At 40.6% G+C, this 72,089-nt stretch overlaps 1 protein-coding gene across 1 annotated transcript; it reads right to left on the bottom strand.

The window, feature by feature from the left end:
- Nucleotides 1–38,889: 38,889 nt before the first annotated feature.
- Nucleotides 38,890–57,535, bottom strand: lipg (lipase, endothelial). Its single transcript, XM_039750389.1, has 10 exons — nt 57,283–57,535; nt 52,032–52,225; nt 51,605–51,784; nt 50,036–50,147; nt 48,263–48,487; nt 46,070–46,309; nt 44,586–44,706; nt 44,116–44,334; nt 42,192–42,296; nt 38,890–40,204 (listed from the first exon to the last, which is right to left on the bottom strand). Exons 1-10 carry the CDS (start codon nt 57,374–57,376, stop codon nt 40,192–40,194), a joined length of 1,503 nt encoding a protein of 500 aa, XP_039606323.1. The 5' UTR covers nt 57,377–57,535; the 3' UTR covers nt 38,890–40,191.
- Between the last annotated feature and the right edge of the window lie 14,554 nt (nt 57,536–72,089).

The raw sequence follows: 72,089 nt of genomic DNA, 5'->3' as shown, positions 1-72,089 counted from the left end.
TCATATGTAAATATGCTTTATAAAGTGGCTCAGGTTGTGCGATATTATAACTATAGTGCAAGTTTACAGTGGGGTGATTGTACTTATAAGTACAAACAGTTCTACAAGGAGCAATTGATTGAGTGCATTTAAAGTTCTTGGGATTAAACTGTTTCTGAACCGCGAGGTCCGTACAGGAAAGGCTTTAAACTTTTGCAGTGGCTGAGACAGCGTGTCCTTAAAGCTGTATACCGATAATTCTCTTTCCGATCAGCTGCTGCTGTGATTCACACTCAGATACAGTGATATAAATACTCCGAGTGGTGCAGTGAGAGAAATATGGAAAAAGATGATCCGCTGTGGCAACTCCTAACAGGAGGAGCTGAAAGAAGAAGAAGAAGAAGGAGAAGTGAGAGTAACAACGCTAAAGCAGTTATGGCATTTGGAATACTATGGCTGTTCCCTGGACCATTATATTGTTACGAGTTAATTACAATCAGATGCATTACACTAATAAACAATATGCGGTTAGTTTCTGTGTATTTATAAAGCCGTCATGAAAATAATGAGTAATCACACAAGAACAGTAGCACTGCTTTGACGCTGGGTGCCGCCAGTTTGCAAAACCGAGCGGAGAACTTGTGTACGACAAGGCATGAGGTACCGTGGAAAAGTGCGTGGCTTTACGCCAAGTGTAGGTTTTATACATCGCGATTTGAACGTGGAAAAGTTCTTACGCAACATTTCTGTGTGTACGCACCGTTTATACATGAGGCCCCTGGAGACCTCAGCCATCAAGCTGCCACCCCCACTTGGCCATTCCACAGCTGAGACAGCCAATCTGACAAAACAACCCCTTTACCTGATGATTTCTGTGATCCTCCATCAGGGGTGCCTTTACCTTAGGCAGGCAAAACAACTTGGCAGGTGGGCCGTGGCACCAAGTGCCGCATTTGATTACCGAGAAGAGAAACAGAATAGGTGAGGCTTAGTAACAAATTATAACGATTATGTTACTTATGTTTTAGTGCTAATGACTAACAACAGAGATGCAGTCTGTACAGTTAATCCGCAGCTCTAGTCAGGATATGCTAAACTGAAGTAGTGAGTCCTCAGCCGGGATTTAAAAGCTGAGACCGAAGGGGCCCTGTAACTAAAAGCTCGACCTCCCACTGTCATTTTATTAATTCTTGGAATCATAAGCAGATTCTTCAGATCTTATTGTGCGCTCTGGCTTTTAAGTCATGATAAGTTCAGACAAGTAAGCCGGACCTTGGCCATTTTAAGGCTTTATATGTTAAAAGGAGGATTTTGAAATCTGCACTAAACTTAACCGGGAAACCAGTGTAAGGATTTAAGAGCTGGAGTTATGTGTTCGTATTTTCTTGTTCTTGTAATAATTCTTGCAGCAGCATTTTGGATTAACTGGAAGCTTTATAAAGAACAGTTTGAACATCCAGTGAACACCGCACTGCAGCAGTCAATCCTACTAGAAATAAATGCATGAATTAATTTCTCTGAATCCTGTTTATTTTGAAAGTGCCTTAGAAATGAAAACAGGTATATAACCAAAATCCTGCACATTGCATATATATTTTACTGTCTGTGTGCAAACTTGGTAATGGCATACTGTAACAGGTATTTGTACTTTTGAATTACTGGATTCATGTTTGTGTCATTTCAGGATTGTACCACTTCCCTATTATGGTGGCCGAGGCCTATTTACAACAGAACAATAGATAGCACCTGTTGACATGGTGAGGACCAACAACGTAATTAGATTTTGTGACATCCAGAGCATCATTCTACAAAATGACACCACCAGAACATCCCCTTTGTCAGTCTCTCTACCATAGATGGGGTGCTGAAGAGACATGCTGTAACAATGAAACTGCTCTACAGTGTTGCTTTTTCCAGTAATAATGAGATAGTGAAGGAGCAAAGGTTGCTGTATTTGCAGGTATAGTAATGTTTTTCCCTTCAGTATGTCAATGTAATTTGAGGCCTTACTTTAAACATACAGTGGTGTGTTACACAATTGGATGTTCATTTGCAATTTGATCTGATATGCTGAGTTTTGTAGAGAGTGATGGAGCTGGAAGTGAGTGACTCTGTATACATATTTGTGTTGTGGTGCCAGGTCATCATGGTGGTAGCATAGAACCACATGTGCTGCAATATCAGAGGATGGTGTAATCCACCATGTTCCCACCATCAGACTCTATAACACAGCTCGTCTCTGTCATTTCTTAGGAGGGCTTTACAATGCTGTCATTCCTGAGAATGAGAGGAGAGTGGTAAGACCTGATATGCCACAATATATAGTTATTTGGGACAATGACAGCTTTCACCATTCCAATCTTATCAGGGAATGGCTTACTGACCATGAAAGCATGTCAGTGGAGTTCTTAACAGCCTGTTCACCCTTCCTCAACTCAGTAGAGGAATTCTTCACAGTGTGGAGGAGGCATACATATGACCATAGGCCCAATGGCTAGATGTCTCTACAGGGGGCAATGGAAGCTGCTTGTGAAGACATCACCATGGAAACATGCTGATGGTGGATGTGGCACATTCAAGAAAGTTCTTCCCCCTCTGTCTTGGAAGACAAGACATCAGATGTGAAGTGGATGAAGTGTTGTGGCTTGTGATAGACAGCCGGCTGTTCAATCCGGCCAAGACATCCCAGAACAAGAAGAATGGAGGAAGGTAGCCTTTTTTGCATACTGCCTCCCCCGGGACGCTAGGTGGCAGCTTCCCTGGACGGCAACAGTTCCCTAGATTTCCTCAGGGCATCCTGGGACATGGAGTTTGTTTTCTCAGCCCTGTTGGGTGCCATGGGTGCCACCAGGGGGAGCTTACAAAGAATCTGGGGACTCTTACTGTTACTACAACCCGGAAGTACTTAGGAGTCACGAGGATGGAAGCCCGCAGTACTTCTGGGATATTTGAGAACTGAGGATGTGGCATTGACTTGGAAGAAGAGAAGGAGTACTTCCGGGTCATGGACTATTTTAAAGGACTAGTCAAGACCCAGCAGAAAGAGCCAGAGTTGGGAGGTTGGATGACTAAGCTGCTGGGAGTGGAGGATTGATTTATTGTATTGATTATTGTTGTGAATATTATTAGTATTGGAGAATTGTGGAGTGCTTTGTGCATTTTATTTGAAGAAAATAATTAAAGAATTCTTCTTGGTGCTTTTAAACATGTGTCCTGGACGTCTGTCTGGCGGGTTCAACGGGGCAACAGCGCCTCTAGCGTCCACAGGCCAAACAGGGAAGACAAGCTGGACGCTGAGATGGCTTGAAATTATAGTTGCATTGTATTTACATTAACGGACATCACGGTATATTTACTAATGTTTATTTTTTACTTTGTAGAAAATCAGATTTTGTTCCATGTCATCATTTGAAAGTTATATTTGAATGCATACTGGATTTTTGTTGTGCATATATATATATATATATATATATATATATATATATATATATATATATATATATATATATATATATATATATATATATATATATATATATATATATATATATATATATATATATATATGTATATGTGTATATATGTATATGTGTATATTTTACAACAAAATAAATGGTGTGCCTGGTTTTGGTTCAAGTACTTAGCATTTTTGGGAGGTTTACCTATACATTGGTCAAGTGTGCTTTCTTTATGGGGACGATATTTAACTGATGACTTATTTTGTGTGTTTTGTCACATGTTGTCAATGTTTTGGGCATTGTTTGGGCACTTATGCGCTGGTGATTCAGTGTTTTGATAAGTGCCTTTAAAAACAAGGGAAATGCACTTAGAGTTTTGTGACAGACATTAACATTTTGGAAAATGCATCTTAGCAATTGAGAAAAACTATAATCACTAAATCGTGAGTTAGTGAGAGAGAAGGTGAGGGAGTGACAGTGAGGGAGTGAGTAAACGAACAAGTGAATGAGAAACGTAGTGAGCCCATTCACAGACTGAACTTCTATTCAGTGTTGATCCCAGCCTTAAGTCCATTGTTGGTGACACAAGCTCTGTGTTTACCTCCAGCAACAAGTTAATTTAAATAATGGATGAATAAAAAACTCATTCCTGTATTATTTTCTTAGTTGCACTCTGTCAATATATCTTGATTTTTGACTAACTACACATGAATCAAAATTATCTTGTAAGGACCACACTGGACTACAGTATATCCACTTGATTATCTACAGCTTATATATAATGGTAAATAAAATATGTTATTGTTAATCATAAAAAAAAAAATAATGAAATAAAATAAAAATAATTGTGAAATATATTACTTGGTTATATAGAAGAATGACCATAGGAAATAACAACAAAAAAAACTATTAAACTCTTCTTTAAAAAATTCCACAGTTACAAAATTTCCTGCCATTACAAAGCTCCTACTTGAATAAACAAGTCTTTAATATTCACCATTACACATTCTGAAACAATGTGTGATTAAGTGGCTATGTAAACAACAGGAGCAGATCTCACTTCTGAATAAGGCAGAGAAAAAGTGAATGTTGTCACTGATATTGTAGGAATGAGACTGGATCTACAGGTCCTTCTCAAAAAATTAGCATATTGTGATAAAGTTCAATATTTTCTGTAATGTACTGATAAACATTAGACTTTCATATATTTTAGATTCATTACACACAACTGAAGTAGTTCAAGCCTTTTATTGTTTTAATATTGATGATTTTGGCATACAGCCCATTAAAACCCAAAATTCCTATCTCAAAAAATTAGCATATCATGAAAAGGTTCTCTAAACGAGCTATTAACCTAATCATCTGAATCAACTAATTAACTCTAAACACCTGCAAAAGATTCCTGAGGCTTTTAAAAACTCCCAGCCTGGTTCATTACTCAAAACCCCAATCATGGGTAAGACTGCCGACCTGACTGCTGTCCAGAAGGCCATCATTGACACCCTCAAGCAAGAGGGTAAGACACACAAAGAAATTTCTGAACGAATAGGCTGTTCCCAGAGTGTTGTATCAAGGCACCTCAGTGGGAAGTCTGTGAGAAGAAAAAAGTGTGGCAGAAAACGCTGCACAACGAGAAGAGGTGACCGGACCCTGAGGAAGATTGTGGAGAAGGACCGATTCCAGACCTTGGGGGACCTGCGGAAGCAGTGGACTGAGTCTGGAGTAGAAACATCCAGAGCCACCGTGTACAGGCGTGTGCAGGAAATGGGCTACAGGTGCCGCATTCCCCAGGTCAAGCCACTTTTGAACCAGAAACAGCGGCAGAAGCGCCTGACCTGGGCTACAGAGAAGCAGCACTGGACTGTTGCTCAGTGGTCCAAAGTACTTTTTTCGAATGAAAGCACATTTTGCATGTCATTCGGAAATCAAGGTGCCAGAGTCTGGAGGAAGACTGGGGAGAGGGAAATGCCAAAATGCCTGAAGTCCAGTGTCAAGTACCCACAGTCAGTGATGGTCTGGGGTGCCATGTCAGCTGCTGGTGTTGGTCCACTGTGTTTTGTCAAGGGCAGGGTCAATGCAGCTAGCTATCAGGAGATTTTGGAGCACTTCATGCTTCCATCTGCTGAAAAGCTTTATGGAGATGAAGATTTCATTTTTCAGCACGACCTGGCACCTGCTCACAGTGCCAAAACCACTGGTAAATGGTTTACTGGTATTACTGTGCTCAATTGGCCTGCCAACTGCCTAAAACAAACGGCGCTTTATTGCCAAAATGATAAGGTAGCTGCGGTGGGTTGGCACCCTGCCCAGGATTGGTTCCTGCCTTGTGCCCTGTGTTGGCTGGGATTGGCTCCAGCAGACCCCTGTGACCATGTGTTCGGAGTCAGAGGGTTGGAAAATGGATGGATGAATGATAAGGTAGTGCTGGATTACTGTCAAATATTCTGCTCGCTGCTAAAGACAAAACTAGGCAGGGCATTAAACAAAAAAGGAGATGAGTAGAGATGAGCACAGTTTCTTAAATAGGATGATAAGATGAATAAAGGTCAATAAAATGTAAGGCTATAGATGATGCATAAAGTTAACTGAGTGAAAAAATATAATAAAGCATTGCAGTAGTTGTTTTTAGTCTCGTTTTGACTGCAGGCAACGGAGGTGCCATTTGTCATACATTTCCTCAGCATTTCCTACACATTATTAAATGTCATGACGTTTAATTATATGGAAGTCCCCTTTCCTTTTAGCACAGTGTCAACAGAGTCCTCACCCCCCAGAGCAGTGACACTGCAGCATGACTTTTAATTTCCTTAATTTAATTTGCTAAAACTACTGAGCACATCATAACTGCTATAGAAAAGATTATTTAACTGGAGAAACTGTTCTTTCGACATTACCCTTAAGAAGAGAATTTTTTTACATTCAATATTGAAATATAAGTAAGAAGGTGAGGAGAAAAACAGGATCTTCAAAATGTTCAAAGTTCTGTTAGTCATTTTTAAGAGCATAGGAAAATTTGAGAATGACAGTTTGCAGTGCACTTTATCTGGCTAACAATTGTTGTTATTCACTTCATTCATTTTTTAAAAGATGGTTCAGTTTGGTGTCCACTGCAGTGGCTCCTACTACACTAAATACTGTGATACTCAGTAAATCCTCTTCTCCTTTGTTTATTTCAAAGTCAACAAGTGCAGGTGTAAAACACAAATTCTTTCAGTTACTATTAATGGTAAATTTTCCTTAGTTTTCTTAGGTTTGAACTTGAATATGCTGCATCACTGTCTGGTATGGCAACTGCTACATATCTGTCCGCAAGCGCTGCATACGATAGTAAAGACAGCAGAGATCATTGTTGGGGTGCCTCTCCCTTCAATACAAGACATATTTTACAAACGCAGTGTCCGCAAGGCCTGCAGCATTTAGCACGACCCCTTACACCCCTCACATGGACTTTTCACATTTCTGCCATCCAAGAGAAGATACTGCAGCATCAGAGCCAGACTGGCTGCCAGGCTGCAGGAGAGTTTTTACCCCCAAGCTGTCAGACTCCTTAACACCATGCTGCCCCCTGGGATCTTCCATACTGCCTCAACCACCACTAAAAACAGAACGTTTATACATGTAAGCCACTTTCCTGTAAAGACGAGTGTGCATGTAGAAAAGAACTGAAAATCTCCTACTGACTTTAAGGATTTTGCACACTGCACTTTGACATTCTTTGAATCATTCTGACCTTTCATTGTTTACATATGTCTTCAACAACTATTATCATACACTGATAATTTCTGTATTATCTACATCTATTATTTATTTATTATATTGCATATTTATTGACTATATTTATGTATCTAGATAGCATAACTAACGATACATTGCATCAATGTTCATATTGCTTACTACGCGTCAATATTGCTGCTACTTCTTTGTCTTGTCTTTGCAAAATGTCTTGTCTTGTTTGTGTTTTCATTTTAATTTTAAATTTTAATTTTCATTTAACTTTTTTTTATTTGCACTTCATGTTGTTACACTGTGGACCCTGAGCTTCACAATTTCATCTGTCTGTAAACTTGTATATGGTTGAGATGACAATAAAGTTTGCTTTGACTTTTGACTTTGACTTTTTTTGAATATGGTGTAGCCTTAACATAGACAATGGAAGATTCAGTTTAACCCAGTAAAAGTTAAAGTTAATGGGATGTTAATGGAATTAGGGTGGAGTGGTGGCTCTGAGGCTAAGGATCTGTGCTGGTATCTCGAAGGTTGCCGGTTCGAATCCCTGTCACTGCCAAAAGAGATCCTACTCTGCTGGGTATCCCTTGAGTAAGGCCCTTAACCTTCAGTTGCTCCAGGGATGCTGTACAATTTCTGACCCCAAGGAGTATGCGAAAACTAACAAACTCCTAATACAAGAAATTGTATAAGGTGAAATAAAGAACAAAAAAAAAATGTTCTTAATGTTAGCTCTGTGTGACAATAGAATAGAAATATGCATTATGGGCCTACAGTTTGCTGACCGTTATGTACATGCTGTATATCAGACGTAGGTCCTAGTGTGTGAGATAACAGATAGAAACCTGAAGAAATGTAACCTAGATACTTACCGTTTACAAGAAGTTTCCATTTTTTTGGTGTGTATTATCAATCTTTTTCCTTATTATTGTGCAAACTGTTTGCTTTGAATTTCACTAAAATCTTTAAAATGAAGACACTTTGACTTTTTTGCACAATGATTCATACTATAGCTGGAATGCCTTGCTGGCATCTGCATTTGAACTATCTGGAAACTCTCGACAAACGCAATTACAGCAGATTTCACTTTCTCTCCAGTATCTAATCCATTATGCTGTGTCACACTTAAGTGCCTTCTTTTTTAGGATTCCTTAGAAACCTCTGCAACACAATTTTGTGTTATTTAACGCAGGGGCGGGCAAAGTCATTCCTGGTGGGCCGCAGTGGCTGCAGGTTTTTGTTCCAACCCAATTGCTTAATAAGAAGCACTTATTGCTCTAGAAATACTTCCGCTTCATTTTAGTTGTCTCCTTCATTAAGATTTTGAACCCTTATTGCTTATTTAAGTCTTAAACAACTGCATTCTCGGTTTTTAATTGCTCCTTATTAGCAATAAGATGCAAATGACAAAAGAAACCAGCAGTTATCCATTTTGCTTGTTACCTTTTACATCTGTGTGTATTTATCGTGCACTATTTGGTTTAATTAAATACTTGGAAGGAAAGAGAAGAGAAAAAAGTGAAGGAATTACCCATCCATTTTACACTTCAAAGTATTTGGATGATACCCTTACAATGGAAAAAAAATCTAGGATATGAGAATGACTTGACATAGCAGAGTTAAAGCACTAACAAGCCATGAAATGTAATTATTGGCAAGAATTGTTTTCTAATTAAGCAACTGGGTTGGAACAAAAACCCGTAGCCACTGCGGCCTTCCAGGAATGACTTTGCCCACCCCTGATTTAACGGTTGGAATCTATTTATAACAATATTTGATGCATTTCTCATATTTGACATAATATCTGTCAACTACAACAGCATTATGTCATTGAGAAACATTTGTCTTTTGTCACGTGCCTGCACATAGGGGACAGCTTAAGGACTCTAGTAATGGTAATTCCCTGCCATTCCATGTGTTGGCGCTGTGTACTAATGCCTTTACTGTTTATCTTGTACAGACTGGAAGATTAGCAGTTCTAACATCAATGACGTTATTTCCAGTGTCTGTCCACTTGGACCCACCTCTTCAACTTGAAAGTCCTTAAAAGCGAAGATACCACCATCTTCATTAGTCAACTGTTAGACTCGCATTTGGAAAGACATCTTTTTAATGCCATTTGTACATTGCATTTTCTTTTCATCCCCGTCATATAGGGTTTACCAAAACTTCATGTGTCTCTGTCTCTCTTACATCTTGTACCATCTGAATTATTAGCCCACAGCTCATGCACTAGGAAGTGGATTTTCTGTTCTCCACTGTAGCCTGAGAGACATTTCAAAGGAACTACAGACTAAGCAGTGGACATTTGCTCCTAATTTTGGTTGAAGTGTAGAAAGTGCTGTATATTTGAGTACTCTGCTATTTCTATTACTTACTTGTTTATCTTGTTTATCACTGAGCTCCTGGACAGTCTGAGGTGCAACCTGGTGGAATTGGATGGACCAAAACATAATGTCCCAGAGGTGTTCTCTTGGATTTAGGTCAGGAAAGTGTGGTGGCCAGTCAATGGTATCAATTCCTTCATCCTCCAGGAACTGCCTGCATACTCTCACCACATGAGGCCAGGAATTGTCGTGCACCAGGAGCCACTGTACCAGCATAGGGTCTGACAATGGCTCCAAGGATTTCATCCTGATACCTAATCGCAGCCAAGGTGCCTTTGTCAAGCCTGTAGCGGTCTGTGTGACCCTCCATGGATATGCCTCCCCAGACAATCATTAACCCACCACCAAACTGCTCATGCTGAATGATGTTACAGGCAGCATAATGTTCTCCATGGCTTCTCCAGACCCTTTCACTTCTGTCATGTGCTCAGGGTGAACCTGCTCTCATCTGTAAAAAGCACAGGGCACCAGTGGTGCATCTGCCAATTCTGGTATTCTATGGCGAATGCCAATCGAGCTGTATGCTGCTGGGCAGTGAACTCAGGGCCCATTAGAGGACATGGGGCCTTTGGGTCACCCTCATGAAGTCTTTCTGGTTGTTTGGTCAGAGACATTCACACCAGTGGCCTGCTGGAGGTCATTTTGTAGGGCTCTGGCAGTGCTCATCCTGTTCCTCCTTGCCCAAAGGAGCAGATACTGGTCCTGCTGATGGGTTATGGACCTTCTATGGCCCTCTCCAGCTCTCCTAGAGTAACTGCTTGTCTCCTAGAATCTCCTCCATGCCCTTGAGACTGTGCAGGGAGACACAGCAAATCTTCTGGCAATGACACGTATTGATGTGCCATCCTGGAGAAGTTGGACTACCTGTGCAACCTCTGTAGGGTCCAGGTATCGCCTCATGCTACCAGTAGTGACACTGACTGTAGCCAAATCCAAAACTAGTGAAGAAACAGTCAGAAAAGAGGAGGAGGGAAAAATGTCAGTGGCCTCCACCTGTTAAACCATTCCTGTTTTGGGGGTTATCTCATTGTTGCCCCTCTAGTGCATCTGTTGTTAATTTCATTAACACCACAGCAGCTGAAACTGATTAACAACCCCCTCTGCTACTTAACTGACCAGATTAATATCCCATAAGTTTCATTGGCTTTATGCTATACTCTGATTAAAAAGTGTTCCTTTAATTCTTTTGAGCAGTATACAACGTTCTTGTTGTTGTTATTAAAGCAGTCATATTTCGTACATTGTCTCATATCCCTTGCATTCAATGACTGCTTGAAGTCTGCCATTCATAGACAGCACCAGGTGTCATCACCATTATGTAGGGCACTATATATCAGTTTGCACCTCTTCAGAGGAGTTGGTGTCACTGATTCCTTCTTTTCTAGCAGCAGACCCAACATGTCATCTGGCTGCTACCCACTAGCCTCCTTACTGTGATACCATCAGTGGAGAAATGTACTGGCAGTCTACGTAAGTGTAACCTTCTGTCAATAATGTCTGTGAGATATCATTAGCAGAACATTGTGAGTTTGTGTTCTGGGTGACTAAGTGACCCCGAGCGAGTGGATGGTTTGTGTTCGATGCAGGTAATAAATGAGGTAATACAATGGTTTGAAGAGCCTGACATTAAAGCACTGCAGAAGTCAGATCTGCTTCCGTTAAATGAATGGAAAGAAGTTTTGTTTTATCTTCCACATTACATTATGAATGTATCTTAATTTTGTTGTATTCTGGAGGAGAACTGTTGAAATATGACAATTAAAGGTTAGACAACTGCTAAAGATAACACATAACATTTGTGTGGGATCAGACATGATAAAGTGAGTTCAGAACTGTCAGATTTTCTTCTGTTTGCAGAATTTTCACCACGTAATAGGACTTTTTATTTCAAGCAGCTTGCACGTAATCCCTTATTTATCGACCCCCAGCAGCCCTTAACACGACAAGTGAGTTAGGTAGGTTTGCAAAACTCATTCTAAGTTATGCTGCTTTACACAAATGGAATTAAATGATATTTAGTCATCTGGACCTGAGTGAAAACCACTAGGACAATTTCTACGGAATGTCAGGAGGAGAAGAGTCGCATTTAAGGGAGGTGTGCGTGCAGCTGGGGTTTCAGTAGGATATTGGCACAATGTGAGAGACTAGGACGAGCAACACAAGACTAGGAGTGTCAGAAATACCGAGAAGCATTATGGGATGTCACACACACACACACAAGCCTAGGGAAGAATTTTTATCATACATGTAGAACTCTTAAATCATCTGACCAGTGCTACTTGTTATTCCACATGCTAGATTAAAAACAAAAGGGGATAAAGCCTTCTCTGTTATGGCCCCCAAACTTTGGAACTGTCTCCCCCTTGATATCAGAGCATCTAATTCTGTAATTACATTTAAAACTTGGATATAAATATACTGTGGTGGCTGGCGCCCTGCCCGGGGGTTTGTTTCCTGCCTTGTGCCTTGTGTTGGCTGGGATTGGCTCCAGCAGACCCCCGTGACCCTGTAGTTAGGATATAGCGGGTTGGATAATGAATGGATGGATATAAATATATTATTTTAGATGGGCATTTCTTTCTGTTATGTATTTTATCTTTTTATGTGTTTTTAGCTGTCATGGCTTGCTATTTTTATTCTGCTTTTATCCAATTCTGTATAAAATATTGACATTTTTTTTTTATTTTACTTTTATTATTCTTTTTATGCCTTTTTAATTTGTCATTGCAAAGCACTTTGTGCATATTGCTTGAAAAGTGCTCTATAAATAAATGAAATGAACTGAACGGAGCCCCTGTCTAGCAGCATTGGACGACAGGGTAGGAACCAACCTTACACAAGGCCCAATCACTCGCCCAAGGACATCGGGATAGTATGTCAAGAATTGAACTGGGAGCCTCATCACAACTTTAAACAATACATGATAAAGACATCTCAAAGCACCTTACAGAGTTTAATGCAATTCAGAGTTTCACGCAACAGCAGGGAGCAGCGCTCAGATGACTTCATCAACGGCACGCAGTGAGCCCTGCGCTGCAATTACACATACCTTGAGGTTTAAAATCCAGCTTCTTACCTGCAAGACCACACTCAGGGTGTCTAATTACATGTTACAGTTTTCTTTTAAAGAGACAAGTTACACACTTTCCCATAATTGTGTAGACAAATAATAAACGATGGATTTTCCAAATCGGTTAAGGAAATGCAACTTGTTTTCCCTTGTTGCCCACGGATGACTGCTTGTCAGATATTTTCTCGTGACTGAAGCTCCCACGGGAAATGTAGGCCAATATAATATTACTCTTATTATATCAGTCATTTGATTCTATTGTCAGTTTGGAGCTGAACTGCTTTTCTCTTTTTAATATAAAGCAGCACTGTTTTGAAATTTGGCACTGCGCATTGCACTCTCTGGTATAATTCCCTTGCATGCTAGCCACTTAAATGCACTTAGACTTCCTTTTCATTTGTACTGTTAGAGGGCATTGTTGAAAGGTTTATAACACATTTCTCATAAGCCTGTAAAGCCCCTCATTTCTCTTGGCACTGTGGCCGCCTCAGAGGGGACAGAGCCCTTTTGGTCATAATGCTGGGTTACACAAGATGAAAAGCATGCCATCACTTAGAATCAAGACTTGCAATGTGGAGCTTCAGTGAATTCTCTCCTGTTCTCATATTTAATTTGTCATTTGTAACCTTGGTTGGAATGGTGGCACAGTGCTGCCGCCTCACATCTCCTTGATTTGAACTGGGTCCACATTCCAACTATCCCGACACTCCAAGTCTCGTCCCACATCAGAAAGATTAGAACATCTGGACACGTTTGATGAGAACAGAATACTCAAATCAGCAAAGCCCCCCAATCCTGTTTACCTGATTTCTTCAAAATAACATCAAGTTGAGTCTTGGAGGTTCAATAAATACTATGGACATCCACACTTCCTGGTATCTTACTCCATTAATCTATGGTTCTTTGTGTGAGGAAACACTTAAGAATTTTTGCGTGAAACTTCCAAGCATCTAGTTGTGTCCCCGTGCAAGTGCATATTAAGTTAATTGACAAGTTTCAATTGGCCAAGTAAGTGTGAGTGAATGTGGGTGCATGTCTGAATGTTCTCATTCATGGACTGCTGCTTGTTCCAGGCTTGGTTGCCACCTGTCATGCTAAGGTGTTGACCCCCAGCAGCCCCTAACAAGATAGGTGAGTTAGGTAGATTTGCAAAAGTCATTCTAAACTATGCTGCATTACACAAATGGAATTAAATGACATTTAGCCATCTGGACCTGAGTGAAAACCACTCGGACAATGTCTATGGAATGTCAGGAGGAGGAGATTGGCATTTAAGGGAGGTGTGGGTGCAGCTGGAGTCTGAGAAGGATGTTGGCACAATGTGAGACACTAGAAGGAGCAACACAAGACTAGGAGCGTCAGAAGTACTGAGAAGCATTATGGGATGTCACACACACAAAAGCCTTGTGAAGAATTAGAGGAAGGAGAAGGGCAAGGTGTTGATAGACTCGATAACTTCTTTTCCTTCTTCGCCTGAAAAGCAGAGAAAGAGGACACCATGAACGAGCACTAATGTCACTTTCAACAGTCTCCCAGAAGTTCTTCCACTTCTGGGGCCACTGCTGTAATGGGAGCTGGTTACTGGTGTACCAGGCCAGCTTCAGGAGAAGCTGGATCCTCGTGATTGGATGCTGCTTTCCCAAGCTAAGACAGCTACTGTTTATACAGGACCAACTGACCATGAGATATTTTATTTAACTTGTTATTTTACAGGAGATTATCTGCCTTTCAATTAAATGGGTCATCCATCATGGACCTCAACACTTCTTCTGTTTCCTTCCTTATTGTTGTGGGGACAAATAGCCATGTGAGTCATGGCATCTCCCAGACAATAGGAATATCGTCATCAGGTGAGCGTCAAGCCCAAGGCCATAATAGCGGGAGCTTGGGAATGGGATCCAGAAAAGTTTGATCCAAATACTGTATATACTCACGTATAAGTCGGGTCTTGAAACCTGAAAAATCGATCATAAAATCAGACCCCGACTTATATGCCCGTAACAAAAATGCGACACTTAGATTTTTTTTTTTACATCTTCTTGCCTCCTCCAATCATATCAGTTTCTCAGAATCATGGAAGTTTGTTGCAGCAGCGCAGTTACCAATTTCTTTTGTTAATTCAACAACGTTTAATTTCTAACCAGCTTCATACTTTCTTCTGATCGAACACTCCACCGTAGATAAGGGATGCTCTTACGATAAAAGTGTATGAGGGTGTGAGATACAAAAAACACAAATCCGTGCAAACGTTGCTTTGGAATAGTTTGGATATTACCGTGTGGTCATGTAGGCACAATACATAGAAACAAAAGGCAGTGTGCTCCGTGGTTACTCTCTCAGGTGGGCATATCATAACGTCTTGGACGAATAGAGTGAGTTTTCTACATTCGACTTATACGACCGACATTATAAATACTGGAAATTATATGGTAAAATCAAGTCCCGAATTATCAGCGGGAGAACGTATCTGTGAGTACATACAGTAAATGGATCTGTGAAGACTGGCCTTTGACCACCAACAATAAGTTTGTGCTGGTCATTCTTCCACTTAATAGGTTGCAATGATATTGGTCAGTCATGTGGAGGAGTCCAAACTGAAGCATTTAATACACACTGTGAAGTCTTGATAAAATCTGCTGATGGATGCCAGCCATCTTGTCTCTGTCCAAAATATGCATCTTATGGGTGCTTCCTGTGGACCTTCTGATTAATTCTTTTTTGATTTATTATGCAGCACTACTTACTGAGTGTAGGTTTACAGTACACATATACAGTTTTGCTTGCTGGAGGACAGATGTGCATTTTACAACCTAAAATGCCCTGCATTATACCACTTAAACTGAATTTTCCATTGTCACACATGTGCATATGGGAGGCAGTCTAAGCGCTTAACTGAGGCTAAGACGCAGAGACAGGAGTTGATGAGTTGCACCAATGCCTTTTCTCCTTCTTCCACAGACCAACAGAAGGGAAGCCAGGCTAGAGTTCCACCCTCTGCCACTGCCAGACCACACCCTCTTGCTGACCTCACTTCTGCCCTGATCCTGCCTCTTTCTGCCCACCAGCTTTAAAATGCAAACACTTCACCTTTCTATTTAGTCAGACCTTGACTCAGTCTTTTAGAACTACTCTCTTTTTTCAAAGGTTTAATACTCTTGTGTCAGAATATAAATGGTGAATCTCCAAACTTTCTTTCTTTGTTTTTGTCTCCTTTACAGTTGGCGTAGTCAGCAGGATCATGTTCTAGGATTTCAGCAGGAGGGTGTGGTCTGCCAGTGGCAGTGGGTGGAACTCAAGCTGGGCTACCCTTCTGCTGGTCAGTGGGAGAAAAGGCATTGGTGCAGTTCATCCACCCCTGTCTCTGCGTCTTAGCCTCAGTTAAGCCCTTAGACTGCCCCCCATGTGTGTGTCTGTGACAGCATAAACAGAAAATACATTTGTTATTTCAGTCCCTCACTCTCCATCCTTTTGTCCTGGTTAGGGTCTTTGTAGCAGCACGTTGCTTTAGACGGGCCAGCCTGTGCTGTGCCCAGCAGTTGTCTCCAGGACTCCAGGTCTACTATCGCATCTCCTGGTTGAGATTGCCCATCCAGACCCGTATGCCACATACAATATATTTATTTATTTGAAGAGCTACTGTAAAAAGCCAAATTTTCCCCTGGGGACCAAATAAAGTTCTATTGTGCTTAGGCTACCACACTACAGCATTTTACACAAAAAGAATCTTCATCCACACTAATGTTACCACATTTGTTATGAAAGTAATCTCACATACTCTAAAATGTACAAAACCACATATGACAGAGCTGTTCACCAACACTGGATGTGCATTTTGATAGATAGATAGATAGATAGATAGATAGATAGTGTCACACATGTGCACATTGGAGGCAGGCTAAGAGCTTAACTGAGGACGGAACACAAGAGCAGGTTTTTTCGAAGTGCACTAACCTTTCCTCTCCCTCTCCTACAGATTTCCCAAAGAGAAACCAACATAAAGTTCCTCCGCTTCCTGCTTCCTTTTTCTAACCATGCCTCCTACCGTGGTCTCTTCCAGCCTCAATTACCGGACCCCACCTCTTTCTTCCTGGCTACTATAAAAGCCCAGCACCTTTCCTCTTTAGTAGTCCCTTTTTTGGATGCAGAACCAGACATTATTCTGGAGCCATTTCTTGAAATAGTGATTTTTGTTGCATTGTACGCTGTACAATATAAGGTGGGGTTCTACAAACCTTTCTCTCTCTCTCTTTGTTTCTTTATGATAGACTCTATCTATCTATCTATCTATCTATTATATAGTGCCTTTACTTTTTATCTATCTATCTATCTATCTATCTATCTATCTATCTATCTATCTATCTATCTATCTTCAGTGCATCTGGAAAGTATTCACAGCGCATCACTTTTTCCACATTTTGTTATGTTAAAGCCTTATTCCAAAATGGATTAAATTCATTTTTTTCTTCAGAATTCTACACACAACACCCCATAATGACAACGTGAAAAAGTTTAATTGAGGTTTTTGCAAATTTATTAAAAATAAAAAAACTGAGAAATCACATATACATAAGTATTCACAGCCTTTGCTCAATACTTTGTCGATGCACCTTTGGCAGCAATTACAGCCTCGAGTCTTTTTGAATATGATGCCACAAGCTTGGCACACCTGTCTTTGGCTAGTTTCGATCATTCCTTTTTGCAGCACCTCTCAAGCTCCATCAGGTTGGATGGGAAGCGTCAGTGCACAGCCATTTTAAGATCTCTCCAGAGATGTTCAATCGGATTCAAGTCTGGGCTCTGGCTGGGCCACTCAAGGACATTCACAGAGTTGTCCTAAAGCCACTCCTTTGATATCTTGGCTGTGTGCTTAGGGTCGTTGTCCTGCTGAAAGATGAACCGCCGCCCCAGTCTGAGGTGAAGAGCGCTCTGGAGCAGGTTTTCATCCAGGATGTCTCTGTACATTGATGCAGTCATCTTTCCCTTTATCCTGACTAGTCTCCCAGTTCCTGCTACTGAAAAACATCCCCACAGCATGATGCTGCCACCACCATGCTTCACTGTAGGGATGGTGCCAGGTTTCCTCCAAATGTGACGCCTGGCATTTACACCAAAGAGTTGAATCTTTGTCTCATCAGACCAGAGAATTTTGTTTCTCATGGTCTGAGAGTCCTTCAGGTGCCTTTTGGCAAACTCCAGGCGGGCTGCCATGTGTCTTTTACTAAGTAGTGGCTTCCGTCTGGCCACTCTACCATACAGGCCTGATTGGTGGATTGCTGCAGAGATGGCTGTCCTTCTGGAAGGTTCTCCTCTCTCCACAGAGGACCTCTGAGTTCTGACAGAGTGACCATCGGGTTCTTGGTCACCTCCCTGACTAAGGCCCTTCTCCCCCGATCGCTCAGTTTAGATGGCCGGCCAGCTCTAGGAAGAGTCCTGGTGGCTTCAAACTTCTTCCACATACGGATGATGGAGGCCACTGTGCTTATTGGGACCTTCAAAGCAGCAGAAATTTTTCTGTAACCTTCCCCAGATTTGTGCCTCAAGACAATCCTGTCTCGGAGGTCTACAGACAATTCCTTTGACTTCATGCTTGGTTTGTGCTCTGACATGAACTGTCAACTGTGGGACCTTCTATAGACAGGTGTGTGCCTTTCTAAATCATGTCCAATAAACTGAATTTATCACAGGTGGACTCCAATTAAGCTGCAGAAACATCTCAAGGGTGATCAGGGGAAACAGGATGCACCTGAGCTCAATTTGGAGCTTCATGGCAAAGGCTGTGAATACTTATGTACATGTGATTTCTCAATTTTTTTATTTTTAGTAAATTTGCAAAAACCACAAGTAAACTTTTTTCACGTTGTTATTATGGGGTGTTGTGTGTAGAATTCTGAGGAAAAAAATGAATTTAATACATTTTGGAATAAGGCTGTAACATAACAAAATGTGGAAAAAGTGATGCGCTGTGAATTCTTTCTGGATGCACTGTATCTATCTATGTTCTGAACACACACTGGAATGACTGAAAAGGGAAAAAATTAAAAAAAAAAAAAGAAAGAAAGAAAGAAAACATCTGACTCAGCTCTTGGTCTCCCCCTCTCCATCCATTCTAATGGCCTCCTGACTGAGATAGGTACTGCTAACCATCCTGGTCAGGATGTCCGTCCACCCACATCCTCCAGCCAGGATGCCACCCAACCCATGTTGTCTATTACTCCATAAACAGATGATGACAGATTTCTGAAATACCAGTGGATTTGTGATTTTAAAAGGACTCTCTTTGCTTACAGTATCCACAGGCTAACTTCATGTTTTCTTGGTCTGTTAGTACCCTGCTAGGTTGCCTATTACCATAAGATTGATGTTTTTTCCACATACTGTATTAGGAATCTTTTCAAAGCCAACAGAATCAATTCCATGTGCAAAGAGCCCTTCAGAAGATGAAATGTTTCTTTGTCAAGCAATGGCTCTACGAGCTACCACACCATTAAGCAAAGTGCCACTGCATAAGTGTTATTTTTAAAAATGTACATGACTCTGCACTTGCACTGGAAACAGAAAAATGGCCTTATTCTGGTGATAAACATATAGGTGTGAACAGCTGGTTTCAAGAAAGGATAAGCAGAGGAGGAGAGGAGGCGTTTGTTTGAAAGATTAAAGTGTAACGCATCAAACATCCCTGGATAATCTACAGCAGAACAAAGTCAAGGAAACACAGCTGAGGAAACTCATCAGACTGTCTCCTTCACCTTCAAAGTTGTTTCAAGATACAGTGAAAATCATACAGAACAAAGAACATGAAAAGTTTCATATTATTTATCACAAAAACAGGATGTTGGGGAAACTGAAAATGTTTCCTTTGTGCAAATGGGAAAGGCAAAGCTTAAGAAAATGAGTTTCATTTTCACTTCACAGAACAGAAGGGAAGGCAGCAGTAAAGCTGGTGACATTCAACCTCTTTATCTGAAAGATGTCCAAAGACAGCCAGTAAAACCTGACAGAAAGCCCTTTTTATTATACATATGGCTGACAACTTTCTCCAAGGTTTATAAGTTCAGAATACACTCAATTCAGACAATATTCAGACCCCTTCACTTTCTGCACACTTTATTGTGTTGTAGATTTAATTTTAAGTCTTTTTTGCACATCAATCTATGGTCAATAACCCATAATGACAAAATGAAAACACGTTTGAGAAAAGCTTGCAAATTTATTAAGAATCAAAAACAGAAATCTCTCATTCATAAAAGTATTCAGACCTTTTGCTGTGGCACTCCAAATTGTGGTCAGGTGCATCCCGTTTGCTTTAATTCTCCTTGAGATGTGTCTAAATCTTGAATGGAGTCCACCTGTGGGACATTGAGTTCACTTGACATCATTCTGAAAAACACAGCACTCTGTGCAGAAGGCCCCACAATTCACACTGCATGTCAAGACAAAAAAGAAGCCATGAAGTCCAAGAAGCTCTCTGTAGACCTCCAGGATGACATTGTGGGGAGACACAGATCAGGAGAAGGATGAAACCTGTAAAGAGTAAACCATTAAGAGTATCAAATAATTAAGAATAAACCATTAAGAGTAAACCTGTAAAGCTTAAACCATTAAGAGTATCAAACCATTAAGAGTAAACCTGTAAAGATTAAACCATTAAGAATATCAAACCATTAAGAGTGAACCATTAAGAGTATCAAACAATTAAGAGTAAACCATTAGGAGCAAACCTGTAAAGAGTAAACCATTAAGAGTATCAAACCATCAAGAGTGAACCATTAAGAGTATCAAACCAAACTTCAAGCGTTCCCAATAGCTCAGTGGTCTCAATGTCTGTTAAATGCTTAAATTGCTGTTTGGATCCACCAGAGCCCTTCCTAGAGTTGGCTGAATAGCCAAACTGATTTATCAGGCAAAAAGAGGGTTGGCCATGGAGATGACCAAATACCTAATGGTTACTCTAACAGAGCTTCAGCAGTCTTCTGTCAGAAGGATGACCATCTCAGCAGCTCTTCATCACTCAGGAATTTGTGGCAAAGTGGCTGGACAGACAGAAGCCAGTCTTGAGTAAAAGGCTTATGACAGCCCACTTGGAATCTGAGGGTGTGGGGAAACGATTCCCTGGTCTGATGATATAAAAACTGAACTCTTTGGGCAGAAATCCAAGCTCTTTTTTTTGGCAAAGACCAGGCACTGCCTAATATCATCTTTACAATGAAGCATGGTGGTGGAAACCTCCTGCTATGGGGGTGCTTCTCAGCAGCAGAGACAGGAGGATGAGTAACAATGGAGGGGCGGATGGATGCAATCAGGTACAGAGAGGTCACTAAAGAAATCCTGCACCAGAGGGCACATGCTCTCAGACTTGGGCGACAGTTCACCTTTCAGCATGACAATGGCCTGAAGCATACAGTCAAATCAACACTGCAGTGGCTTCAGGGCAAATGTCTGACTGTCCTTGAGTGGAACAGACTTGAACCTCAAAGAACATCTGTGGGAAGACCTGAAGATGGCAGCTTACAGACACCTCCCCCCGAATCTAATGGACCTTGAGAGGATCTGCCTGGAAGATTGAGAAAAACTGCACAAATCCAAGAGTTCGTGAATATCTGAGGCTGAAGAGGGGCCTATTAGTACAGTTCTCTGCTGGTTCAACGTGAATAATGGAGTCCATGCCTAGCAGCACTGGACAACAAGGAAGGAAAAACCTTTCATGGGGCATACGTCTATTATTACAGGGTCCACTGGTTCACTCACCCTATGGCAACGGGCCAATCTGACAAGAACTCAACTGGCCAAATTTAAAGACCTCCCCTTTAAACAAAGTTTGAGAGGATCTGCCAGGATGAATGGTATAAACTATCCAAATCCAGGTGTGCAAAGCTTGTAGAACCGTACCCAAGAAGATTCAAAGCTGTAACTGCTGCTAAAGGAGTTTCTACAAAGTACTTAATGACAGGTATGAATACTTAAATACAATACAATACAACACAATTTATTTTTGTATAGCCCAAAATCACACAAGAAGTGGCGCAATGGGCTTTAACAGGCCCTGCCTCTTGACAGCCCCCCAGCCTTTACCCTCTAAGAAGACAAGGAAAACTCCCAAAAAAACCCCAGTAGGGAAAAAATGGAAGAAACCTCATGAAAGGCAGTTCAAAGAGAGACCCCTTTCCAGGTAGGCTGGGCGTGCAGTGGGTGTCAAAAAAAAGGGGGGGGGGGAATACAATATAATACACAGAACAGAACACAAGTAATCCTCAATACAGTATAATAATAAAAATATTACATGTACAGAGCGGAATGGTATCACATAATATGATTTGGATTTGTTTAGAATCCTGGAGACCTCAGCCATCAAACTGCCTCCCCCTATTGGCCATTCCACAGCTGAGTCATTCCTGGGACAGCAAATCCGATGAAAGGACCCCTCTACTCGACGATTCCTGCAATCTTCCATCAGAGGTGTCTTTACCTTAGGCAGTAAAAACAACTTGGCAGGTGGGCTGTGACACCAAGTGCCACTTTTGAGTACAGAGAAGAGAAACAGAATAGGTGAAGGTTAGTAACAAATTAGAATGATCATGTAACTTATGTTTTGGTGCTCATGACTAACACAGAGATGCAGTCTGTACAGTTAATCAGCAGCTCTAGTCAGGGTATGCTGAACTGAAGTAGTGAGTCTTCAGCCGGGATTTGAATGAATGAGACATTTCAATTTCTCACTTGAATACATTTGCAAACCTTTGTAAAAACATGATTTCACCTCATCACACTATTTAGTGTAGATTACTTGACAAAAATGGCAAATGTATTCATTTAAAATGAAATCTACAATGCAGTAAAATGTGTGTAGAATGTAAAGGGGTCTGAGTACTTTCTGATTCCACAGTATGTTACGACCTTCCACAGCCATTTCTTTAAGTTGAGGCCTTAGGCAGGTTAAATGACTTGCTCAGGGTTACAAGACAGAAGTGGAGCCAGCCTTGTGATTTAGAGGGCAGAGTCTTTATCACTACACAAAGTCACCTGTCATAGTTCATTGCAGTCTGGTTCAACAACAACATTTATTTATATAGCACATTTTCATACAAATAATGGAGCTCAAAGTGCTTTATAAATTTATTGTCAAGTGTACAAAGTGGAACACAATTCCTAGTTGTTTCTCTCCTACAGACCAATAACAGTGACAACAATCTTATTGGGCTTTATCCAGGGCCATTGCTCTGATGGGCCTCAAGGGGCAGCACCCACACTATCAGAATGCAAAACCTGTCGATTAGTGATATTCTTTATGAGAAAAATACTCTTGTATTTGAAAGGCAATTTAAAAAATATATACTTACACTTCAGGTGTTTTCTTTTTTGGATTCAGAGGAGTCCTCCTAGCAACCATGACTGACTTTCATGTCCAGATTGGTCATTCAATGAAGGGGACACATTGAATGGGACAGAATGAAGTGGACCACGGCGAGCACTAGCATTAGCCAAAAAGGAGGCATCTCAGGTGCAGGTTTGTTCACTGTGGATGGCGAGGGCACAGATAATACTTAACAAGTTACACCAAACACATTCTTGGGGAGTTAGCGTTCTCATCTCAAGGGGTGCTGCTCCCACCCCATCTAGGACTCCAAATGGGCTCTGACCAGAACTGCATCCAGAAGGTAATGCTGCACACAGGAGGCATTATGGGCAAACCTAGTGATTGACAGCAAAACTCTAATATGCGATTGGCTGAAGAAGGCAGACGAATTAGTCATTGACAGCAAAATCGAATATCGGATTGGCTGAAGATGGGATTGACAACAAAAAACGAATAGGCTGAAGAAGAGTTTAATAAATAATAATACATTATATTTATAGATGAACAGCAAAAATCTAATATATGACTGGGTGAAGAAGAGATTGGCAGTAAAAACCTAACATGTGATTGGCTGAAGAAGGTGGGCAAATCTAGTAATTGACAGCAAAAACCTAACATGTGATTGGCTGAAGAAGACAAATTGGTGATTGACAACAAAATCGAATATCTCATGTGAAAGAATGGATTGGCAGCAAAAATCTAATATTGATTGGCTGAAGAAGGCAGATGAATTAGTCATTGACAGCAAAATCGAATATCGGATTGGCTGAAGATGGGATTGACAAAACTTCAGCCAAAAACTAATAGGCTGAAGAACAGTATAATACATCATATTTATAGATGGACAGCAAAAATCTCATATATGATTGGGTGAAGAAGAGATTGACAGCAAAAACTTAACATGTGATTGGCTGAAAAAAAGATTAAGAGCAAAATCTAGCATGTGATTGGCTGAAGAAGGTGGGCAAATCTACTGATTGACAACTGTGATGAATGGCTTTGGACTTTGTCTGGCCGGCAGGCCGACATACTGGATGGACCTGGGGAGCAGATGTGTACAGGATGCTGCCTCCGCCAGATCACTAGAGGGCAGTCCCCCTGGGTTTCTGTGGCTCCACGGATTCCTGCAGGGCTTCAGGAGAGTTGGAGTTTAAGACAACCCTGTTGAGTTCTGTGCAGAGAACTACTTCAGATGGGAGTGATTCCTGGTAACGCTGATGAGCCACCTGGAGCACTCACAAGAGCTGCATTAAAGGAGCCGCCTCACTTCATTTGGAGAGCCAGAGTTGGGAGGAAGAGGGACGAAGCTTGCCAGTGGAGGAGTGGAGGCAGAAAGGAGAGGAAGAAGAAAGGAACAGAAAAGAAAGTGTTGTGTGCTGTTTATGGTACTGTGCTGTAGGAAGAACAAAAGGCAAGCGTTTCCCCCTGGAAAAGAAAAAGGTGTGTGCTGCAAAGACTTGTGCCTAGAGTCTATCCTGTGTTGGGGTTGAGTGGCTGGTGCGCCCCCTAGTGGCCACACAGCAAAAATCTAATATGTGATTGGCTGAAGAAGACAAATTAATGATTGACAGCAAAATCAAACATCTGATGCTAAAGAATGGATTGATAATAATAATCTAATATGTGACTGGGTGAAGAAGGTGGATAAATTAGTGATTGACAGCAAAATCTACTATCTGATTGGCCAAAGAAGAGACTGACGCCAAAAATTTAATATGTGAGAAGAAGGTGGGAGAATCTAGTGATTGACAGCATACATCTAATACAGTATGTGATAGGCTGAAGATGAAAATGAGTGACTTACCACACCCACTTTGTCCAGTCTGCAGAAAGCCATGTAGACAACTGGACCAGAAATTGTGCATCACCAGCATTCTGCCCTGTCTTCAAACATCCAGCCCCGCCCCACCACACAGGCTGCGGTGAGACGTACTTGCGACTAGATAGATTGATGGGCATGTGTGTAGCAGCCCACATTTGATTCGTTATATATTCAAATTTTCATAAAGTGAGGGATGTCTGTATTTGAGACCATCGAGTAAAGTATTGTGTGCATCTTTGCAGCATATTTGCTTTCTGGTTTAAAAGAGCAATAGTGAATGTGTTTAGCAAAACATGAGAGTAAAAGTAGCCATTTGTAATTGAAAATGTAATGAAATAAAAGTGAAAACAGACAGGTAATTTTATAATCATGTAAAGTGGAAATATTTTCAAAAATGTTTTCATGTACAGTAATGAAGTATTTCTGCTTTGTCACTATACTGTACAACACAGCCCTGGGCCGAATCCTGGCAGGAATCCCTTACACTGATACTGAGACACAGAAGACACTTTATTGTAAAGTGATATTTCATTTAATCACAGTTTTTGATCTTTTTTTGCTGCAGCAAACCTTACAGCAGATTATCTTATTGGAAAAAACCTTCTGCTCTTAAGAAATGTTATATTCAGTCGAGATGTCAAGGCTGTCCAAAGTCCTCAGGCATGTTGTTTTCAGACATCAGATAGCTGCGAAGGTATAAATCTCTGACCCTGCCCGAGCGTCTGGCAGGTTAGGACAATGCAGGTAACGGAGGTCAGCCAGCCAGATCCATAACTTTGAGATAAGGACCGAGTCACTCATGTAGAGTGAGAGGAGAAAGTGGGCGACCAAACTTAAAATCTACAAAGCACCAAGTCAAGGTGATGGATTCTAAACAAGGACTTCAAAGCCTCATGAACATCATAAGTGCCACAGGCGAGAAATATAAGATGTAGGCTGATATGAATAAAGAAAAGCCATGAGTGTCTGCAGAGTTTGGACGCTGTAATACAGAGCAGACAAGAAAAGTGTCCCTTTGTCACTTAAGGTGAGCTATTTTAAGTGCTACAAACTCAAAAATAAAGCCAAAATCACAACAGCGGAACATGGTTCAACAAAATGAGATGTTTTAACTCTTTGCTCATCGCTATAAATGTTACACTGTCTTATCTCTATTTTAATATTATTCAGCATCTTAACTTTTACAAGGAATAGCATTTCAAGCTCAACTACAATCTCCATCTTTCAAAACTACTCTCAAGATTTCAGTGTAGTTATGGTGTATGGGCTTAGAAATGTAATACTGGAGAAAATGTAGCAATTAAACCCAAGGGCCATCTTAAAAAAGGGAACCATATAGGATGAATGATACGTGAGATGTCTGTGAACATGCTCCTCAGGCCATCTTGATTCATTATTGGAATCTAAAGGGAATTAATAAACTCCATGATAAGGGTCTCAGGCAGTGTTTCATAGACGTGACCATTAAATTTGTTCTCGTACTTTTTTCTTTTTTTATTTAAAACAGTTTTGAGAAAAACTTGATTTGAATAACTTGTAGATCAGTGGTCTCAAACTCTAGTCCAGAAGGGCCCTGTGGCTGCAGGTTTTCATTCTAACCCTTTTCTTAATTGTTGACCAGTTTTTGCTGCTAATTAACTCCTTTTCCTTTCATTTTAATTGACTTGTTTTTAAAGATTTGTTCCTCTAATTTGCTTCATTCTTTCCTTAAATGACACCCAAACAGAAATGAAATGTGAAGAGAGTGAGCCTACAGAAGACCAAATAAGTGAGGGTCACAAACTCCAACCAAGTTCACTCCAACCAGTTGCTTAATTAGGCGCCGATTCTTGTTGTTAATTAAACTCGTTCTTTAATTCCATGGCTTGTTGCTGCTCTCATTGTGGCATACAGTTCTGAAATTATTTATTGTCTCTTTTCTAAGAGCACTTTTAAAATGTTTTGTGGACCTGAGCAGATCAGCATTCCGGGCTGGGAAAATGATGTCAGGTTTGGAGACATGCCTCTGCCTATGCATGTGAATATCACTTTAACTACGCGCCGTGTCTTCAAAATGACACATTTCAACTAGAGGCTGTTTATGTTTGTGCCAGAATGATGAATGAAGGTCTGAATATAATGTAACAGGGTCATCAAAGCACAAGGAAGACATTTAATGTGTCACAAACAATCTTCCGCACACAGTTAGCAGTCATACTTGAGGAGAACAGAGTTATCAACATCCAGGCCTTTATGTAAAGGACGAGGCACCTGTGCAAGCTACACTTCCATTCTCATCTCCTTGACCGAGACACCTTTCTCCAGCTGGCTTTGGAGAACTGATTACCATTGAGGGTCACTTACGTCATTAGCCTGCACTACAAATTCTATTACCGTGAATTTTGTGACACTTACCTGGGACATTTATTGGGTTCATCGACTTCCACTCTTGAAGATTAACACACACACACACAGATACAAACACATGTACATGGCAATCCTATCCAGAAAAAGTCTTGGGTACTGCCAGTTGCCAGTCACTCGGCATTATTCAGTATCACCAGCACTAACAAACATACCAGGGCTTTCAGCTTCCTAAAAAAATTATAGCCCAATCACTCCTTAAAAATTGCAAATTTACCCAAAAACTAGCCCAACACCTGAGGTAGACAAAATGACAAACTGTAAAGTGGGGGGCCATGTCAGAGAGAGAGGGTTACCAAAGGTGGGGTGGGGGGTCCCTTTTGAGATATTTCAGAATGACAGAATGGGTTATTACCATCACACATTGGGTGGCAGGGTGGGATTTTACAATGGTAAAGAAACATGATGTCCTCCTCCAGTGATCTGTCTCTCTACTCACAATGTGATCAAAATAAGCCAGTAGTCATAACATAGCCAGTTTGATCTCATCCAACATCAATTTGTTAGTTCTTCTGGTGGACTATGACAAAACCTTAATACTTATGAGTAAAACACAGCATAAAGAGTTAAATTCATTGGAAAACTGTCACTAAATGTGACACCGTTACATTGGTGTTTCAAGCATAAAATCATATAACACTGCCAAACCTGGCCAATTTGATTCAGGGTCATAGGATGCCAAGCCAATCCCAGCAACATTTGGCACACAAGGCAGGAACCAACCATGGATGGGATGCTGAACTGTCATAGGCATCAAATGTAGAATCAATAACTCAGGCAGAAGTAGAAGGTAAAGATGGATTTCGATTAAAAAATGTAAAGCTAGAGTTTGGACAATCCTACATTACATAATCACAGAAAGTTTCAACCAAATGAGAATGAAACCTCCGATGGGCACAGATTCATCACGGAGCCAACATACACATGTGAAGTAACCAACAGGGATGCAGCAAGAATATTAAGATGGTGTTAAGACAAGAACTAAACTCAAGGCCCAGAAGTTATAGTACCTATAATTCACATTCAATCAAAAAAGTCTCTTTAATGTCAACGTGAAGAGAGATCTCTGCCAAGTGGTTTAAATGAATTAACGAATAGAAGACACAATAGTTGGTCACTTAAGTGTCCTTCATGTCTACTTTGATACGCCTGGATTATCACTGGTGCAGCTAATTGGTTTGAGATCTCACATATTTAGTACAACAGAGATCACCTGTCTGGGGTTTCCATTGATTGCAGTATAAATTCACCTTTTGTGGAAGGTCCAACTAGTGGTAGGTCATTGTGGTGGCCTAACCTACACAATGAAGATGCAAGAACACTCCAGGAAACTCCATGAAAAGCATGACTCGCAGGATGGAGACAAGAAAATATCCAAGTCATGGAATATCCTTAGGAGTCCATTTAAACCAGGGGTGTTGAACTCCAGGCCTGGAGGGCCACAGTGGCTGTAGGTTTTCATTCTAACATTTTCCTAATTAGTGACCAGTTTTCACTGCTAATTAACTCCTTTTCCCTTCATTTTAATAGTCTTGTTTTTAAGGATTCAGCCCTCTGAATTGATTCTTTTCTTCATTAAACGACAGTGTGTTGTGATGTGAGATTTTGCATATAACTTGATAAATATTTTGTATGTTTTTATTTGTAATTTAGACAAAGCAATGTCTAAATTAGTGAGAAGCATTCATGTTTACAACCCAAGGAATGGGTCTCATTGAATTTTACAACATGATTTGGAGGATGTGCCTTAAACCAGTTTGGCGAGTGTTTCTCTGCTAAAGTCTTTCAACCCCCACAAGAAAGCCAGATTACGTTAACATATGGTTTGGGGGCAGGTATTAAGATGTTCTATTTCCCCCATTGGTCTGAAGTATATGCTGTTTGGAATTGGTTTGGATCAGAAGCTTTTAAGTACCATGATGTCCTATTGGCTGTAGGGGTTGGACAGAACATCTATAAATTTACTTGTTTAACCTCACAATCTCTCTCTCTTATCAAACTCTGATGAAGAAGACAACACAATGAAGAGCACAGCTCAGCAGACATATTGAACAGGCTTGCTGAACACCAATGATGCCTTAACAAGAAACATTTTAAATAACTAACAAGTCTGTGTGCCGCCTGAACTACACATCACCATTTAATCAGGTTGTATGGTTGCCAATATTCAAATATACTTTGTATATTGTTATTATTTATGAATATTATCAATAATACATTATTGTATGTGTAACTTAACTCCTGCTTGTCTTTTTACTACACCTAATTGCCTGAGGTTATAGATATAGAAGGGAAGGTGGGGATAAGTTATACGTCGTATACTATGACTTCGCAGCGGAGAAGTAGTGTGTTAAAGAAGTAATGAAAAAGAAAAGGAAACATTTTGAAAATAATGTAACATGATTGTCAATGTAATTGTTTTGCACATATATATATATACACACACACATATATACATACATATCTATACTAATAAAAGGCAAAGCTCTCACTGACTGACTGACTCACTGACTGACTGACTAACTGACTCATCACTAATTCTCCAACTTCCCATGTAGGTAGAAAGCTGAAATTTGGCAGGCTTATTCCTTACAGCTTACTTACAAAAGTTAAGCAGGTTTCATTCCGACATAAAGGTCATAATGGTCGATAATGGTTGAACTTTCTTATTTATGGCCCCATCTTCACGAAATTTGGTAGGCGGCTTCCCTGTGCTAACCAAAACCGATGTACTTGCTTATTTCGATGGTATGACGCCACTGTCGGCCGCCATATTGAATTTTCCAACATCATTAATTCTCCAACTTCCCGTATAGGTAGAAGGCTGAAATTTGTCAGGCTCATTCCTTACAGCTTACTTACAACAGTTAAGCAGGTTTTATTTCGAAATTCTATGCGTAATGGTCATAACGGTCAACAACGTCCGCCATGTTGAACTTTCTTATTTATAGCCCCATCTTCTCGAAATTTGGTAGGCGGCTTCTCTGCACTAACCCGAAACCAATGTACGTACTTATTTCGGTGGTATGATGCCACTGTTGGCTGCCATTTTGAACTTTTCAACAGTCTTTGTTACTTATGGGCCCATCTTCAAGAAATTTGGTACACGGGTTCCCAACGCTAACTGAATCCTACTTACGTACTTATATACGTTCATAGCCTGCAGCTCGGTCACCGTGTGAGGCGGCATTGGGTCCCCCATCCCAATGCCTCCCACGTTGTTGGCTGCCTGCCTATATAAGGCCGTCTGTCGCTCCGGTCTCTACATTCCCTTCCTTGCTTCGCCACGGGATTCACGTCTCCCTGCTGATAACTACAGCCTTTTTATTTAATCCACGGCTTCTCCGCTGTTTTATTGTTCATTTAATACGATTATAGTTAGTGTGTAGGTATTTTAGACTTACTTTACATTATTCAGGTACCCATTTCCTTTATCATTCCAACCGTACCCCCATTAACATGTCTATCAAGGTGATCACCATCGATCAAAGAACTGTCACTTACCAAGTGGTTTCCATGCCCGGAGATACCACCTACCTTTTCCATTCTCTTTGTTATATATTGCACGGCCATATCAGGCTCACTCTTGATATCCGAAGGAACATTGTGTCTTATGTATTGAATGACTGGGACAGGTTCAAGGTGTGGACTGATGACGGTACAGGAGATAATTATACTACACAGGAGCACTAGAAGAGTGATGCTTAAGCCCTTCACCTATGCTTCTGCATGTGAGTTGATGGCTGCCGCTGAATTGTTCAGTTGTCGCTTTCAAGTGTACTGAAATGGCCAAATATTTTACACCTTTCGACAACCACCAATGCCTCTTAAACATCTTAGATTGACAGGTGACGATTTCAGTAGTGGACACTTTGATGTTTATGAATGTTTAAACTCTCAAAAGCTGGATGTGAAGTTATCGATGAAACCGATTGTATGCTTACAATGCTTGACAGATGCCGAATGTCTCTTCAACACAAGTCCTACAAATACTGTCGTAATTGAAACAAACCATGAAACTCAAACCGATTATGACAGCAGCAATCCAAGCTGTGAGATTTTAGACAAGATTACTGTTCACATGGCCAACTGTAACTTACATGCTCAAGAGTAAGCTCAGCGCACAGCTTGGTCATATTATATATATAGTGTGTGAGTGTGTGTGTATGTATGTACAGTATATATGTGTATATATATATATATATATAGAGAGAGAGATAGATATATATATAGATATTAGATATATATATCTAGATATAGGTATATATACTGTATATATAATGTGTGTGTGTATGTGTGTATTGTGTATATATATATGACAGCAACACTCATAAGAGTGACAAAACAATTACATTGACGATCATGTTACGTTATTTTCAAGATGTTTCCTTTTCTTTTTCATTACTTCTTTAACACATTACTTCTCCTCTGGCACAGATTTTGCTAGTATATATATATATATATATATATATATATACAGTATATATACATATATACACATACATCCACATATATATACATATCTACATATACACACATACATATACATACATATATACACACACATATATACACTCTTTGGGGTGCGAGCAACTGTTGCTGGGGTGCCAGAATCCATTGAGGAAGAAAAATGAAAAACATTATTCGTACAAAATCTTAATTTATTTATCCATTCCTAAATAATTAAATGGGCAGGCTATTTCGTATCAGTGCAATTCGCTGCTTGTAAAAATGGATGACTCCCACTCTCACGTGCAAGTCTGCGTGGATATTATGAGCTATCGTTTCTGTTCAAGTTCTATTTAAATTTTAAATAGAAGGAATTTTTATCTAGTCGACAGAAATATCTTTGGTAGGAATGTAAGTTAAATGTCGGCATCATTGCATAAATTTTTCTTCACCATAGAAATGTAAAGAGTAAATTCGCCTTACATTCCAACCAAAGATATTTGTGTCAACTAAATAGAACTTGAAAAGATATATTTTTTCGAATGTGATCGCGCAATTCAGATCGAGTTGACGTGCACTACAGTACATCGAGCCCGTGTGCTATTGTGGTTTCACCTGCGTGCCTCAATAAGTCATCCTCCCCTCGCTCTTACTTTTTTACCGTTCATCTAATGAATACACCGAGTATGGCTTTACCAAAACAATCATTGATGGCGAATAAAGTATCCATTATTCATAAAGCTTCAATTGGTGATCTGTCTTTCTGCGTTAACAGCATATTTTTTCATACATCTCAAAGCAAGCGGATGCGAGGGTAAAATGAATCGGAAGGCGCTGATATATGTGTATGTGTGTGTATATATATGTATCTATACTAATAAAAGGCAAAGCCCTCACTCACTGACTCACTCACTCACTTACTGACTCATCACTAATTCTCCAACTTCCCGTGTAGGTAGAAGGCTGAAATTTGGCAGGCTTATTCCTTACAGCTTACTTACAAAAGTTGGGCAGGTTTCATTTCGAAATTCTACGCGTAAGGGTCATAACTGGAACCTATTTTTCTACATATAATGTAATGGAGTCGAGTTGGAGATGGCCGTAGGGGGCGGAGTTTCGTGTGACATCATCACGCCTCCTACGTAAGTACGTAGAGAACAAGGAAGAACTCCAAACAGCGATGAGCACAAAACGCCATTTCACAATTGAGAAGGCAGAAAAACATTATGAAGCAAATGATGCATACAAGCATATTCATAAGTACAGCTACTGCGGAAACAAAGCACGGCGTGAACCGTAAGTTTATATTAAATTAAGTTCATAGACAGGCTGCCACTAGCGTTTGTAATTTAGTGCCTGCCCATATAAGGCCGTCCATCAGCGGCAATCCAATACAAACACTGCGGTAAATATTCACGTGTGAAGGACTGTGCTTATGCAGAGGAAGATGAGATGGTCAGGGTGGTGTTTGGCACAAACTCATTGAAACTGCGAGAGAAACTTTTAAGTGCCGGGTCTTAGCTGACATTACACGAGATGGCACCAGCACAGCTGGGAACCTTCGATGCAAGAACACCAAGCGGCTCACGTGAACTGACGCAGTGCACAGACAAAAGCAACAGTTCCAAAGAGTGCTGAACAAAACCGAATTACACAATTGAGAAGGCAGCAAAAAATATGAAGCGCCTGATACATACAATCATATTCATAAGTGCAGCTACTGCGAAACAAAGCACACGGTGGAAAAAGTGAATGTCCCGCTAAAGGAAGACAGTGTAAAAAAACCCGTGCATGCAGTTTGTCACATCTCAGATAAAGAGGAAGACGAGCTGTTTATTGATGCAGTAAGAAACTAATCGATGAATGAAACCTCTTATCTTTACAACGATTGACAAACACGGAATGTAACTTGAACACATCCTACAAATACGAGCCTGATTGAAAGAAATAATGATAATCAAATCCTTGATGACAGCAACATTCAATAACACTCACAAAACAATTACTGTATATTGACAATCATGTTACGTTATTTTTAAAATGTTCCCTTTTTCATAACTTCTACTTCTCCACTGCGATACGCGGTATATATATAAATGTATATATATATATATATATATATATACCCCGATCTACAGTACATACTCTCGCATAGACAAGCCACACGCTGTGGCGCAATTGTAGAGTCTTCGCTTCTAATGCCGACATTCGAGGTTCGATTCCCGAGAGGGATGCACTGAGTATGTACGCTACCGATTCATTTTACCTTCGATCTCCTTGGTTTGGGACGTATGAAAAATATTAGGTTAACGCAGAATCATGTTACGTTATTTTTAAAATGTTTCCCTTTATTAGCACAAGCACAGCTGAGAAGCTTCATGCATGTACTCCATAACACGTTAAAAATAACGCATTTAATCACACTTTCAATTCCAAGCAAACGGAACTTTTGTCAATGCATGATTTCCTGGTACATCCATTACACTGATGCACACATCACAGCTACAAAAATGTTAGAGTCGGAATAAAGCGCGTTCCTACGACTGATCATTTCGACTACCCGAGCGAAGCCTTGATAAAAGCATGGTTTTGTGCACACTGAAAAGCAAGCAAAATTAGATGCATTACAGAAAGCGGACTTTGTGGCTCTTACTGGGGATCATTGGACTTCCGTGACCGTTAGTAATTCTAAATACATCTAATTACAAAATGTTCAATGATCACACTGTTTTAGCCTAATGTACAAAATAATTTTGGCTAATGTTACTCAGAGTTTAAAGATTAAGTTGGTCAAATTACCTTTTATGTTTCTGACTTATTTTTTTAAGAAGAAAAACTGCACTTTATGTTGAAATTTTGGTTATTATTATTTAAAGACAATACTATTCTGAAAATCTACTTAAAGTACTTAAACTACCACTTTATTTTTAAGTCTGCCCAATTTTAACCAGGGATGATATTTTTGTTTCTGTTTTGAATTCAAATGCAGTTTAAAGGCTTTTTTTCAGAAATTAAAACAGCTTCAGTTTACAATATTCATGTCCATGTCTATTATTTGATTCTGTCACCCACTAAAACACTTTTAAATTAAAAAAAAAACATTTGCGATTTGGGGCAAATTTACGTGTCGATTACATACGATTAATCAAGATTAATTCTTACACAGCCTCTAATTAATTGGATTAATTTTTTTAATCGAGTCCCACCCCTAATATATATATATGTGGATATATATATGTAGATTTGTATATATATATGTGTATAGATGTATATATATATATATATATATATATTTATATATATATGTTTATATATGTGTCTGTGTGTGTAATATGTTACGTATTATTAAAATGTTTCCTTTTCTTTTATTCTATAATATAGGTATTTTGCTATACTGTATATATATATATATATATATACAGATATATATAAATATATATATATATATAAATAGATAGATATGACAACAACACTCATATCAATAACAAAACAATTACATTAACAATCATCTTACGTTATTTTTAAAATGTTTGCTTTTCTTTTTCATAACTTCTTTAACACACTACTTCTCCGCTGCGAAGCGCGGGTATTTTGCTAGTGTATACATATATTGAAGTAGTTTTACTGTGAAATAATGCAAAGAATACGCGACACATGTTTCGCCCTAATTTTGGGGTCATCAGGCGTACATACTCAGTGCACCCCCTCTCGGGAATCAAACTTCGGGCATTGGCGCTAGAGGTGAAGCCTTTTCCATTGCTCCACGGCGTGTGGTTTGTCTTTCTGAGAGTATGTAGATCAGGGTATAAATGTGTATATATATACCCACACTTCGCAGCGGAGAAGTAGTGTGTTAAAGAAGTTATGAAAAAGAAAAGGGAACATTTTAAAAATAACGTAACATGACTGTCAATATACAGTATTTGTTTTGTGAGTGTTACTGAGTGTTGCTGTCATCAAGGATTTGATTATCATTATTTCTTTCAATCAGGTTCGTATTTGTAGGATGTGTTGTGTTCAAGTTACATTCCGTGTTTGTCAATCGTTGTAAAGATGACAGGTTTCATTCATCGATTCGTTTCTTACTGCATCAATAAACAGCTCGTCTTCTTCTTTATCTGAGACCTGACACACTGCATGCACGGGTTTTTTTTACGCTGTCTTCCTTTAGCGGGACATTGACTTTTTCCACCGTGTGCTTTGTTTCCACAGTAGCTGCATTAATGAATATGCTTATCAGACGCTTCATATTTTTTGCTGCCTTTTCAATTGTGTAATTCGGTTTTGTTCAGCTCTTTGGAACTGTTGCCTTTATCTGTGCACTGCGTCAGTTCACGTGAGCCACTCGGTGTACTTGCATCGAAGGTTCCCAGCTGTGCTGGTGCCATCTCGTGCTATGTCCATAGCTTTATTTAATGTTACCTTAGTCCTGGCACTTAAAACTTTCTCTCGCAGTTTCGCTGAGTTTGTGTCAAACACCACCCTGACCATCTCATCTTCGTCTGCATAAGCACAGTCCTTCACCCGTGAATATTTAGCGGCAGTGTTTCTATTGGATTGCCGCTGACGGACGGCCTTATATGGGCAGGCACTAAATTACGCCTCCCACGGCCATCGAGCAGAAGTCTATTATAGTATATGGACGAAAAAATAGTTTCCAGTTATGACCATTACGCGTAGAATTTCGAAATGAAACCTGCCCAACTTTTGTAAGTAAGCTGTAAGGAATGAGCCTGCCAAATTTCAGCCTTCTACCTACACAGGAAGTTGGAGAATTAGTGATGAGTCAGTGAGTGAGTGAGTGAGTGAGGGCTTTGCCTTTTATTAGTATAGATACATTATAAACAATGATAAGACTGTGAGATTAGGCATTCTGACAAAGGCTACTTATTAACAATACAAAAGGGGAAAGTAGAGCAATATATTACTCAACCAAGATAAAACACAGCCAAACAGAAATAAGACGTGAAACAAGCCAACAAATGACCAGCTACTTTGGGGCTTCAAACTCCAACCAGTTTCTTAATGAGAAACTGATTCTTGCTGTTAATTAAACCCGTAATTCCATGGCTTGTTGCTGCTTTCATTCTGCCACAGCAGACATTTCCAAAACTGTTGATCTTCTGTTTTTCTCTAAGAACACCGTCAAAATGTTTAGGTGACCAGAGAGTTGAACCTTACTGAGACCTTCATCTTTCTTTATTTTCAGATATTTTGTGATGGGCACAGGTGAGCTGGTCATGTGGTGGCTCGTTTTGTGTCTCATTATAGTTTGGGTGCTAATTAAAGAAAAAGAAACAACTAAGGAGTCTGAGTTAAGTTAATTAAAACTAAGGCAAAAGAAATTAATTAGCAGCAAAAACTGGTCACTAATTAAGAAGATGGTAAGAATGAAAATCTGCCGCCCACTAGGACTGGAGTTCGATACCCCCGATTTAAATCAATCATTAAGAAATGGAAAGAGTGTGGCACAGCTTTAAATCTGTTAGAGCAGGCCGTCCACAAAAACTGAGTGATCTTGTAAGATGACAACAGGCGAGGGAGACCACCAAGATTCCTCTGAGAACTTTGAAGGAGTTATAACCTGCAGTTGCTAAGATTGGAGAGATTGCGCTGACAACTGTTGCCTGAGTGCTTAACCACTTACCGCTTTAAGAGAGAGTGGCAAAGAAGAAGAAATGCACAGAACATCGCAGCTAGAGTTTGTGAGACGTCACATAGAAAACTGAAATCAGTGTGAAAAAGGTGTTATGGTCTGATGAGAGCACAACTGAGCTTTTTGGTCATCAGGCACAAAGCCATGTTTGAACACACCGTTCTCACTGTATGGTGGTGGCAGCCTCATCGTGTTGTGGAGATGCCTCTTTGCAGCAGGACCTTAAAGGCTTGTGATGATGGAGAGGAAAATCCTAGAGGAGAACCTGATGTAGTCTGCAAGAAACACTACACCTTAGAATAAGAGTTGTTCTCCTGCAAGACAACAACCCCAAGCGTAACGCCAAAGCCTACACAGGAATGTGAATGTCCTGCACTGTCCGAGTCAGAATCCAGATCTCCATTCTATTGAGAACTTGTAGCTGGACTTGACAAAGGCTGTTCTCTCACAATCCCCATGCTACCTGACATACTGTAGCTTATGCAATTTTACAAATAAGAATTTGGGGGGAAAAAGAGCAAAATCTTTATGTGGAAAGCTGAAAGAGAGACCCATGGACCCAAACGGAAGGCTGGCATGGTTGCCACAGGTGCATCTATTAAATACTGACTTGAAGACGGTGAATACTTCTAATAGGCACTGTATGTACCATCACACACGTGTGCTTGGGGGGCAGCTGAAGGGCTTGAATGAGGGGAATTCCGAGCCAGACTGGGACATGGCAGAGTGCACTGACTCTTTTTCTTGCATTTCTGCAGACCGTTCATGGGAAATTCTGCCTGGCCCTGATGATGTCACTTCCGGGTCTCAGCCACTGGATGAAGACCCTGCCAGTTCCAGCCCCTTTAAGGTCACTTCTTATACTGGCCTATAAAACCTTTCCCCGCTGTTCTGTGTTGGACACATCAGTGCTATCACTTCATTCAGTTTTGCAGCCAGGAAATAATATATGGCTGGCTGCCTCAAACCTTGCTATGGCTCTTTGTCGAGTTTGTGACAGAATGTATTTGCCCACACTAGTGCTTAACCAATATGTAAGTGGTGTATCTGTTAACAGATCTTTCACAATAACTTTAACCGCGATTTTAAAAAGAAATGTAATTAAAAGGTGCTAGATAAAGGCTTACTCATCACAGCTTCATTGTAACTGCAGCAGTTGGCACCGTCACCTCAGTTGTGCAGCAGTCTCACTGTCAAGCCCATGGGGTCAGTTGTTGCCCTCAGTCTTTCCTCCCACATGCCCAAATACTGTACATGCATACTGGGAGAATTGCAGATGCAGGAGTAGACACTGATGTTCAAGCGCCCTGGCCCGAGCTGATACCCATCTTACAAAAGTGAACATGAACACTTTCATACCAACTACTGCTTTAATAAAACTAAAGCATTTCAATGGCTCAGAAAGGAGACACTATCAACATTTTACTTTGGAATCCATTTTATTTTTTCTTCCTCTTTTTCACAAGTCTGTGGTTTCCCACCCACACCAAATCTTCCAACCCTCTTGCTCCTGGTGATCTTTATTTCACACCACTACAGCTCACAGAGCTGGCCTGGTTGTTAATTCAGGGATGTAGGGACTACATCATTAAATATTCAATAAATATACTTTATTAGAACTTTAAACACTTTCAGTCATTTTCACTCCGATAAGAAAAGCAGCAGGACACTTCTGTCCTCACAGGCCAGCTTGAGTAGCTGCCCTGAAATAGAAGCCATGGAATGTGCAGAAAGAGCCAAAGCCGTACACCATTGCTACTTCAACAAGCCCTCCACTGCATTTACAGAGTGCAGGGTGGGAGATTTAAATGTTACAACGACATTTCATTTCAGTGCATTAGATGTTGGGATGAGGAGCATTTCTAGTGACTTATAGGCCATTTAGGAGGAACTAAGAATATACAAGTATGATTTGAGTACCAAGCCTTCATTAGTAGATTAAGTTAATGGCTGGTGATATTCACAGCAATAAAATCTAAACAGAGGAATATATCCCACCTCCATGACCTTTGGAAAGTAGGAACTTCAATTTCATGGTTATCCTTCCCCAGCCATGCTGTCTAAAAACAAAGGAACAGTAAAATGGTTCATTCCCTTCGGACATGTGCTACACTATAACCCAATCTTGCTGGTAATAACGTGGTCCTAAAAAGGTACTAAAAGCTGGCACTGGAACTAGACATCCAAGCAATTGTACTCTAAAAGTATTATAAATGATTGAGTAGTAATGGAAGCAGATGTTCAGGGAAAGTCAAGTTTGCTATGCTGCAGCCCTGGCCCAGCTGGCTTCACCGATTAAGAGTACAGTGGGCCGATGTAACCCACATGGCTTGAACAGGCACTTCTCAGAGCTTTGCCAGTGAGGCACTCCAGTTCTGGTTAACCCGTTTCTTGGCTGCAACTGTAAGAGCCACAATTCACTTTAAGGGATGCTCCCCTTTCCAGTTCATTACAGATGAGTGCAGACTTCAAGGTGAAAAAGGAGGACAGGTATCCTGTTACAGCAGACATTGCTTTCAGAAACAGAGTCAAAGGACTATTGTAGATCAGAACAATTTACAAAAACCCACACTGAACAAAACAGGTATTTACATATATACAGAGCAATAACAAATAAATTAAGTAGAATTGTGGTTTATGAACACATTTGACCATAAAAATGCAATATATACACAGTATATTGGTTCAAGGTTCAGTTCAAGAGTGATAAGTGCCTTTTATGAAGTTTTAAATGGCCACAGCTCATGAGACATCCCATTGAACTGGGTGGACATTGTCTCCTGGTTTCATCCCTCAGAATGGTAAACTAAAGACACAGAAGTGTTGGGGACAGGAGAATATCCACTTGGTCTTGGCTCAGTTGTACCCAAAAAGTGCATCATCCTTCATATTAGAAGTATTGCCTAAAAAAAAAAGGGGAAAAAAAAAATGAAGTCCTTGCCCTCCAATCAGATCTCCACTATAATCTGCCTTCCAACCCTGTGCTAAAGTTCACAAATTAAACCATTTTATCTACCAGAATTCTGATTCTATTACCCATCAATTTAATCCATGTAGATCACACTTTAATACATTAAGTCATTGTAGTTCAAGAAAAAATTAGAATTTCCATGGAGGACTGGTCCTTCAGTCTAGGGATGCATTAGTTAACTGAAAACAGTTACAAGGGATAGGATGAATGTTTTTTTTAAACCTGTATATACAGTGGTGTGAAAAACTATTTGCCCCCTTCCCGATTTCTTATTCTTTTGCATGTTTGTCACACAAAATGTTTCTGATCAAAACACATTTAACCATTAGTCAAACATAACACAACTAAACACAAAATGCAGTTTTTAAATGTTTATTATTATTTAGGGAGAAAAAAAAATCCAAACCTACATGGCCCTGTGTGAAAAAGTAATTGCCCCCTGAACCTAATAAATGGTTGGGCCACCCTTAGCAGCAATAACTGCAATCAAGCGTTTGCGATAACTTGCAATGAGTCTTTTACAGCGCTCTAGAGGAATTTTGGCCCACTCATCTTTGCAGAATTTTTGTAATTCAGCTTTATTTGAGGGTTTTCTAGCATGAACCGCCTTTTTAAGGTCATGCCATAGCATCTCAATTGGATTCAGGTCAGGACTCTGACTAGGCCACTCCAAAGTCTTCATTTTGTTTTTCTTCAGCCATTCAGAGGTGGATTTGCTGGTGTGTTTTAGGTCATTGTCCTGTTGCAGCACCCAAGATCGCTTCAGCTTGAGTTGACGAACAGATGGCGGACATTCTCCTTCAGGATTTTTTGGTAGACCGTAGAATTCATGATTCCATCTATCACAGCAAGCCTTCCAGGTCCTGAAGCAGCAAAACAACCCCAGACCATCACACTACCACCACCATATTTTACTGTTGGTATGATGTTCTTTTTCTGAAATGCTGTGTTCCTTTTACGCCAGATGTAACGGGACATTTGCCTTCCAAAAAGTTCAACTTTTGTCTCATCAGTCCACAAGGTATTTTCCCCAAAAGTCTTGGCAATCATTGAGATGTTTCTTAGCAAAACTGAGATGAGCCCTAATGTTTCTTGCTTAACAGTGGTTTGCGTCTTGGAAATCTGCCATGGTGGCTGTTTTTGCCCAGCCTCTTTATGGTGGAGTCGTGAACACTGACCTTAATTGAGGCAAGTGAGGCCTGCAGTTCTTTAGACGTTGTCCTGGGGTCTTTTGTGACCTCTCGGATGAGTCGTCTCTGCGCTCTTGGGGTAATTTTGGTTGGCCGGCCACTCCTGGGAAGGTTCACCACTGTTCCATGTTTTTGCCATTTGTGGATAATGGCTCTCACTGTGGTTCGCTGGAGTCCCAAAGCTTTAGAAATGGCTTTATAACCTTTACCAGACTGATAGATCTCAATTACTTCTGTTCTCATTTGTTCCTGAATTTCTTTGGATCTTGGCATGATGTCTAGCTTTTGAGGTGCTTTTGGTCTACTTCTGTGTCAGGCAGCTCCTATTTAAGTGATTTCTTGATTGAAACAGGTGTGGCAGTAATCAGGCCTGGGGGTGGCTACAGAAATTGAACTCGGGTGTGATACACCACAGTTAGGTTATTTTTTAACAAGGGGGCAATTACTTTTCCACACAGGGCCATGCAGGTTTGGATTTTTCTCCCTAAATAATAAAAACCATCATTTAAAAACTGCATTTTGTGTTTGTGTTATATTTGACTAGTGCATGGTGGAAGTAAATGCATGTACACTTAAATCTCTCCCATGCTTTTTAGCATTAGTACAAGCCTAATCTGAATCTCTCAAAAGGTTATTCCAAATGTATAAAATAGGGTATACATCATACATTAGATGTGTACTTTGATTGGCTTGCACATTCCATTAATGTTAGATTAAAAACAGACTTGCCTTTTCCGATGCTTCGGTTCCCAGCCATCAGCACATTTTACAAATGTGAGCTCGCTCCCTGGAGTGATGTGTGTTACAGATGGCTCTTTGGCACAGAAAACATACCTATAGTTAAAAGAAAATGGATTAGTCACAGAACTCTTAATATTCCATAGCTTCAATCATGTCCCCTTTTTAAAAAACCACCCCACACCTAAATCCATAAATGCATCTACTGGTACATGTAAACTTGTCCTCATGTCCCAAATATAAATGCTCCTGGCACAGAATTTAATCCTTAAAATGCTCTCTTTATAATCTCTACACAAGCAGTTACAACAGGTGTAGGGTGGCATCAAAAGGAAAGCTGAATTGTGAACACAATAAGCCACAGTTTCAGCTGATGCACACCCTTTAGCAAATTGGCAATTTTTGTAGCCCTAACAATTAGAATATGGACTTCAATTCTGCATATAGCTTTTGTATACAGTGCATTAAGACCCCTTCAATTTTTACATTTTATGTGCCAGTCTAATTAGAGCGGTTTAAAATTCAACCCCAAGAGGAACACCCTAGAAAGACAAAGGGTTCAGGCAACAACTATTCATGCCTTTTGCTAGGCCACTTTAAATCTGGTTCAGGTACATCCTGTCCTGTTGGTAGGTTTCTACACCTTGTTGTTTGGACCCACTGTGGCAAATTTGACCATACAGGATTAGGAAAGGCACACCTGGTCCCACAATGTGTACCAAAGGCAAAAACCAAGCCATGAGGCCGCAGGAATTGCCTGCAGCTTATACAGGATTTTGTCAAGGACACTGATCTGGGGTGGTGGTATAACCTGCAATTCACAAGAGCATAGTGATCTCCATAAAATCTTAAAATGAAAGTCTGGACCCACCACAACTTTCCTAGGGCTGGCTGCCAAATGGTCACTGAGCTGCAGAGAACCCGTGTAAAGACAAGGAATTTCTAAAGGAACACTACAGTTCTGGACTTTATAGCACACAGATGGGTTTCATGTGTCACTTCTGAAGAAACTCAATTGGAAGTTAAAAGAAAAAATTGCCGCCAAACCGTTTCAGACTAGAGAATACTGTATTGTTTATTGTCTAACAGTTGTCTGGAGGAAACCAGGCGCCACTCATTTGTGCAATACCAACAGTGTGGCAACACACCAAGAGATAGTCCCTGCTGCAGAAAGAGAGAAAAAGTCGGGATTTAGGGAAAGCTGAACAGAAAAAAGTACAGAAATAGACTGGGCTGAAGGTTCACCCTTCAATAGGAGGGAGAAAAGGCAGGAGTGGCTTAGGGACAACTCTGGGAATGTCCTTGAGTGGCCCACCCAGAGACCATTCTAACATCTCTTGGAGAGACCTGAAAATTAGTCCACTGACTCCATCTAACCGGACATAGGCCAAGAAGATCTGAGAAAGGCAGAAAAAATCCTCAAATCCAGGTGTTAAGCAGCTGGTTGCATCATACCCAAGATGATTCCAGGCAGTACCTGCAGACAAAAGGTGCTTCAACCAAGTATGGAGCAAGCCGTCTGAATGCTTGGGTTAATTGGATATTTCAGTTTTGCTTCAATAAATTTAATACACATTTCTAAAATCCTGTTTCCCCCCACACCATTATTCAGGAGGTACTGGAAGTTGATTGAAGGCGCACAAGACTGCAACATAGCAGCCAATGTTAAAATGAAGGGGTCTGAATGCATAACCCCATTTTGTAAATAGTTTTAACAGTACTTATTCCAACGGTCAGTCACTGTACAAATCGCCAGTTAGCTAGTCATCATGTATCGCCTCAAATTGCAGCTTACTCCACACCAATGATTGCCACTTGAATCTTTGCATTTTAGAGATTCCCCAACGTGAAACAATGTAACAGACAGATTCAAAAGCAAACCCCCACTCATTAAAAGTCAGATACAAGTACTCACTTTTTCTGAGTTTCTCCAGCTTTCACTCTAATGCGTCGGACTTCAAGGACTCTGTTCTTGTTTGGGTCTTCATAAAATAAAGTCTTCATCTTCTTCCACATGGAAGTCCAAGACCAAGATGTGCCCTCCCATTTTAACTTGATCTCATGTAGCTCTCCAAGGTCCAGGTCAGTGAAGACCAAGAAAGAGTTGGTGTAGTTCAAACCAAGGCTGTCTGGACTTTAGGTGGAGGGTTGGGGAGAAAGGAGAAGTTAAAAATGTGGAATTTTTTTTTTTTTAATTTTGAGAGGGGGCACAACATGCAGTCATGATGAAGGGAATCTCCAAAATGTCACATTAGACCAGCTAGTATAGGACATTGAGAAAGCCATCCAAGCTTTGTACATGCATGTGAATATTCAACATTTCCAGTATTGTATTTGAATTTGCCAATGGAAAGATACAAATAAGAGTAATGTAGGTATACTCACAGCTGAACTGGCATATTTTCAGATTCATCAAAGGAGCCACTAAGTTTAACAAAGAGTGATGGGTCTTTATCTTCCATGTCAACTTTGCTGAAGACATGCATCTTCATCTGGTAGTGATACCCTTAAGAAAATGAAACCCAAGAATATTGAATCTTGTCAATATCTACACTTCAATAATCATAGCACTCAGGCACTGGAGAACAGTTCAGACTACCAGCTCATAACCACACCACCCTCAAGTTTCAACAGCTTGCCTGCAGGGCCATACGGATTGTCACACCCAAAAACAACAAACACCCCCAACCACTGGTGACTGGCACAGGATTTAGATGCATATATTTCAAGCTATATTGCACTGATTGAGATTAGATACTGCAAGGCAGACAGACAACATTCCTAAACCAGTCATTACTCAAGTCAGGTTAGAAGAGGTTTTAACCAAAATTGGTTTATTCAAGATCTTTACCAAAGATGTGGGACATTCTGCAAAATTTAGACCACAGGTTCTATTATAAATATTGCTAAATCAAAATAGATAAAGGCTTAACCCTGCAAGAAGCAAAACAAACTTCCTTAATTTAAAAAGGGGGAAAGCAGTTTTAGAACATGCTGCAGTAACCTACATATGTGTGTATATGAACTTTAAGGTTACTGCAGAGAGATCTATATCTATATAAAAAGTTAATTTTGGCAATGAAGCTGCTCAAATCCCAAGACAGGATTGGAGAAGGTTCAAGAGGGATAAGGGGTTTTACATAACAGCACAAGTAGCTGGGCGTCTAAAGAATCTAAAGCACCAGGATCACTTAATAAGGCCCGTGGATTTGTTCCAATATCAAGAGTGGCTGGGAAATGGACGAGTTCCTTTTCAGGGTTAGTTCCTGCCTTGTATCTAATGCAGCCAGGATAGATACCAGGTCCTGAAAGGGACAGAGTTGTAAGATTTTGCTTCCGATACCAATGGCCCAAGTTCCTACTTTTATTTTATACTGCTAGACTCATTTTACAAAGGCAACTCCTATACACTAACTAGTTATTAACAATGGAGTAATGGGATTTCTGGGACAATTTACCTCAAGGCAAAGTATTTCTGTCAAAGCAAACCCATCTAGCTAGGTCACTTTAACAGCAATACAATTATCCAAAATTTACACAAGTAGCTGCAGACACATCTTGCAAGGTTTAGATGGTTAAAATGTTGGCGCATTCCCTTCTCCAAATTGGCAGGCCATGAACAAGTAGAAGCAGCAGCATGCTAAATAAATTTTATTCCATTTAAAGAGGTGTAATAAGAGTAACCAACCGCATATAGTACTTAAAGGCCATTCCACACACAGATACAAAAAATTCAAAGGATTAAAATCCTGATATTTAAGAATGATTATTAGGTTACAAAATGCTTTACCATATATGAGACACCCCTTAAAATGAACTAGTCTGGAGCTCAAAGAAATGAAAGAAAAAGGACAAAAGTGGTTTAGTACCTGCATAAGGCATGTCGGCCCGTGTTTTAAGGTACATCTTGCTGTTCCTACGTGCTCTTTTCTTAACATTGTATCCCAGTTTACCACACCGGTTCTTTCGGCAGCTCAAGCAGATTCCCTTCTTAAACCGCCCAGGGTCTGTACATTCATAAGCAATGCTCTCATGGTCTTTGTGAAGAAGGGAGTCAACAAAGAGGAAGACTGATCGCTCATGCTCACATTGTACCACCTCTCCAAATGCTGGGAGGAAGAAAAAAAAAAAAAATTAAAAAAGCAGAATATACAAGGGATAGACCAGTTTGATTTGGTAGGGTTTATATCACTACAACCTCATACCAGGTTAAATTCTGTGGCCTACACTCAGTGAAGCAGCAAAGGTTAAAAGGCATTCTGTAAATCCACCAAGTGCAGCACATTTTGGAACACAACCTAAACCTTAAGGCTGCGCAGTTAAAATTGCCTGTTAAAGAATGGCGTGAATATGAAATATGCCAATCAATCAATATGGAGACCATAAGAACCAAGGATAAGTGACACCTACTGCTGGAGTACATCAATGCTATAAGGCCCATGAACAAAGCCAATATCACCATTTAAAACTCTCCAAAGCCCCAGAATCGTGTGCTGCACTACTACATGTATGCAGTCCACATGCCCTTCAACTCTGACCTATAGCCTCTCTCATAAGTCTAACATCTCATTGTTAATTAACATACTATATGAAAGTAGGACTGGAGAATTCAGTGGCACCACACTCAATTACCCTTGGACGAAGATTTGTCTATCCTTTGAACATTTAAGGGCATATTACATGTGGTGTAGTGGACAGTGGTTAGTGAGGTGGTCTCAAAGCTCCAGACCTGATCACTGTATCGAGTGCATTCTCATTGAAGACCAATCTTCCCTACAAATGTGGGTGCTCTACAAAAGGACTGGTTTCTTACGCAAAGCTTGTACCCAATCCTGCTGGAAGACTCCAGCCACCTCAAACAATTAGAAGATGGCCAAGGTCAGGAAAACAGTTAAAAATCAAAGTATGGATTAACTTATCTAGACACATTTATCACCCATTAGTAAAGCGTCTCACCACATAATTACTGGTGTGTTGTCCTGCACCATCTCACAGAAATTCTTGTGCCAAGTCAGAAAGATTTTATAGAATATTCACTACACCTTTTACACACAAACTGGCATAATTACTGGCCACCTTGATTTGGACAAAGTGAAGTTTTCAATCTAGGATTTTACTTAGAACCATGATCTGGAAATTTAGCTCAAGAGCAAAACTGTACATTTACACTTTTATTCCAATGACCATGCTCATCAAAACCAATCTGGTTCACATCATAAAGCAAATCCCATTTCCAAATTCAGGCTGCGATTAGCACTAGATCAAGGGTGCACTGGTAACTCATTCTGTGCCCGAGAACGTTTGTATCTAACCTTGAAGTCTAGTTCTTATGACTAGTGTGATCGCACTGTGTTGGTCAACCATACCGTGCCCTGGCCCAATTGGGTGTGCCCAAGCATGGTTCAGTAGCATTCGGGAACTTCGATCGCAGAGCATGGAAAACAGACAGAACGTCAATGATGCGACAAGTCAGAGTGCAATTATTCATTCAATACCATTAGAGTTAAAAGCAGGATTTTATTCTCACCATACACATGCACACGCATGAGTTGCAGTTGGCAAGAAATGCTGCAAATTCCTCTAACAAATTTGTCATAGGCGCAGCACAATTAACAGCAAAATGCTGTGCTGCATACCTAAAATGGAAGGTAGCACATTGCTACCCTACACAATTCCAAAACCAACAACCAAAAAATAAGGAAACATTGACATGCATGCCGTCACTCAGTGTTCAGATCTTGTTTTGGATTTACTCAACAATCACATGGTCATGACAAAAGCATTCCTGGGCTCAGAACATTAAGCACAGTGCGAGTGCAGGCCAGCAAGGAAGTGCAGGACACAATTATGCTTGGGCATGGCACAGAAAAAATATGCCTCGTGAGAGTACACCCTAACTAAAAATCATTAAGAATAGCTTCTTTATTACATGAATCACTATGCAGATTAAGCTAAAGTGTTGGTACGTGCTAAACTTTGGCTCACTTTGAGTATACGCCCTTACTTCCAGATAGATAAGCCTTTTTTTAAAAAAAAAAAAAAAAACACACACCACGACTTACCTCCTGCTGAAATGGTGGTCAGCATTTCTGTTAAGCCACAACCAGGCTGAATATCCCCACCATTTGGGTAAATGTCAATATGGCCAATGGGCTGCTGGATACCAATGCTGACACCCAGAGCCTCACGTGTGTAAGTATGCAGTACATCTACAAAGTTTGCATCATCTGGAGATAAGCGCTTGTGATCTTCAACTCCTTCAAACATGGGTCCTGCTGGGTCAAGACCTAGCAATGAGAAAAAAATATATATACCTATTTTACACAAGCATAAGGTGTACAAGTTAAATTTAAAAGCATGACAATCTAGAACTGCACAACTACCTTATTAGAAGAAAGCATCACACCTCATTTGTAACACAAGCTTATGCAGTAGACTAATCCACCATACACACCACATTCCCACATAAAAAGGGTCCACAACCTACTAAGTGAAAGTTTTCTGCCTTACAAGCCTTTTTCCTGGACATTTGCAACTAACAAATGGACATAAAATGCAAAAATTTGACGACAATTGTAAAAGTTTGTCGAAAGGACAATTACTGTATTATCACAAATACTGCATTATAGAAGGCCATGTGGATTTAAGCATCCAAAGCAATCATGTAGTGTCAAAGAGTTAAGCATCAAGAACAGTGATTTAAAAAAAGGTACCTCTTGCTCCATTTGAATATTACAATCAAAGCTTTAGGAGCAGGCCTTGATAAGAACTTTGAGGGCCTTTGTTAAAATTACTACTCTTACACTCGAGAAATCCGATTGTGTCCTTGGCCTTCAGATCTTTTAAAGTCAATGATTTACATGCAGAAAGCAGCATAAACATATTCCTTCGTGTCAGAGCTTCATTAGTTGAATATGATTTACATAGAACCTCTCCCATGCCCACAAATTTGCATGCAACAGCAAGCCACAGGCCCTGGACTTGGCAAGAAATCTCATAACATTCAGGATCTACAGTAGGCTGCTGGATTGAACATCCTGTGGTCAAATGATACTGAAGCAATAGAAATGGGATGGGGAGGACAACACACACACCACCAGAAGAGTGTTGTAGAATATCTCCTGGAGGATAAGGATTAACTTGACATTTTAAAAAAAAAAAGGTTTTAATTCAAGCCAAAAGTACAAAATGGCCCTTGATCAGCAGGTTAGAGGGACAAATTGGCAGCTTGATCCCATTATAATGTAGGAAGACAAAAGATCTCACAATGTTAAATATACCCAAATTTCAATTAGCAAAATTAGTTGGTTTCTGCACCTTGCATCTCAATGTTGACAATGGCAACATGAAGCTAATGTTTAACATTTGATACTGAAAGAAAAAGCGTAACAAGCATGTCCTTAGCCAAGTAGAATCATGCAAAGCGTTGCATTCAAGTGCAAAACAAAATGCCATGCAGGCCAAAATGGTTACCCACAACTTCTACGGCCAAGGCATCAACGCTTTGGAGAGGACTTAATTAGCTTGGAATAAAAAGTACACCGCATTTAATAGGCATTGTGACGATTACAGAACTACGAGAGGCAGAGCTTCCTCTAGCAGCAGCCCTCTATGAGAGGCTAGCCATTCAGACAACTTCACTGTTGTAATGAGTGATCTTGTCGTTTACCACATGCAGATCAAATCAAGCCAAAAATCTGCCAGTTTAGTGCTGCTAATTATCATACCTCATACCATGTTTTTAGGGATGGAGACTAACCGGGGGGTGTGGGGTGGCCGTGGGAAGAAATATAGCACATAACCACCAATTAAAAAAAAAAAAAAATTATAAATACCAGTTATTCGTCCAATGGTCCCATTCACATAATTGCCGGCAAAGCCTGCAACATGGGCTCCTAGACTGTAGCCAATGATGTGAATGTTCTGAAGAGAAATATTGAGTTCCACCTGAAAGGACAAAATTCGTAAATTCAAATAGTAAGCTACTTTGAATAGTTTTATAAAAAAAGGTCACTAGGGTGAACATTTACTCTCCTACTTGGCACTTAACTTCAATGGTTTATCATCACAGTACTGAAACACTCCATAGCAGAACATTTCAGTCCCATTTAGTGAAGGGCAGATTAAGTTCATAACAGCCTGTCAGCTCAATCATGACCACTACTGTGAAATTACTATTTTCATTATTAATAGAAATAAGAGCATCATGGCAGCATCAGGCAAAGGCAGGATTTTGTTCAGACTAGAGGACCACACCACAAAATTACAATAACTTCCACATTATCGTGAAAGTGTGAGGCTTCGCCAAGCTGTGAGAAAATCTTGTTAAAATCATGTTTGAATTAGGTTTTAAATGAACTTGTGTCTTATCTACAGAAATGATGGGGGGCATTGGGGAGAGAGAATATAATTATAATTATCGGGGAGGAGAAAAACTCCACACATGGACAAACAGCACATAATCCATCTGAGGTACAGTTTAACAGGAACCATTAATCCAGAAACTGAAGAGCATTTTAAAAGTCTCTTGTTTGGAGGTTGTCCATTTCCTCACAGACCAGTGATCTGAACATTAACTCAAATCCAGAACTATTGGAATAATCAAGTCAATGACTTGTCATTGACACTAGCAAGGACAAAAAGATCTACTGCGAAGTGAACAGGTCATCCACACTTAATAATCCAATAGTACTGCCACATGACCTACAGAACAACGTCTGCATTTCACAATGAAGTTTTTAGAAAAGTCCTACTATACAAGGTAGATCAAAATACTGCAACACTTCCAATTAAGCACAAGGATGTGGGGGAGAAAAAAAAAAAAACAAACTTAATCGGGGATAGAGAATATATATATATATATATAATGTTTTAATTGAGAGAGTCTAGGTGAGCTTGCTGGGCTGGACAGCCTGTTCTCATTTTTCTATTGCAAAATCCAACATGCCAATTGTATATTTCAGTGATGCCCTATACATTAAACATTCTATGGAGTCTGATGGCAAAGGAACCCTTAACCAGTATTCGACAGTAAGTGTAAATTGAGACAATGCCTTTGATTAAAGTCAGTGATGCTGTTCAGGTACACGAATTTTGGGATCCGAAGAAAGTCAGAGTCCTGATGTGGTTGAGGTGGTGTGGCAGAATGGGATCCAGACCACTACAAGAAAATATTTTTGCTCTATAAAAACAAAATTAAAGCAAGTAATTACAGTACTTGCTAGAATTCCCATGAGCATTTAGACACTACAATAATGCTGTAGCAATAATTGCCAATAGTTTTTTCTGGGCAATCTTCATGTTTTAACCCAAGGAGCAGTCTGTGCAAAATTAAGTCATACTTTGCTCCCCAAACTCCTAAAAGGAACCAGATTGTGTATCAGGAGCAAGATAAAGAAGTTCACCTGTAACCAGTCAAGAAAATGAGCAATAGTGCTTCCGACAGCTTTGGTGTTGTTGACTGCATTGGGGTAGTGCTGATGAGCAAGGACAAGCCAGTCTACGGTAACAACATTGGCATCTCTCTCACGCTGCTGTAGAGCAAACACCAGTTTTTCAAACCACTCTGGCAACAGTCCACTAATCTGCAGAATGAAAACAAGTCATCATTAGTCTAAAATGCTGCTTTGACCACTTGAGAACTGTCAGGATACTGCTTAAGGAAGGGGAACCCTGGCTGAGGTACAAACAACGGAACTTAGAAACAATTTATTAAACCTTTCACCAACCCAGTTTCATACCAAAAGGGTTTACAGAAGTGCCAGGGTACATTAAAGCATATAATCTAATAATGGATATTAGAAGACCAGTTTATACCATCAATATACTTACAGTCCAACCATGAACCACAAAGAACGTCTTTGCTGTTGCATTGAAGCCACACTCGTCAAGACAATCTCGCTGGCCCAGGCTGAGCAAGCACCCATGACTCTCACCCTCATGGGTGGTCTTCAAACGAAACTTAACAGAGGTATCGTCAATTACAGTGCCATTCTCATCCTCCAGGAGCTCAGAAATGGTGTCATCTATAAAGAGACAGACAAAATTGGGTTCTTCATACTTTGAAATGGAACCTCAGTTAACTTAAACATTAACATTTTTGGTTCATTAAAACCTTTGGTCAATTTCCTGGAGAGGGAGTATGGCAAACTAAATACACAGGTACAAAAAAAGTTACTCAACAAACTTTGGCCATGGCATTTAAAGAACAAAATCTAAATTTCAGTACAGTTCACCCAAAATTGTGTTGTCCAAACTTTTAGGGGGCACCACTCAGGACTCATGTAATACCAATATTAGCCGTATCCCTCCACAACATTCAAATTCCTGCCCAACAGGTTTTGGAGTTTGATATTCTCCCTGGGGCAGCATGGTGGCACAGTGGGTAGCACTGCTTCCTCGCAGTTAGGATACCTGGTTTCGCTTCCCGGGTCCTCCCTGTGTGGAGTTTGCATGTTCTCCCTGTGTCTGTGTGGGTTTCCTCTGGGCACTCCGGTTTCCTCCCACAGTCCACAGACATGCAGGCTAGGTGGATTGGCGATTCTAAATTGGCCCTAGTGTGTGTGTGTGTGTGTGTGTCCTGCAGTGGGTTGGCACCCTGCCTGGGATTGATTCCTGCCTTGTGCCCTGTGTTGACTGGGATTGGCTCCAGCTGAACCCGTGACCCGGTTTTCAGATTCAGCGGATTGGATAATATTATCCCCATGTTTGCATGGAGCAGTATTGTGGTTCATCTTCCACATCCAATGTGGTTTAAATTGACTGTTAAATTCTCTTTTACTATTCTACATCACTGAGAAGGATTGCTTGAATTTAGGAAACTAGGTTGAGTAGCCATTTAAAGTTGCTGATAGAACCACTGCATCCTTATACACCAATAAGTCACAGGTGAAGTAAACTACATTGATTATCTCAGTACAGTGGCACCTGCCAAGAGGTGGGATATATTAAGCAGCAATTGAACAGTCAGTTCTGGTAAGTGATTTGTTGGAAACAGGAATAGTGGGTAAGTGCAAGAATCCAAGTGACTTTGACAAGGGCCAGGATTGTGGTGGCTAGATGACTGGGTCAGGTCATATCCAAAAACGGCAGGTCTTGCGAGGCACTTCTGGTAGGCAATGGTTAGTGCCTACCAAAAGTGGTCCAAGAAAGGACAAATCCGTGAACCAGCAATAGGATCATGGGCACCCAAGGCTCAATGACATGTGTGGGGAGTGAAGGCTAGCCCTATGGTCTGATTCCACTGACTCAGAGGCCCCACCTTGCAATTTTATAACAGTTAAAAGAATCGGCTACTAATATCTTGGTACCAGATATCACAGGACTCACTCAGAGGTCTTGTTTAGTCCATGCCTCAAACACCGTTTTGGTGGTATTAGGCAGGTGATTTTAATGTTGTGGCTGATTGGTGTATAAATTACAAGTCCATCCATTCATTTTCCAACCCGCTGAATCCGAACACAGGGTCACGGGGTCTGCTGGAGCCAATCCCAGCCAACAGGGCACAAGGAAGGAACCAATCCTGGGCAGGACACGCACACAAACACCAAGCACACACTAGGGCCAATTTAGAATCGCCAGTCTACCTAACCGGCATGTCTTTGGACTGTGGGAGGAAACCGGAGCGCCCGGAGGAAACCCACGCAGACACGGGGAGAACATGCAAACTCCACGCAGGGAGGACCCGGGAAGCGAACCCAGGTCTCCTAACTACGCACCGCGCCGCCTAAATTACAAGTCTTCCACGTAATTGTCCATGTAACCTCTAGTTTAAAGATCCACACTAATGAAAGCAATTTAACGATCTGTCCCAAGGCTGTGGAAAAGATCCAAAAGTCTAGTCAGGAGTCTAGACATGAAACTACATAAAAAAAAAAATAAAACTGGTCTATGGGATTTCAAGCAGAATGACATCAATATGCAGTTTGCAAGAAGAGATAAAGGAGAATTCCAGGGGTGACTAGTAGTGTACATCCGACCAATTTCATGACTTTGCTACTACCCTGCCCCCTACCTGATGCATACTAATCGCTGCAGTTAAATGTAGTAAGCAAACATTTCGAGATCACACGAGTGGCAGGTTAGTTCGTCAATTCGTCAACCGGTGGTCACTTCCCTTCATTGTAAAGGGTACCCTAAGACCGACCCGTCCCAGAGTTTGGATATGCAGCAATGAAACAGCACCACTCCCTGGACAGACCCTGTACAGGATACAGGCGTCTAGTCAATGACTAAAATAATGCATTGCATGGTGTTAAAATAAAAACGCAGTCTGTTTTAATAAGAATTGATTTGAATGTGTATAATCGGGTGGAGGGATAGCGTCTAGCATCAATATGCCCGAAATTTGCCTTTTCCATTGCGGAATACATCTGCACACCTCAAACGGAGTCACTGTAAAATTAAAAAAATTACCCAACATTTAGATGTTTGGGATCCAAGAAGCAACCTGTTAATAGAGCGATTCTAGACTGGCATCCAGGCAGAACACGTCCTGGAAGCCGTATGGCTCGAGTGCCAACTACACGCCCTGCAGCCGCACTCAATACTGTATCTCAAAGATGCATCAACCCTAAATGAGATACGCCCATCCAGAGGGTCGCCGGCCTCCCACATTCAGATGAGTTTAATTTCATAACGTTGATCCAAATTGCTCAAAACAAATGCCCGACAGGGTAAATCGTTTTGTACAGAAACGCTTCCGCGTTAAAACGTCCGGAAACAACCAAAATATGCATGCATAGGTTTTCGAAGTCCTGGCTAATCATCATAACACTCAGGACTACCTCAATTCTAAAAACCAGCGCCTCTTGCATTGCAGACGATACGGACACTTCCGGGCGTGATCACACACCTGGAGGGCTCATTGACTAAGATACTGGCAAATATTGAAGGGCTTCACACCTCCATCAACGTGACGTCTGCTCTGCCTTGCGATGCCTCCTGCACAGAAGCTGTACTTTGAACCTGGTCAGCGCGAGTCCTCGGAGACCCGGTCTCCTCTTAAAAGTACACATTAGCTGGCAACCCATCTGAGCAAGAGCAAGCAAATGTGGGAGCGCCCAGCTACCTTGTTCACATTGTTGTCGGGTTTCGTTTTGAAGAAGGCCAAGAAAAAGTTAAGGCATTGTATCCACATTCATTTCAATCACAAGTCCGCGTTTAGAAAATAACCGGGGCCACCGTGTACTCCCTAATTAAAATAAAATGCGTGTTAATCCAAAGTTTAGAGGAATCGGGCGCTTGACTTTTACATGTACAATTTAGACATGAAACCGAATCGTAGCGTCTACTAGATATCTAGCAAACTATCGTTTAGTTTAACCGCGGCTCCCAAATGTCGTTTCTGCTGCAGACGGTTTTTCGCTGCAATAAAATGTGAAAACGCAGACGTCGATTACAGATTTTAATTTCAACGACTCTTTAAAAAGGTAGAAACTGGAATTGCACATTTGCAATAATAGGTTTTGCTTTGCAAGATTTTAAAGTTGTTCACATAGTGTGGTTGCGACGAAGAAGCATTCAGTTTGCACCTGTACCTGCTCTCATCATCAATACTATTTGGTTACAATTAGCCACACTTCCTTCCTAAATTGATCTTTCAAAGTGCTTTATAAATATAACCGATGCACCGACAGCGTCAGAACGAGTTCGGAAAATATGAACAGGTAATCCAATTTCTTGACTACTACAGCAGAAACAAGCTTCCAGAATCTTTAATGGGCTGGATGCGCCCGTGTATTAAAAGCTACAGATACACTCATACTTAGTCGAGTCCGTTTCATCAGTGGTGAAAGTCGAAAGCAGTTTGAACCCAGCACCGGGTACACATACACAAATAACTCAAAACAGTCTCAAACTCACTTTGTCAAGGTCTGGGGCACAAATTGCCAGAGCCTATCCTAGTCACCAATGGGCACAAGGCAGGAATCAGTCAGGACAGCACCACTCCACACGCATCTCAAGTTTTCCCCAGTTTTTTTTTTTTTAACGGAGTTAGACTTAATTACTACAGTATGTTAATGAAAATTGTAGATCTCGTAATTTGTGGGCAAAATTGAGAATCATTTGCTAAATATTGACACGTCGTTTTAAGATCGTGAAGCACGCTATAGAGAACGAAAAAATTGCCACGTGGAAAGGAATAACCAGCCTTCATAGGCCAATTGTGACAAAAAAAGTAACAACAATGTGTATTAAATCCCAGTTAACATAATCCCGATTGATTGGTTTTCCCAATTTTAATTAAATACACACTTGGAATAAAAGAGCGCGGTCAGAGGTGAATTAATTCGGAGCTGCATCTTCCATCACAGCAGTGCAGCCTAGTGGTTAAACTACAAGATTATACGACTGGATTTGGCAGTTCAGGCGACCTGCGTACGTCATCGAACCTGTATATGGACACACCCGATTTATTCCTTAAATAAATAAAATAATGACCCCAACTACGCGCGCGTCACTTAGTTTCGGATTAATCGATGATCCCGATCGTACACACACCCGTTTAGTTTGGTGTCCTGCACCATTGTTCCATACATGACAACACATACATCAACCCGGTTTGTTATTGCAGGTAAAACGAGCCCACAAAACCTGGAATGTTAAGCGCACAGTCCACCTCATTACAGGCACGATCTAGCAGAAAAAAGCCATACTGTAGAATAGTTATATATACACGGACAGAATTAAAACAAACCAAATACTGAAAGAAATTAAAGTATTCGCCGACTAAAGTGTGCAAGGCGAACCCACCTTCGCTATTAAAATGGTCAGTAGCAAAAGATTCATCCAAAGTTCGAAATTTTGCTCTTTTAAATATGCGAGACTATGTCAGACTGTTGAAACAATGCAATTTTAATGCAGTTTTTACAACCCAAAACTACACTGTAAGCCCAGACACCTTATCAGATAATCACCGGACACTTCCGAATTTAGTTTGCCTCCTTGAACTTGATGACACACGTGGCTCCAGGGTAGTAAAGGCAAGCTGGCGGTTCCATTACCGCCAAAGAAGCAGCACCGTATCGCAAAGCCAACGAGTTTAAATTCCAAAAAAAGCTGTAATTTAACGCCGTCTTACCTTTGAAAAGACTCTGCTTCTCAAGTTCAGAAGGTAAAACGGCTACAAAGCAAAACAGAAAAATTACTTTCCCTAGGCTGAAGATTGTTTCCATTTTTAGGAGATGAATTGAATGTCTTCAAAGTTACAAAAATAAATAAATATATTTACAAACTCTCGGCTATTCCACGGGAATAAACGATACACGCCGAACAGGAGAAGGGTGAAAAAGAAAACCAACCTCCCGCTCCCCCAGACTTAAAAAGGCACTGTCAGGCAATGTGCTCATTGGAGTTTTTAAATAGTTTCTCTCTTTTGTCATCTGATCATCGCCCCACAATTTAAGCATATCATTGGTCAAGCCCCCATGCTACGTCCGAAAGGCGGGCACTCAAAGATGAATGAATGAAACTCAACTCGAAATGTGAACTTGCTTCTATAAAGTGTTAAATGGTAAAAATGGCGTATGTATATTAAATAATTAAGAAACCAAAAACAAATTCTTGAGTATAAGCACTGAGGGAAGAAAGGTGCTATAAAAGTATGATAAATACACATAATAAATATAAAAAGATCGACTAGTTACGCAAAAAATAACATATTTAAATATTTTGCAATGCAACTTCCCACTGAACGATAGCCAATTGTAAAAAAGACGTCAGTGCTACTCTCATTTATACATTTATAATCAAAGAAATTCGTAAAATCATTAGATACATACCGTTAAAAATGTCCAAAACACGTATTAAATTCAAGGGATTAGTAAAAATGCGTCTTACATTTTTAAGAATTATAGAACAACGATCTTAATAGGAAACAACACTTTATGGCTCTAGTTGGCAACAGAGATGCGCCGTGTGGTTTGTCTTCATCAGATAAAAACTTCCAACACTGAACTACACACTGTGTTGTAAAATGTCAAAAAGAATTTGCAAATAAGTTAAGATTTAATTCGTATCAAGCTGTATCGCATTTTACAGTTTTTGATGATAGGTTTCTGTTGTGCCCAGGATGAATGCTTTTATACTTAAGGCTATAAACGTTGTTTATAAGGCTATAAACTTAAGGCGACAAACGTTGGACGTAATAACAGGGCAGATTTAAATATTAGCTGACCTAAGTCTCTTAACCTATAGTGCGCGAAATTTCTTATATTTGTATTACCACTTACAAGACATCTTTCCAGTAAAATTAAACAAAATAAACGAATACATAAATTACTGTGGAAATTGTATATTGTGCCAATAATCTGAATTTACTTCATGTCCAACATTAAATCTGTGCATCAAAACGCGTGTTGTTTATGTATCCGTGTGTGTGGGGGGGGTGGGTGCGTGCGTTCACCTCGCTATGGATAGGCGCCCTGTCCAGGGATTGGTCCTGCCTTACGCCCGATGCATGTTGGGATTGGTCCCAGCTTCCCCGACACTGTGCAGCCAAAGCGGGTTTAAAACTGGGTGGACGGATAGAATACTGTAATGTTTTATAACTCGCACATATACAGCGATTTTATTTGAAATTTTATTTCGAGTGAATAACGCCTGTCCATTCCCTCCACCCGCACCCGCACTTTTCTTTAGATACAGTAGGTTACTACCTCGGCGCTTTATCTTGATTCTACAAGTTTTAGTTGATCGGTATTCTTGCAGTCTACCTTTCAGCCCTTGCATTTGGATTGTTGTATGGATTGAGATCGGTCCTGGCTAATAAAGAAAATGAAAGTTCACAACACGCATAGTCCTTTATGGTATGAAAATTGCACATAAATTATTCAATGGAGGCTTCCATTGGTCCTGTATGTCAGCGTGTTTAGTGATTGGCGTGTGTCTTGTCTGGAATTGGTTGCAGCCTTCTTTCAAATTATGGCATTATATTGAAAAATGAGAGCTTAGAAAACAGACTGACGTGCAATCTTAATATCGGACGAAATTTCAACGAGGAAATAGAAAACAATCTGAATAATGAGCCGTATATTTGTACTCTTACGTATCTTATGTTGGTATTGTTGATTTCCAGTGATGTTAAATAGTTTTTGATTTCTTCGTATTTTAACACTTTATATGTACTTTTTCAGTATTTACTTATTTGTAAAATCCATATTTGCATGTTAATGCCACTGGATAAAATGTGCGTTTTGCAGCATATACAGTATAACGTCTTTTTTTATAAATCTCAATAATGCATTAGTCATTAGGTTACTGTAAAAAAATGTTAAATTGTTAAATTCAGGTTTAAAAGATGACGATGGCATTCTGTCGTTTTTTATTGCCTCAACACATTCTGCTTTCCGCATCAAGTTTGAACGGATACACGAATCACTCCTAGCACCAACTAATATAACACCCAATATAAAAATGAAATGTACACATTTACCAATTTAAAAACATAATTTGCTATTTTATGTGGTAATCAACCCCAAATACGCGGAGAATAATCCCCGCTGCGGCGTCAAGTTCAAGTGTCAGTTAACTTTTAAATCGACCCCCACACGGAGTGATCATCTTGACTTTATTTCATTAATACTGGCTTCCTCTGTATATCCCGACAGATTCCGAGCAAGGAAGCAGATGTTGACTAAACGGTAAAATCGTTGTAATATTTTAGATAACGAAGCAAGGGTCCGCTTTTTCCCTTGGAAGGCCCGCCTGCTGAATAAGACAAGCTTCGGAACTGCCGTGAGTCAGTGACCAATAAAACAGTAAGTCAAACTGTTAAGGAGTAGCCATCTCTTCTGTGTATCTGTTCGTTTATTTAGTTATGCAGTGATGCCAAGCTGCTGACCGCGAATAACCCCGAGTCTCCGAATTTTTTTTTTTTTTTTGGTGCACACACATGTTGGCTTGTCGCCAGTCTATAGGACGATCCCCCTAAAGCCCACTTTAGAAACCCAACAAAGCCCCATCTGTTTGTACGCAGGAACACTTTGAGTGGCTCTGGCGGATCACGCCACCTGATGACATCATGATACGCCTGGGTATGTTGAACCAAAATGTTTTGTAAATGAAGGCAAAAACCCGCAGCTCTCATAGTCTGGGGGATACGCACCACCTGCTGCTCTGCACCCGTGGCAAACAAAAACTTGGCCAAAGCATGCATATAAATGAAAGGAAAGATCATATACATGCATATGATTTCCCTAGAAAAGAGGGCAGGCTATGTGTTTTCCATCAGAGAAACCCATAGGTGGGATACCTCTGTGGAATTCCCTTTTCAGTTTGGTTATGTATTATTGACCTTTGAAGTATGGAAACATGACTGACCTTTGAAAAGTAAAAACATGACTGCTTCCCATGTCCACAAATCAGACTTTTTGTTTCTATACATGAGTTGTGTGGGGCAGAGAGATGAATGCCAATGCCTCACAGCTCCATTTGAATTCCTGTCTAGTCGCTGTTACCCCATGTCTGTGTTTACTTCTGGTATTCCATCCCATCCACCAAAGATATGCACTGTTGGTCAAATGGTGACCGTAACACTGGCTCATTGTGGGATTATTATATGTGAGTGCGTTCTGCGGTGACAAGCCAGTGTTCGCACCTCGTTTAAATCCTATGCTACTGGAATACTCGCCAGATTTGGGTAAAGGAGGTAGATTACTACATCACAGGTTGTCATTGTTTTGCATAAGTTGCAGTAATATGAAGGATTGTGGTGAAGTATGAATTTTACTACGTTTATTAATGCTTAAAAATCCCAGCGGGTGCTTAATAATAAACCTTCAGGTGTCAGAACAATGTTAGCCCAATGAAAATGTTATCAAGGAGAGGCTGGTAGCCTATCCTTTGTGTTTAATTTAATTACTTGTGTTGAGGATAACTGTGTAAATATTGTAGTGTCCAATGGGAAGGCAATGACGACACACACACACACGCTAACTTGAGGAAACCTGCACTGGGAGTCTTATTTCGAATCAAAAAAACAACACTACAGATACAACTAAAACCTTCCAGTTGTTTTATTTTTTGGACACCGGAAATGCCCGATAAATGCCTCATTGTCTTAACCAATCCTTTACACTTCAAAAGAGCCTCTTTCCTTTCACCAGCTCCTATTTAACTCCCGTTGCAATCAGACTCTGACGACCTTCCTTCATCTTCCCGCAGGTTGCCTGAAGTGAGCTCATTTAGCTTGCACATCTCACCATTCTCAATCTTGTCCCTGGACGCACCTACCCACCTCAGCAGCCAACCGGCCGATACAATATTTATCGTTAGATTAACTGCTTCTCTCGAGTTTGTCTAACCAAAGACATGGCTTTAGGAAGAACAGAGTCAGATTAAGCAATATACTGTAACTGTAAACCAGAAGCCTGCCAGTTCAATCCATAACTCTAACTCATTGTGTTGCCTTTCTTGAGTCATTGCACCTCTGTTTTATAGAAATGTGGAAAAATGTTTCTGCACCTTACATATAAAGAATCTTGGGATGCTTGACTATAAAAAAAGGTACTAAGTTGGAATGTTAAAATATTAGAACAACTGTGACAAGAACAGCCTCATTCACTCTGTTTATCTAGATTGTCCAAAATAACATCAAGTTGAAATCTGAGGGTCCGTAATGTCTTGCTCTCCACCACACTACATGGTAATTTATTCCATTTTTGCATGAAGAAAACCTTCCTAACATTTATGTACAATTTGTCCATACGTTTCTAACTGTGCTCCTGTGTTCTTCTGAAAGAATTTATTTTACAGTAATAGTTGGAATTCATTGTACTAAAAACTCTGATTGCGTCCCCTCTTAATCTCTGTTTGCTGAATCTGAAGAGGTTCAACTTCATTAATCTCTCTTCATAGCTCATCATTCTTAGTCCCAGAATCAGTCAAGAATCATTCAAGAGTTCAGCTGGTAGGTGTCAGTAGGGCCTGAATCAGGAGAGAAGATACTGAAGGTAAGACCACAGATCCCCACATCAAAAGTTGGGAAGTATTCTGTAAAAGCCGATATGTGAAGGAGTGTAAGGTTGGCCATTTTCTGTTTACTTTGGTAATTCCTGTTGATTTTTATGTTTACCCTTCCTTTGTTTGTTATAAAAAGACCAACTTTTTTCTAATGTTTTGGATTCCTTACCTCTATTCTGAGTTAAGGAACAACTCAAAGATTCCTCTATAAACTGTAATGGTTTGAAAGTTGAGTACACTTTTTCCCCTCTCACTGTGTCTTTCATTAAGAGATTTAGACTGTCTTTTGTGATGTTTTACATTTCTTGTTTCTGTTAGCACGCTCAGTTGATCAGGTAACAAATCTATCAGATTTATCAGATATTTTACACTTGATAAGAAAGTTATTTCTACTGTAGGAGGAGAATGGGTATCCCAGGAAATAATTGCCTGGATGGGATGCCAATACAACAATGCAGAAAAAGTGGCCAGCAGGACAGGAAAATACTTTTGTGCTGGGCTGGCATGATTTAATAAATGGACCAGAAGAACCCTAGAGTAGGGAGCTATTCCATCCCCCATACACCAGTCTGGAAATGCAGCTCTGCGGGGGTCCCTGCTTCCAGGAAGATACAGCATGGCACTGGAAGCAATCCTGAGTCAGAGTCGGGAGGCAGTGGGCAACACTCAGTGGGAGACAGAGGAGAAGGAATTGTTGGATTTATTTGTATTGTTTCTGTAGCTGATTACTACAGGATTATGAAGAGGTGCTTGTGAGAATAAAAAATCCTTTATTTTATTCATATAGTAGTAAAATACCCACGCTTCGCAGCGGCAAAGTACTGCCTTAAAATTTTTATTAAGAATAAAATTAAACCTTTTTAAACTGAGGGAAAATATACCATTAATTATTTGTTAAGGATCTCTTTGTATACCACATTGTGATTTCGGCCCTCTGGTTGTAATATGACCAAGCTGTGCGCTGAGCTTACTCTTGAGCATGCAACGTACAGTTGGCCATGTGAACAGTAATCTTGTCTCAAATCTCACAGCTTGGATTGCTGCTGTCGTAATCGGTTTGAGTTTCATGGTTTCTTTCAATTACGTTAGTATTTGCAGGACTTGTGTTGAAGTGACATTTGGCATCTGTCAAGCGTTGTAAGCAAACAAACCGGTTTCATCGATAACTTCACATCCAGCTTTTGAGAGTTTAAACATTCATAAACATCAAAGTGTCCACTACTGAAATCATCACCTGTTAATCTAAGATGTTTAAGAGGCATTGACGGTTGTCGAAAGGTGTAAAATATTTGGCCATTTCGGTACACTTGAAAGCGACAACCGAACAATTCAGCGGCAGCCATCAACTCACATGCAGAACCATAGGTGAAGGGCTTAAGCATTTCACGCTTATAGTGCTCCTGATTAGTATAATTTTCTCCTATACCGTCATCAGTCCACACCTTGAACCTGTCCCAGTCATTCAATACATAAGACACAATGTTCCTCCAGATATCAAGAGTGAGCCTGATATGGCCGTGCAATATGTAACAAGGAGAATGGAAAAGGCAGGTGCCATCTCCGGGCATGGAAACCACTCGGTAAGTGACAGTTCTTTGATCGATGGTGATCACCTCGATAGACATGTTAATGGGAGTACGGTTGGAACGATAAAGGAAATGGGTACCTGAACAATGTAAAGTAAGTCTAAAATACCTACACAATAACTATAATCGTAATAAACGAACAATAAAACAGCGGAGAAGCCGTGGATTAAATAAAAAGGCTGCAGTTATCAGCAGGGAGATGTGAATCCCGTGGCGAAGCAAGGAAGGGAATGTAGAGACCGGAGCGACAGACAGCCTTATATAGGCTGGCAGCCAACAACGTGGGAGGCGTTGGGATGGGGGACCTAACCCCATCTCACACGGTGACCGAGCTGCAGGCTATGGACGTATATATGTACTTAAGTAGGATTCAGTTAGCGTTGGGAACCCGCGTACCAAATTTCTTGAAGATGGACCCATAAGTAACAAAGACCATTGGAAAGTTCAATATGGCAGCTGACAGTGGCATCATACCACTCAAATAAGTACGTACATCGGTTTCAGTTAGAGCAGGGAAGCCGCCTACCAAATTTCGTGAAGATGGGGCCATAAATAAGAAAGTTCAACATGGCGGACGTTGTCGACCGTTATGACCGTTATGCGTAGAATTTCGAAATGAAACCTGCTTAACTTTTGTAAGTAACCTGTAAGGAATGAGACTGCCAAATTTCAGCCTTCTACCTACACAGGAAGTTGGAGAATTAGTGACGTTGGAAAGTTCAATATGGCAGCTGACAGTGACATCATACCACCGAAATAAGTATGTACATCAGTTTCGGTTAGCACAGGGAAGCCGCCTAAAACATTTCATGAAGATGGGGCCATAAATAAGAAAGTTCATCATGGCAGACGTTGTCGACCGTTATGACCGTTACGTGTAGAATTTCGAAATGAAACCTGCTTAACTTTTGTAAGTAAACTGTAAGGAATGAGCCTGACAAATTTCAGCCTTCTACCTACATGGGAAGTTGGAGAATTAGTGAGTGAGTGAGTCAGTCAGTCAGTGAGGGCTTTGCCTTTTATTAGTATAGATTGAATGTTGTATTGCAGTGTCTGTAGTTTGGGGTTCTCTGGCGCTCCCTTGTGGTCACACTACCCATTTGTCACTGCTATCAGATTGATGTTTCAGTAAAAATGGTCATTTCTGTACGCCATTTTGCACTGTTACATTTTATACACTTTGATCCACTGTTTTGGGTTCAGACCCTATGCCCAGTCACTGCTTTTGTGGAAAGTGCATTCTCTCTGCAGGTCTGCATGTATTTTCCTCCAGGTACAATACTGTACTTCATTTTTTTTCCCCACATGCTACAGACACGTGTTAGATTAATTATTAATTCTAAACTAGTCCTTTGTGGGTATGTTCATTGGTGTGCCATTGTGGTCCTCGCTTTGTGTCCAATATTGTCAAGATAGGCTGTGGTCTACTATGAGTCTGCATTCAGTTTGGTGGTTTAGTGATGGTGGATGTGTTGTGTTGTGTCGTGTCATGATGTGACGTGAAATGAAAAGACCAAATACAGTAGTCCAAAGCACATCCTCTTTTAGTAACTAGAGATGAACAATTTGAATATCTCTGTTGTCCATGTGCAAACTGACAGGGAAACATTTCTTGATTAAAAATCTTTGTCAATAGAATATAAAGACTCCAGCAAGTATGTTAGAAATGTATTCATCAAAGACGCTTCTGGAGCACACCAAGGAAGATTATTGTTCTTGCCTTGTGATTACAGATGTGCTAACAATTCTTTGTTCAGGCAGAGCTGTTATAAATATGAATATACAAGAGTATCTTTAGCATATAGCAGATAGCATGCAAATTATAGGCCAGTACATTTACTTAAAAAGGTAGAAGAGGAGGAACTAAACTTGAATGATGGAATATATTTTTAAGCTGGGACTCAAGGTCAGTGGCTGCTTCCTACAGAAGTGTTGGGATACACTAAAGCTGAAGGACAAACGCCAGTATAAAGCTCCCTTAATGTATTGGTAATCTCATGGCATCCTTTCAAGGAAACGGTGAAGAGAGCTGCATCTCTTAAAACAATACTGGACTAGTTAACAGAGTTAGAAAAACCTTTTGAGCCTAAGAGTTCATGCTGCTAAAAGGTAACATTAAGATTTTCCCCAACAAAGCAAACAAAAAATTTAATTTTTAAGCTCCCTTTGGAAAGCGCTTTCTAAGTACATATAAAAATAACTGTTTGTGTGTATTTGAAGCACAGACACATTGCTTTAGGTCACACTGTCAGTCACTGAATTAAAATGAAGCGGCCTCCTTGGGATTTTAAGTTCATTTTAACAGACGTAAGGTTGCCGCTACTTCAGTGTAAGACCCACTAGTATGTTTACTAGTAAACAATGGCTCAAATAATCAGAAGACCTGGAAAAGCCGAAATAAAATGATGATTAAAATCTTAAAAACCAAGAGAAAAAAGCTAAATTATCTCCATGTAACACTCAAAAATGCTTGCTATGTTCGATCCCAGTTTTGAAATTTCTAGCGTCAAGTCTTTAATTGTCCTGTGTAATTTGCCCCATGTCTGATCTGCTAGTCATTATTAGGATACAACTAAGTGATACAACTCCATAGAAAAAGTTAGAACTTAAAATTATTTATATTTCTAATGAATGTAAATCTCACACTGCTGCTCTTTTCTAAATGCATTTACATTTACTTATTTGGCTGACACCTTTATTTAAGGCAACTTATAACATTTATGATACAATTTATTACATTTCTTTTGGTTTTTCCAATTGGAGTACAGGCAGGTCGAGTGACTTGCTTGTAGTCAAACAGTGGTGTCAGTAGTGGGATTTGAACCCACAAACGTTTAACCTCTACACCACACTGCCTGAATCAAATGAGAGAAGAAAAAAGACACCAGCTAACTAAACAATGAGACCAGTTAGAGGTAAAGTGGCCCACTGATTGTGAAACTGGTTGAAACAAAAATCTGCAGCCTTAGGGGTCCTCTAGAACTTGGATATGAAGGCTCTGCCGAAAAGGCCATAACTCATATATTTTTATATATCATTTTTTTAGTTTATATGATCACACTAAAGGTCTGCCACAATACTTTATTGACTTTCATATGCACAATATACTGCTTTCATTCATATGAATATACTGGATTGTCTGTGAAGTACCGCATAGTGCCTTCAGAAAGTATGCAGACCCTTTCAGTTTTTACACATTTTGCGATGTTGCAGCTTTGTGTTAATATTCATTTAAATTAATTTTCTTCCCTATCAAGCAACACTCTGTACTCCAGAATAACAAAACAGGATTTTAACCATTGTTGCAAAATCATCTTTCTCTATATAAATATATATTGTGGCAGACGGCTGGGGACCTTGCACCACCAGAACGCGTGGAGAAGGGAAGGACCGGGAGAGGGGCAATATCTTCCCTGTGGGTCAAGAGGGCAGCCCCCCTGGATTGTATCATAGGCCAACGAATTTGGAGTTTGGAAGCTCAACCCTGTTGCGGTTGGCCACCGCCAGGCGGCGCCTGGACAATCCAGTAGCCTTGAACTGCAGCGCTTCTGCCACTCCAGGAAGTGCTGCAGGAACAGGAACCAAGTATGCCCAGAGTGCTTCCGGGTGCCCATGCATCACTTCTGCCACACCAGGAAGTGCTGCCAAAAGATCATCATGTAGCACCTGGAGCACATCTGGGGTGTTATAAAAGGGCTGCCTCACTCCATTCAGGGAGCCGGGGTCAGAAGGTAGAGGAGAGGAGAGGAGGCAAAAGAATTGAGAGAAGAATAAAGAAAGATGGGACTGTGAGCTAATTGTAGCTGGTTTAGACCATTGTGTGGTGGTGTAAAGCTAAAAAGGGAATTAAACGTGTGTGTTTGTGGACATCTATTGTCTGTGTGTCGGGGCTGAACCTAACACACAGCGTAATAGTAAACTAAATGTAAAAACATTGAATAACACTGAGAAAACCTTGAACAACAGAAACTTAACACTGGAAGAGTTGCGCTATAGCGCTACGAACCGCTCGCTAAAAACACTTTTTAATGAGTTTTTAGCACAGGGAAAAAAATGAACATTTGAAAAATCCGTAATTTAATAAACCACCAAGAAAAGTAACATTGCGTTGTTTACCGATCGCTGTAAACAGAAGTGAAGTGGAGCTTAAAATCCAATAGAAAAAAGGATTAAATTAAATACAACAAGGTTAAAACAATGCTCGGATCTGTCTCTTTAAAAACAACCCGGTGCATTCTTTAACTGCCTTCTCAGCCTTACGCATCCAGCCATCTCTCTCTCCCGTGCGCGCGTGTGTCTCTCTCTCTCTCTTTTGTGTGTGTGTGTGTGTGCGTCTCTCTCGTGTGTGTGTGTGTGTCTCTCTCTCTCTCTTTTGTGTGTGTGTGTGTGTGTGCGTGTGTGTGTGCGTCTCTCTCGTGTGTGTCTCTCTCTCTCTCTTTTGTGTGTGCGTGTGTGTGTGCGTCTCTCTCGTGTGTGTGTGTGTGTGTCTCTCTCTCTCGCACGTGCGTCTCTCTCGCTTGCTGCATGGGGAATGCACAGGGAGAGACTGAACACGTGCGGAAATCATCTGCGCACACAAACCGAAAGGGAAACTGGCTTGTTCGTATACCGAGTATGTGGTCATGAACAGATGCAAAAGTTTGGTGAACTTTTTGGTTGTAAACCGATTTGTACGTGTATCGAGACATTTGTGAACCGAGGTTCCACTGTATATACAGTATATAAATATATATATATGTATATATATATATATATATACACACACACCCACACACACATATACAATATATATATATATATCCATCCATTATCCAACCCGCCATATCCTAACAACTATATATCGTGACAGACGTCCAGTGACCTTGTCCCACCGGGATTCCGGGAGAAGGGCAGTGTTTTCCCTGGAATGAAAGAGGGCAGCCAAACTGGATTGGAGCAACGTGTCCACCGCCAAGGGACGCCTAGGCACCTCCAGAACTGTGGTCCGCAGCGCTGACGCCACACCCGGAAGTGCTGCCAGAAGAGGAGCTGAACTCGCTTGCAGCACCTCCGCCACGCCCGGAAATGCTACCAGATGTTAATTGCTGAGCACCTGGAGCACTTCTGGGTGCTGTATACTGTAAAAGAGGACGCCTCACTCCATTCAACAGCCTCAGTCAGGTGGAAGTGGACAGAGCTTGGAAGAGAGGAGTGGAGGCAATAGAGAGAGAAAGAAGAGTCTAAAGGACTGAGTTGGTGGTTGGTGCGTGTATCATTGGTAGTATTGTGAGTTGCACACATAAAACGTGTGTGTTTTATGACATTCTGTGTCTGCCTGTGTGTGTCAGGTTCGAGCAGATTCCACTATATATATATATATATATATAATAAAATCCAATTTCTGTCTATCTGCTTTTAATGAGAGAACTACTTAATGGAATTAGATCGAGTTTTATTCTATAATCTGCTTGAACATTCTGGTTGATTTTGCGACTTCTGGCAGAGATATCACAGGCAAGTGCTCTTCTTCCCACGCAGGGGACACTTTCTCATCAGAGCTGAACACGATCAGGTACAGTGCCAGCGTTTGACGTTGCAGCATACTTACCTTCTGCTTGGCCAGAGATACCTTGCCAACTTTTTACGTTTTTGGCAAAGAGAGCACAGCTACTGTATATTCTTGCCCCTGATAACAAAGCCAAAAATAATTTATATCAGGAGGCCCTCGGATATGAAAGCTATCAATATAAGTTCTTCTCAATTACATATGACACAAGTTCTCAGACCCTTTACTCAGTACTTAGTTCAAGGTTGTTTTGCAGTAATTCCAGCCTGAAATCTTCTTAGGTATGATGCAACAAGCTTCACACCTATCCCAGATTTAGGGATTTCAAGCAATTCTTCTTGGTAGATCATCTCATGCTCTGTCAGCATGGATAAAGACCATCAGTTCGAGTTAAATTTTGTGCCACTCAAGGTCATTTACAGAGCTGCCCTAAACTATTCCTATGTTGTCTTTACTTTGTGTTTAGAGTAATTGTTCTGTTGGAAGGTGAAACTCCAGCCCATTCTGAGGTCCAGAGTACTTTGGGCAGGTTTCCATTAAGCATATCTCTGTACTTTTCTCCTTTCTGCTTTCCCTCAACCCTGACTAGTCTTCCAGTCTCTGCCATTAAAAAAAGAACCCCATAGCATGAGGCTTCCACCACTACGCTTCACCAACTGTGGTAGAAATGACCATTAAGCAAAGACAGGCAGGAGGAAGTGTAAACCATATACACACAGCAATGTAATAAAGAGACTTCACCATGGTACAACCACTTAACTAGGAAGTGCATCGGTTTATATTGCATTTCTTACTGAGTATGAAAAATACTCCCCTCCTTCATGCTCTTCTCACCATTATACTCACCATAGGTGGAGGGGTGGCTCTGAGGCTAGGGATCTGCACTGGCAATCGGAAGGTTGCCAGTTCGAATCCCATAAATGCCAAAAGGGATGCCAATATGCCCTTAACCTGCAATTGCTGTATAAATGCAAAGAATTAATTATTACCTAATGTCCATCACCTGACTGAAACTGGCCATCATTACTTCATACCCTGCGCAGGTGTCCAAACCTTATTTCCCAATTAATTCTCACCATTAGAGTCGAGACAAGGATTACTCCCACATAAGATACCACGGGGCTGCTCAAATGAATAATTATGTACTTTACAGCCATCTCTCAAGGTTAAAGTCTTAGCAGCTGCATTTCTAAAGCAATGGCCTTCAGCTGCATTTCGGAAACAATGGCCTCAAGTTTTTTCTTTTATCACACACTGTCCATGACTTGTCATTATCTCATGCTAGTGTCTAAACAAGCAGGCAAACATGGCTTTAATATATTACTCTTATATAATCTAAAGCTAGTTAATACATGTTTTGCTTTAACTTGATTGAGAATGCATTGCTCCATAAGTTTGCATTCTCTATACAAGCACCTTATGCAATACTAATACATTCTAATCATCAATACCAAAGATTAATCAGTTAGGCTAATTCCACACTATTGAATGATATTGTGCAATTGAAGAGCAGGGCCTGGTTTCTTCCAGACATGCCACTCATCTTGTTTTCATCAAACTGAAGAATCTTGTTTCACACAGTCTGGGAGTCCTTCATGTACTGTTTTTGCAAACTCCAAGCGGGCGTCCATGTCTTTAACTAAGAAGAGACTTCTGTCTTGCCACTTGATCATAAAGCCCACATCAGTAGAGTGTTGCAATGATGATTGTCCTTCTGGTAGTTTCTCTCATCTCTACACAGAGCTCAGCCAGAGAGACCATCAAGTTCTTGGTCACCTCTCTTACCAGATTGCACAGTTTTGCCGAGTGACCAGCTCTAGGAATACTCATGATTGTTCCAGATTTATTCCATTTAAGAATTAGGACGGCCACAATGTGCTCTTGGGAATCTTCAATGCGACAGAAATATTTTGCAGCCTTCTCCCAAATCTGTGCCTCACCACAAGCTTGTCTCTAAGCTCTGCAAGCAATTCCTTCTACCTCAGGTCAGGTCAGGTTGGGAAGCATGCACTAGTACAGCACGTTGCCACACCCACCAAATGCTGAAATAGCTTGGGCAGACATGCAGTCCTGTCCCACCCTCTGGAAATTACCCACTATCTGCTGCAACCAGGTGTTATGTGGGCATCCCCTTGGCCTGGTCAAGCCACTCGAGTCCTCAACAATGATCACCCTCGGGGAATCGCGCCACATGGCCATAGTGCCGTAACTGGCGCTCCCTCACAATGCAGGTAATGTGCCTCATTTGGGACTCCATGAGCAACTGCTCATTTGACACAAAGTCAAACCAATGGTACCCAAGGATTCTCCATAGAGACACAGTACTGAAGGGGTCCAGTCTTCATCTCAGGTCACTGGATAGCATCCATGTCTTGCAACCATATAGCAAGACAGGAAGCACCAGGACTCTAAAGATTTCGTCCTTTTGCACAGATACTGGGAGTGCCACACACCCCTTCCAGTGACCTCATGACCCCCATGCTCTCCCAATCCATCTACTGACTTCATAGGAAGAGTCACCAGAGACATGAATGTCACTTCTGAAGTAAGTAAACCTCTCGACAAGGTCGACACTCTCTCCGCAAACAAGCACACTGCCGATGGCTGTGCCCAAGAGGTCATTAAAGGCCTGGATCTTGGTTTTTATCAGGACACTCGTAAGCCCAGATACTCAGACTCCTCACTCAGTCTCTTGAGAGCCCTAATCAGAGCCTCCATTGACTCCGCGAAGATCACAGCATCGTCAGTCAAGTCAAGTCAAGTCAATATCAGTGAATCTTTCTTCGCCAACAGATG

This window comes from Polypterus senegalus, chromosome 4, assembly GCF_016835505.1.
Source record: "Polypterus senegalus isolate Bchr_013 chromosome 4, ASM1683550v1, whole genome shotgun sequence".
Taxonomy (NCBI): Eukaryota; Metazoa; Chordata; class Cladistia; order Polypteriformes; family Polypteridae; genus Polypterus; species Polypterus senegalus.
This window is presented reverse-complemented; position numbering and strand designations above follow the sequence as displayed.

Excerpts from the sequence above, each read along its gene's own strand:
- lipg (XM_039750389.1), bottom strand. The coding sequence starts at position 57,376 with ATGGAAACAATCTTCAGCCTAGGGAAAGTAATTTTTCTGTTTTGCTTT. Across the intron at positions 46,310-48,262 it reads GACCACCATTTCAGCAGGAG|CATTTGGAGAGGTGGTACAA; the intron begins GTAAGTCGTGGT and ends TCTTCCTCCCAG. Across the intron at positions 44,335-44,585 it reads GAAAATATGCCAGTTCAGCT|TCCAGACAGCCTTGGTTTGA; the intron begins GTGAGTATACCT and ends CTCCACCTAAAG.